The following is a 70,193-nucleotide window of genomic DNA, read 5'->3' on the forward strand; positions in this document are numbered from 1 at the left end:
TTTGCAAGCCTCATTTGCATAAATACGAAAATGGTCATAACTTGGCCAAAAATGCTAGTTTTTAAAAAATAAAAACGTTACTGTAATCTACATTGCAGCGCCGATCTGCTGCAATAGCAGATAGGGGTTGCAAAATCTGGTGACAGAGCCTCTTTAAGTGTCATCGGGTCCTGCATGTCTCTGACGCGTAGGATCCACCTGTAAACCATCACATCTAAGTTATGAACTTAGATGTGATAGATTACAGGTGGATCCTATGGGTCGGAGACATGCAGGACCCGATGACACTGAACTAGTCAGGTGTGCGGGACTGACTGATTCAGAGAGTAGAGAATGAAACAGCTGCTCTATATTGAAAATACAGAGCAACTGGATCTAAAACAAGTACATTTTAATAAGTGTTTACAAAGTTACACCAAACATACTGATACACATTTTTATAAAAAAAAAAATTGCCTTACAAAGGTTTACATAGGCTTTAATGTTCACACAATGAATACAATAATTTGAGTGTTTATTAGGGTCTTGTATGTTATGTTAAATATTTGAGGAGGATGCAAGCGCTTTATACATTTCTAATTTTAGACTCTTAAAGTCATCATTGTCTGTCCTATTTATCTATCTATTGATCTCCTGGGGTGGTATACCAATTTTGCTGATTTCTAACATAATAATATTGTAGTCCTACCTTTCAAGCCTGTAGAAGGCTCTAACTAGTTAAAGCCAATCAGTAATGTCATCCTTTGTACCTACAAAGTGGCCTCTACGGGTCTCCTCTGAAGAGAGAATCTCCTACTAACAAGACATTGACACAGAAGGAGGATGTTTCATGTGAGCAGCTCACCGGTAACTTTTCATTGCAGAGTGGTGCTGGAGCATGCCGGAAGTAACATGGGTTCCTGTTAAGGGGGTGGCACTGTGGCTAAGCTTATTCAGTAATTAGTTTAACGGCAAGTCCTTTATGCTATATCGTCATGGTTTTTGTGGCACTCTTGTAGTTTTGTGACCAATGAGGATTGCTTTGTTTAATTTCTAGCAAATTTAAGTAGTCCTATAGCGAAACCCTAAAAAAAGACCTTATCCAATGTTAGTTTTGATATTACATGTCCAATTTGGGTTGCGGCTATCCATAACCCGTTTTTTTTTGTTTTTTTTTTTGTTTTTTTTTTTTTTTTATACAGCTGAGTAGCCTTAGTTACGGAGAAATCAGTCTTGTTAGGGCTGTGCTTGGTTTCTGTAGCACAGCACTTCCGTGAAAGGTTTATTCCCATCTTATAAAGTAATGGCATATCGCTAGGAACTGCAGTCACTTTATGATCGGTGAGGGTCCGACCATTGGGATCCCAACTGATATGGAGAAGGTGGAGAGCTGAATGAGCACTGCAGCCCCTTCAGTGTTTTCTAAGATCGGAATAACCCTTTAAACCTCCAGCAGTTCTCTCACAGCACCCGCAACCGAGTGATCACTTAATCTATCAGTCCGGCGTATAAACCCTGCCTAGTGTTTGTATTGTATTCGCCTGATGAAGACGCCAGTCCGGCGTTGAAACGCGTAGCGCTAAAAGACTCATTTTATCTCTCATTAAACTTGAACTTTTGTTCTCATTACTAGCAGCGACAATGTTGTTCCCACAATTTTTTTCTACTATTTATCTACTTAATCAATCATGTGACTACTGGGACCAATAGGTGTAGCATTATTGAGCAATATGTATATGAAGGCCGTAGTGCCCACTGGATTGATTGCAGGTCGCATGTTTCCATGTGGGGTAACATATCTCTGGTCAGTGTCCTCCAATGGAGCATGCTGTGATTTTTTTTTTTTTAAATATGTGGACAATAGATAATACAGTAGAATGCATGGCTTTATTGAAATGCATTAACACCATATTCTGTGTGATATACGTGTAGATGCCAAGGTCATGTCCATGAAGTGTAATAACAGTATTAAAAAAAAACTAGATTGTTTTATAATGTACAATATGTTGTTTTACTTAGGCTGGATCATTTCAGGATCAGATGAAATCCAAAGGCGGCTATGCTCCAGGGATTTCAGATGTGGCACTTTAGCATTTGTAAGTATGACAAGTATGATCCGTTTTGTGTGTGTGTAAGTGTAATATATATATATATATATATATATATATAATCATTGCCCACAGTAATCGGCTGTCATTTTTAATAAGCGCGCCAACCTGTTTGAGCCTTTTGTCAGTGCTGGCAGGGACAGAGCGGACATGTGGCTGTGTTGTTGTTTTTATTACTATTTTTTTAACAAAAATGTTTGAATGTTGCCTATTCTCAAGTGAATGGGGATACGTTTCTGTACCAGGCACAGCCGTGCATATGGACCAACCTCTGTTCTTGGATAAACAATAAGGCCCTGTTCATAGAGTATCTTGCAGAAGAAATCTGCCTCAAAATTCCTTGAGATTTTGACCTGCCTGCACTTTCTTGCTGTGTTTTTCGCCCGTGGCCCAAAAAAACGCAGCGAAAAATGCTTTCTTTGCCTCCCATTGATCTCAATGGGAGGTCAGAGATGGAACCATAGGAAGAAAGTGCATGTCGCTTTTTTTTCCCCTAAAGCGGCTAAAACCCAGAGCGTGAAAAAGAAAAACTCCTCCGCCTCCCAGTGTTTTCAACGGTAGGCGGTTTAGAGCGTTTTTTTGGCACCGATTCTGACAGTTTACTCTCCAAATTTAGTGCCAAAAACCTCTGTGCGAACAGGGCCTAAAGGGGCCAAGGCAGAGGCGTAGCTAGGTTCTCCAGCACCCAGGGCAAAGATTCAGTTTGGCGCCCCCCCCCTGAACCTCTTTCCCGACATCTCCTTCCCCCTTGCCATGTTTGTTTTCTCTACCAATCACTCTAGCATAAAGCCATTTGTACATTTTGCAAGCAATATAGTTCCATAGAAAACACCAGAACCAAGCTCAGTATGTATATACAGCATCAGAACCAAGATCAGCACATATATACAGTGCCAGAGCCAAGCTCCGTACATAAATACAGTGCCAGAATGAAGCTCGGTACATATTTACAGTGCCAGAACCAAGATCGGTACATAAATACAGCACCAAAACAAAGCTCAGTACAAATATACCGCTCCAGAACTAAGATCAGTACATATATACAGTACCAGAACCAAGCTCCGTACGTGTATACAGCACCCGAACCAAGCTCCGTACATAGATACATCAGCACAAATACAGATCCACATATAGCCCACCCCTGTATATAGTTCCCTGCATATACCTACCCCTGTAAATAGTGCTCCACATATAGCCCACCCCTGTAGATAGATCTCACAAAAAAAGATTCAGAAGTGTCAGGATTCTGAGTACACATGACGTCCAGGCTGGATTTCATGTGTATTCATTATCAGGACACTAGTAATGTTAGGGCTTGTGTATGAGGCTGCACATAGCGATATATCTATATCGCTAGTGCAGTGTAAATGAATGGAGAGGAGTGCATGATGCTGATTGGTCAGCGTCATGCACTTCTCTGTACAACGCCCACTTGGTCGAAAGTAAAAGTACGCCCACTTGGGCATTAAGAAAGCTCATTAGCATAAACATAAATCGCTCCTAACGTTGTGAAAAAAGATCGTTTTTTTAAAAATAAAAAGCATTACTGTCACCTACATTACAGCGCCCATCTCCTTATATAGGAGACAGGGCACTTATAATGTGGTGACAGAGCCTCTTTAAATCACTTTAAAGTGTAGCTAAATGTTTGACAAACTTCTGACATGTCATAGTGACATGTCAGAAGTTTTTGGATTGGTGGGGGTCCGAGCACTGAGACTCCCACCAATCTCTAGAACGAAGCAGCTGAAGTGCTCGTGTGAGCGCTCGGCTGCTTCGTGTCGATTCGGCTTTTTCCGGAAAGCCGATGTGTCGGAGTACGGGCTCATAGACTTTTTTTATTAAGTCCGTACACAGATACATTTATTTCCGGAAATAGCCGAACAGACACGGAGCAGCTGAGCGCTCACACGAGTGCTTTAGCTGCTTCGTTCTAGCGATTGGTGGGGGTCTCTGTGCTCGGATCCCCAATACGATCTTCTAACATGTCACTACGACATGTCAGAAGTTTGTCAAATGTTTAGCTATAACAACAAAAAAAGTTGACAAAGCTTCTTTATCATGTTTAATCGCTTTCGTAGGGCACCGTGTGCTGCTGTCTAGGTTCCGACAGATGCGTTATGTATGAGGCTATTCCCCTAGAAGTGTTCTGCACATAAGGCATCAGATGGAGCATGCCATGGTTTTTCTATATCACTGTTGAATTTGTACAAATTCTGAACCTTACAGAGTTACAATAGACGTCAAGCCCTATCCGGGCCATGTGGATGAGGTCTCAAGAACACTTAGGCCAAGTTCACACAGAGTTTTTTGACGTGGAAACCGCTCCACAAAACCCGTCAAAAACGGCCCTAAAATGCCTCCCATTGATTTCAATGGGAGGCGTCGGCGTCTTTTTTCCGCGAGCAGTAAAACTGCCTTGCGGCAAAAAGAAGCAACATGCCCTATCTTCGGCCGTTTACGCCTCTGACCTCCCATTGACTTCAATGGGAGGCAGAGAAAGCGTATTTCACAGTGTTGTATGCCTGCGGCGCTCAATGGCCGCGGGCGAAAATCGGCGTGCAGGGAGAGGAAAATCTTCCTCAAACTTCCAAACGGAATTTTGAGGCAGATATTCCTCCTGCAAAATATTCCGTGTGAACATAGCCTAAGGCTGGGTTCACACAACCTATTTTCAGGCGTAAACGAGGCGTATTATGCCTCGATTTTACGCCTGAAAATACGGCTACAATACGTCGGCAAACATCTGCCCATTCATTTGAATGGGTTTGCCGACGTACTGTGCCGACCAGTAATTTACGCGTCGTCGTTTGACAGCTGTGAAACGACGACGCGTAAAATGACTGCCTTGTCAAAAGAAGTGCAGGACACTTCTTTGAAACGTAATTTGAGCCGTTTTTCAATGAAGAACAGCTCAAATGTTCGGCCGTCAAAGACGCCTCGCATAATGCGAGGAGGAGCTTTTACGTCTGAAACGACGCAGCTGTTTTCTCCTGAAAAGAGTGTCTTTTCAGACGTAAAAGGTAGCTATCGTGTGCACATCCCCTTGTTCTTATTCCATTGCGTGGTCCACTGTTACTTCTGCTTCTTTACAGATCTCCGCCACTTTTGCATGTTAGTTACTCATATTGTGTCTTTGTACTGCAGAGCGAACATGACCAGAAGAATGTTTTGCAGAGAATCTTTACTGAAGACTGAGACTGAATGAGACGCATGTTATCAAGTTGTCTTAGAAATCATTATGGCTTCTGAGCAACGTACTACTGAAAATGTGAAGTGTTCCACCAAGTTGAATTCTTTAGCGTTTTAACGGTTCTAGCACATGAGATTATAAATGCATGGCACTTGTAATCACTCTTTCACTTCATGCTTTGCTCCTTTCTTTTCTAGCCTGTATCCTAATCCTATGTAAGGCTGCTCTTGTGAATGTTGGTTCTTATATGTCACGGTATAACATATATGAGATCTAGAAGGACATGTTTTGGGGGTTTTTTTTTTTCATGTGTAATTAAAAATTTATTTTTTTAACTTTTTTTTTATTCCTATTTAATTTGTTTAGTTAGAACAGAATAGTATTACAAATGCCTTTCTTCAAATATGTGAATAATGTGGCATCAGTATTCTTCTATGCACGGCAGTGGAAAGACATGATGGTATTGGAGAGATGTGATGGGTTAAACTAATCTTCAGGACGTGTCCATGTTTGAAGGGAGTTGTGCCTAGCACTAGGTTAAATGGTTCCATCACAACTTTCCCTTTGTAGCTCCCTTTTACACTTTTATGTTCACTATAGGAAATGTTTATTATTTTGGTGTAGCTCTGTTACTTCAGTAGCTTTTTGTGAAACCTTTTTTTTCCCTTTCAATGTCAGCATTTTATAGTCTGTAGCATGTGTTTCACTTAGTTTTGTTTAAACCCTAAAAGCGGAAATGTATTTTTAATATGTACACTGTGTGTGCATTAATCGAGAGTCTACATGGACTGCTAATGCAAAAAATGGTAAATAAAAGGTATTTTATTCAAGTCTATTTTCAATTCATATAAAAATATTCAAAAGACACAATCCTTTGCTGTGCAATCTGACAGGACTGTCGGGGTATGTTCACATGCTTAACAAAAAAACGTCTGAAAATACGGAGCTGATTTCAGAGAAAACAGCCTCTGATTTTCAGGCGTTTTTGAAGTGGAGAATGAAATTTACAGCTTCTTTTGAGGCTTCTTTTTCAGACGTTTTTTGAGGCGGTTTTCATAGAGTTTAATGGAAAATCGGCTCCAAAAAACGCCTCAAGAAGTGACATGCTACTTCTTTTTACGGAGCGTCTTTTTACGCTCTATTTTACGCGTCGCTGTCAAACGAAGGCTCGTGGGAACAGAACATCGTAATTCCCATTGAAAGCAATGGGCAGATGTTTGTAGGCGTATTAGGGGCGTTTTTTCAGGCGTAATTCGAGGCGTAAAATGGCTGAATTACGTCCGTAAAAAGGGGGCATGTGAACATACCCTTACCCTTGAACAGGATATACATGTACTTACAAGACTTTGTTCACATCTGCATCAGGACTCCGGGGTTCATGGTTTCCGTCTGACCTTTCCGTCAGGTGAACCCATGAACAGAAACCATAGCTTTCCTATTTGCTTTACCATTGATTTTTAATGGTAACACGTCCATTGCAAATGGTTTCCGTTTGTCACCGTTCTATAAGGTTTCCGTTGTTTTGACTGAATCAATAGTGTAGTCGACTAACTACTATGGCTTCCGCTTTTTTCAGTTTGGGTTCCGCTGGCGGTAAGGTTCGATGGAACCCACGAACGGAGCCCCAATGCAGATGTGAACGAAGCCTAAGGATATATATAATTCATAGGCCTGGTTTTTATATTTATACAAGAGAGCAGAAAAAGTAAGTGAAAAGATTTTTCACAAAACAATTGAGCAACGCAATCTGCAACTAGGAAACATCATATACAAGACTACATAAAGCATGGCATGCCTGGGTTAAATGAAGTTTGAGGATCTCAAAAAAGGAATTAATAATGCTCATTTAAGTGTAAAGGATTACAAAACTTTCAGTGCCTGTAAAAGTTCCTGCCTCTGGCAGGGCTTCGAAGGAGACTGTCTGTATCACAATATACTGCAATATACTAGTATTGGAGTATGTCGTGCAAGCGATCCAATGCTGGTTCAAGTCCCCTAGGAAACTAATTTTTAAAAAAAAGTAAACCGTTTTTTTTTTTTTTTTGGGGCACATAAAAAAAAAAATAAAGCCATTAAAAGTTCAAATAAAAAAAACACTTTACCCATTTTTCCCCTTAAGCAATGTTAACATAAGGGCTTACTCAGACGAACGTATGATAGGTCCGTGCAACGTGCGTGATTTTCACGCGCCCAGCACGGACCTATGTTAATCTATGCGGCTGTGCAGACTGTCCGTGAGTGTCCGCTGCGTAAAACTCACGACATGTCCCATACTTGTGCATTGTTTGTGCATCACGCACCCATTGAAGTCAATGGGTGCGTGAAAATCACGCGCAGCACACGGAAGCACTTCTGCAGAATTTAAGCCCTCACACTGCTAAATTGATGGAAAAAGAAAAAAGTTATGGCTCAGAATATGGCAACACACAACTTTTTTTTTTTTAGCAAATATTTTCTTTTTTTTTAAAAGTGGTAAAACAAAAAACAAAACACAACTTTTTTTTTTTTAGCAAATATTTTCTTTTTTTTTAAAAGTGGTAAAACATAAAACAAAACATATAACTTTGGTATCTCAGTAAGCGTATCAACCTGTAGAATAAGGTGCACATATAGTTTTCACCGCTAGATGGCCGCCGTGAAAACAAAAAATGGTGTAATCGCTGTTTAGTTGCCCATTTCACCCCACAAATATTTATTTTTTTCAGCTTCCCAGTACATTATGCAGTACAATAAATTAGGGATGTCATGATACCAGAATTTGGACTTCGATACCGATTTGTGTAGTATTGCAATTTCGATACCAAAACGATACCTTGCCAACAGTAATAAAAAAAAAAAGTTCTTCCATTTTGTGATGAGGCGCGATGTGTGATGAATTTTGAATGTGCCTCACATTAATAGTAATTAACCCCATCATGTTTCTCAGTCATAATGGTGTAAGGTGCATGATGGGGTTAATTACTATTAATGTGAGTCACATGGAGGTTAAATAAATCTCGTGCCCCACAATAAGTGAAAGAAAGCAGTTTAATTTTTTTACATCGTACACATCATAAATGATGCAAAAAAATTGTTGTGACGGTTATTCTGGCCGTGCCAATACCCAATATGTGTATATTTTATGTATTGAGACTTTTAATGTTTATTGTAAAAAATGTGTTTTTTTTTTTTTTTAAATTTAATATTGCTTTGTTTTTACTTTAGTTTACTTTTAGTTTTACACTGTTTTGGTCCCTCCAGGGCGTTGCAAACGCGACATGGCACCGAAAACCAATCCAGCAAAATCCGTGCTCCAAAATCCAAATGGCACGCCTTCCCTTCTGAGCCTTGCTGTGGGTCCAATCAGCACTTTATTACCACATATGGGGTATTGCTGTAATCAGGAAAAAATGCTTTACAAATGTTGTGGTTCTTTTTTTCCTTTTATTCCTTGTAAAAATGTTACATTTATATGCTTTTTTTTCAGAAAAAAGTAGATTTTAATTCTCACTGCCTAATTCCACTAAATTCTGCAAAAAACCTGTGTGGTCAAAATGCTAACAAAACCCCTAGATAAATTCCTTGAGGGGTGTTGTTTCCAAAATGGGGTAACTATCGGAGTGTTGCCACTGTTTTGGTCCCCCCTAGGGCGTTGCAAATGGGTCATGGCACCGAAAAACAGGGGCGTAGCTAAAGGCTCATGGGCCCCGATGCAAAGGTTCTTCTTGGGCCCCCCCCCCAAACTTCTCAGGGCCGATGGCCTGCAGCTTTCAGCTGCATCGCTGGGTCTCCTAAGTGATCCAACAATGCAGCACTAGCAGCCAGGGGCGTCACTAAGGACTCAAAACATCAAGGGGAGATAGCCCCAATACATGTGTCCCCCTAAAAAAAATGTGTGCGTGTATGAATATGTGCATGTGTGTATATATGTATATATATATATATATATATATAAGCAAGCATATCTATAGCACTACGACCCTAAAGCTATGGATAAGATTAGATACAACGGCTCAGAAGACAGTATCAGACATTATAGGATTAGATACAGTGGCTCAACAAACAGTATCACACATGATAGGATTAGATACAGTGGCTCAGTAGACAGTATCACACATGATGGGATTAGATACAGCGGCTCAGCAGACAGTATCACACGTGATAGGATTAGACACAGTGGCTCAGCAGACAGTATCACACGTGATAGGATTAGATACACAGCTCAGACAGTATCACATATTATAGGATTAGATATAGGGCCCAGCAGACAGTATCACACATGATTGGATTAGATATAGGGACCAGCAGACAGTATCACACATGATAGGATTAGATACAGTGGCTCAGCAGACAGTATCGCCCATGATAGGATTAGATATAGGGACCAGCAGACAGTATCACACATGATTGGATTAGATACAGTGGCTCAGCAGACCGTATCACACATGATAGGATTAGATATAGGGCCCAGCAGACAGTATCACACATAATAGGATTAGATAGTGACTCAGCAGACCGTATCACACATGATAGGATTAGATAGTGACTCAACAGACAGTATCACACATGATAGGATTAGATACAGTGGCTCAGCAGACAGTATCACACATGATAGGATTAGATATAGGGCTCAGCAGACAGTATCACACATGATAGGATTAGATATAGGGCTCAGCAAACAGTATCACACATGATTGGATTAGATATAGGGCCCAGCTCGCTGACATTGCAGCTCCAGCGCTGGACCCAGGAAAGGTAAGAATAATAATAATTATTTTCCTTTTTGACATGATACAAATTATTTTTGTGGGTTTGTTTTTTTTTACAAGTTCAGTTGTTGGACTACTTCAGATTCGAGGACGACTTCGATAACTGTTTTTTTTTATTCTCAATAAAATGGATAACGAGGGTTGTGTGTTTTTTATTTCAATAAAATATTTTATCTATGTCTTTGTATTTGTTTAAACTTTAAAACTACCGCCCTAGTAATTGTCGCTGGCTGATTCACAACGCCCATTACTAAGGGGGGACTTAAAGAGGCTCTGTCACCAGATTCTGAAATCCCTATCTCCTATTCCATGTGATCGGCGCTGCAATGTAGATAACAGTAACGTTTTTTTTTAAACCGTTCATTTTTGGCCAAGTTATGAGCTATTTTATATATATATATATATGCAAATGAGGTTTGAAATGGACAACTGGGCTTTTTTTTTTTCGTTATGTCCAACTGGGCATGTATTGTGTTTTTAACTGGGCGTGTTTACGTGGATGACGTTGACCAATCAGTGACCAGTCAGCATCATACACTCATCTCCATTGATTTACTCAGCAGCGATGTGCAGCCACATAAACCGAGATTAACGTTACTGCAGTGTCCTGATAATGAATACACATGATCATCCAGCCTGGACGTCATGTGTACTCAGAATCCTGACACTTCTGAATCTTTTCTGTGAGATTTGCAGCAAGGGAAACAAAATCTCGTTTACCTCCGTAATCTCGCGAGATTTAGCTTCCCTTGCCGGAGTCTCACAGAAAAGATTCAGAAGAGTCAGGATTTTGAATACACATGACGTCCAGGCTGGATGATCATGTGTATTCATTATCAGGACACTGCAGTAACGTTAATCTCTGTTGCAGCAGCAGCAGAGCTTCTTTAAGGTTAGACATGAAGAGGTTAACCCTAATCCCCATTATTACCCTGGTACCCAGCGCCACCAGTTAGAGCCGGGTATGGTCTAGTACCCGACCATCTGTAGTGACAGAGGGGCACTGGGGCGGCCGCAGTCTGGTATTATTAGGCTGGGAAAGGCCAAAAACTGACCCTTCCCACCCTGCTAATGCTAGGCTGCTGCTGCTGCTTATGAAAACACGTCATGTTTTTATTTTTTTTAAAGAAATAATTGGACAGCACGATGTTGGGTTCCCCCATTTTTATAACCAGGCAGCAGCTTTTCCCAGCCTAATAATACCAGCCTGCATTCACCCCATTGCCCAACCATCACTACAGATGGTCGGGTACTGAATTTCACTGGCTAACACTAAGCCCCGCCTTAGTAATGGACGCTGTCAATCTGCCAGCGGCCATTAGTAAGTTGGCAGCGATAAAGTAAAAAAAATAAAAATACAAAGACATAGAAAAAATTCATTCATTGAAATAAAACACCCCCACACAACCCTCATTAACCATTTTATTGAGAATAAAAAAAGCGGTCATTGAAGTAGTCTTCGAATCAGACGTAATCCAACGACCGAACCTGTAAAAAAAAAAAACCACAAAAAAAAACATTAGTAAGGGCCTGTTCACATCACCGCTGCCCTTCCGTTGATGGGTTCCGTCGGATTAACCCCTCAACAGAAAGGCAAACTGAAACCTAAGCTTCAGTTTCCCTCACCTTTGATCTCAATGGTGATGGAAACGTTGCTAAAGGTTTCCGTTTCTCACCGTTGTGACAGGGTTCCGTTGTTTTGCATTGTCGACTGCGCTATTGATTCTGCCAAAACAACGGAACCCGTTCACGACAGTGACAAACGGAAACCATTAGCAAAGTTTTCATCACCATTGAGATCAATTGCCTTTACGTTGAGGGGTTAACCAGACGGAACCTCTCAACGGAAGGGCAGCAGTGATGTGAACAGGGCCCATGTGCATGTGTGATACTGTTTGTTGGACCCTGTATCTAAGCCTAATGTAGGCTTAGATACAGGGTCCAGCAGACAGTATTCTTATGCAGTATAAGCTGAGCCCTGTATCTAAGCCTAACACACGGTAGGCTTTAAAGGTTGTCCAGTCACTAAACATTGATGGCCTCTCCTCAGTATAGGCTATCAATAGCTGATGGGTTGGGGTCAGACACCCAGGACCCCCGCTAATCAGCGGTCTGTAGGGGGTGCAGAGCTCGTACGAGTGCTGCTTCCCCTTCATTTCCCTCACTTGCTCACACTATGAATTGCTGACACGTCCGTGTCGGCGATTCAGTGTGAGAAAATGACCGGAATGAAGGGGAAGTAGCACTCGTACGAGCGGGTATCTCGGGTGTCTGACCCCAACCCATCAGCAAGACACTAAAATTAAACTTTCCTCCTCTTCGGCCGCAGGTCCTCACTCCATGAAGTGTCGGGATGCTGTGCGCAGCGCATAGCATTGTGACGTTATGCGCTGCGCACAGCGCTGTGACGTCAGAATCTCCGATGCGCTCCAGGAAGAGGAGGGGTAAGTACTGTCAGTTACTATAGTAACAGGGGCCTGTGTAGTTTATTACATAGGCCCCAGTTACTATAGTAACTTTTAATTTGTGTTGTGGGGGGCTGCGGGCCCCCTGGCTTCTGGGCCCGGTCGCAATTGCGACCACTGCGACCCCTATAGCTACGCCACTGCTGAAGACTATTCCAGCAAAATCTGTGCTCCAAAATCCAGATGGCGCTCGTTCCATTCTGAGCCCTGCTGTGGGTCCAATCAGCAATTACCACATATGGGATATTGCTGTAATCGGGAGACATTGCTTTACAAATGTTGGGGTGCATTTTCTTTATTATTCCTTGTAAATATTAAAAATTTAGATTTTCATTTTTACAGACTAATTCCAATACATTTTGCGAAAAACCTGTGTGGTCAAAATGCTAACTATACCCCTAGATAAATTCCTTCAGGGGTGTGGTTTCCAAAATGGGGTAACTTTTGGGGTGTTTCCACTGTTTGGCACCACAAGACCTCTTCAAACCTGACAAGGTGCCTAAAATATATTCTTAAAAAAGGGGAGGCCCAAAATCCACTGGGTGCTCCTTTGCTTCTGAGGCCTGTGTTTCAGTCCATAAGGACACTAGTGCCACATGTGGGATATTTTTAAAAACTGCAGAATCTGGGCAATAAAATATTGCGTTGCATTTCTCTGGTAAAACCTTCTGTGTTACAATTTTTTTTTTATTAGAAATGAATTTCGGCGAAAAAAATAACATTTGTGAATTTCACCTCTATTTTGCTTTAATTCCTGTGAAACGCCTAAAGGGTTAATACACTTTGTGAATGCTGATTTGAATACCTTGAGGGTTGCAGTTTTCAAAATGGGGTGACTTCTGGGGATTTTCTAATATATAAGGCCCTCAAACCACTTCAGAACTGAACTGGTCCCTGAAAAAAAGCCTTTTGAAATTTTCTTTAAAATATGAGAGATTACTTCCTAGAAAAATAAAAGGACGTTCAAAAAACAATGCAAAGATAAAGTAGACATAAGGGAAATGTTAACTAGTAACCATTTTGTGTGGTATTACTATCTGTTTTTACAAGCAGATACGTTTAAATCTAGAAAAATTCTAAGTTTTGCAAATTTTTTCTAAATTTTGATGTTTTTCAGAAATAAATACCGAAATTATGGACCTAATTTTTTCACTAACAAAGTACAACATATCACGAGAAAACAATCTCAGAATCGCTTTGCTAGGTAATAGCATTCCAACGTTATTACCATGTCAGATTTGAAAAAAATCGGCTGTGTCCTGAAGGCCAAAACAGGCTGGGTCATATCTATGGAAAAAAAAATTCATTTACGGTACTGATATCAAAGGGGCTTTCCAAAAGCGACATGTGCCGAGAAACCAATCCAGCACAATCTGCACTCCAAAAGCTAAATGGTGCTCCTTCCCTTCTGAGCCCCGCTGTGTGCCAAAACAGTGGTTCATGACCACATAGGACTGGGAAGAACTTTCTTTACAAATTTTGGGGTGCTTTTTCTCCTTTATTCCTTGTGAAAATGAAAAATGGTTAGCCTAAACTACATTTTATTGGAAAAAATTTAATTTTTCATTTTCACTGACCTAATAAAGTTTATAAAACACCTGTCGGGTCAAAATTCTTACTACACCAATAGATGAATTCCTTGTGGGGTGTAGTTTCCAAAAGTTTTTTTTTTTTTTTTTGGGGGGGGGGGGGTATTTCCTTTATTTTGCCACCACAAGACATCTTCTATCTGGACATGGTGCCTAAAATATAATCTAATAAAAAGAAGGCTCCTTTGCTTCTGAGGCCTGTGTTTCAGTCCATTAGCACATTAGGGCCATATGTGGGATATTTCTAAAAACTGCAGAATCTGAGCAATAAATATTGAGTTGTGTTTCTCAGGTTAAACCTTGTGTGTTACAGAAAAAAACCAAAATGGAATTTCTAAAAAAAAAAAAAAATGAAACTTGTAAATTTCACCTCCACTTTGCTTTAATTAATATGAAACACCTAAAAAGGGTTAAGAAAGTTTTTAAATGCTGATTTGAATACTCTGAGGGGTGCAGCTTTTAAAATGGGGTTTCTAATGTATGGGCCCCCTTAAAGCCAATTCACAACTGAACCGGTCCGTTTGAAATTTTATTGAAAATGTCAGAAATTTCTGCTAAACTTATAAAGCTTGTAACGTCCAAGAATAATAAAAGAATGTTAAAAATAACAATGCCAACATAAAGTTGACATATGGGAAATGTTAATTAGTAACTATTTTGTGTGGCATAACTATTTGTTTTACAAGCAGAATGTATCGACCAAATTTTAACCCTGACACACGGGGTCTCAACTAAAATATCAGATTTTGGAACCAGTAGATCACAACGATCAGAGGAGATCTAATCAAACAATTAAAAAGCAGAGAAGTGTACTCGATTTATACTCTACAATCCCTTGAACCCCGAGGTTTAAATCGAAGTTATGATATACAAAGTTTTACATAAATAATTCTAGGACTATTTTTGTCCATAATCCTCGTCTGGTCCACATATCATATATATCAGTTGCGCTTAGGGTGGTTGTGCTCTATTGATGTAAGAAACTTATAGATATTGAGTAATTACGTCTTCTTTTTATACTAAGGCCCCATGCACACGACCGTGCCCGCAATCGCGGCCCGCGATTGCGGGCACGGCCGGCCGCTGACTGACAGCCGCATTTTCGGGCCGTGCTCCCATACAAAGTATGGGAGCACGGCCCGCAAAATGCGAAAGAACGGACGTGTTCCATAATTCCCGGAACATTTCCACGGCACTGACACCCTTCCGTAGTGCTACGGAAAGGTGTCAGTGTTCAATGAAAGTGAATGGCTCCGTTTTTGCGGACCACAATTGCGGTCCGCAAAAACAGAGTTTTTTTTGCTGTCGTGTGCATGGGGCCTAACAGGCATGTTAATTTGACCTTTAGATTTGCTGAAGAGAATTCTCAGCTTATTTTTCAAGTCACTTGTGTACATTCCAGTAATATTCCATGGGGAGATTTAGTAGATCAGTTCTACATTCAGACCGTTCGAAACGGTTGCCGTGATGTGGTCTGCCTATAGAATTCTAAGGTTTGTTTTCTATACCATGATATAGAATGAGAGGAAATAGACCAGTTTCATATGATCAGGTGGCAGCTCTATTTCCAGTAAGACATCATCTTGTCATGTGATTTGATCCTAGTTCAAGCTTTGCCTTTTAATTTTAATAATTTTTGTGGAATAGGCGAGATGCTCTGTATTATTCCTTTTTGTCAATGCACATGTGAAAATATATTGATAATCATACGTTTGTATTGGATACAATTCGCTATTTTCATTGTGAATAAAACTGAATATAGGAAGATTTTTATAGGCTCATTCAAGTGGTCATATTTACTTGGAACAAAATGATTTGAATTTGTGAAGAGAAAAAGGACATAGTTTATTTTTTGATATTTGTACAGGTTGTCTGAAATGGGTCACAAATTGACCGCAACGTTACATTTTTCTGTGGATTGCAAAAAAGAATAAAATTCTTTCAAGTGGAATTACTGCCGGGTTTTGCTTAGTTTATAAAGTACAATGTGTCCCGAGAAAACGCTCAGAATTGCTTGGATAGGTAAAAATACATCACCAGAACAAAGCCCAGTACATATATGCAGCACCAGAACAAAGCTCAGTACATACTAGTCCTTCTCAATGAATTAGAATATCATTAAAATGTTAATTTATTTCAGTAATTCTATTCAACAAGTGAAACTCCTATATTATATAGATTCCTTACACAGAATGATCTATTTCCAGCATTTTTTTATTTTAATGTTGATGATTATGGCTAACAGTTCATGAAAACCCAAAATTTAGTGTCTCAGAAAATTAGAATATTAGATAAGCCCAATTTCAAAAATGATTTTTAATACTGAAATGTTGTCCTACTGAAAAGTATATACAGTATATGCCCTCAATACTTGGTCGGGGCTCTTTTTACATGTATTACTGCATCAATGCGGCGTGGCAAGGAGGTGATCAGCCTGTGGCACTGCTGAGGTGTTATGGAAGCCCAGGTTGCTTTGATATCGGCCTTCAGCTCGTCTGCATTGTTGGGTCTGGTGTCTCATCTTCCTCTTGACAATACCCCATAGATTCTCTATTGGGTTTAGGTCAGGCGAGTTGGTAGGGGATCAAATACTTATTTCTCTGTGCACAATGCAAATAAATATATATAATTTTGACAATGTGATTTTCTGTTTTTTTTTTTTTTTTAATATAATCTATCTCTCACTGGTAAAATTAACCTATCCTAAAAATTTTAGACTGTTCATGTCTTTGACAGTGGGCAAACTTACAAAATCAGCAAGGGATCAAATACTTATTTCCTTCACTGTACACAGCACCATACCCAAGCTCAGTACATTATATAAAGCACCAGAACCAAGCTCAATATATATATTCAGCACAAGAACCAAGCTCAGTACATATATACAGCACCAGTACCAAGTTCAGTACATTAATACAGTACCAGAACAAAACTCATAACATAAATATAGCACCAGAACAAAGCTCAGTACATATATACAGCACCAGAACAAAGCTCATAACATAAATACAGCACCAGAACAAAGCTCATAACATAAATACAACACCAGTACCAAGTCAGTACATGTATATAGCACCAAAACAAAGCTCAGTACATGAATACAGCACCAGAACAAAGCTCATAACATAAATACAACACCTGTAGTCGGCACACCTTGTGTTTCAAAAATTATATTTATTTAGATTCTCAGAATAGATGCCAGAGGCTGTATGTGCTCGGGGGTCGCGACCCCCGGGCACATACAGCCTCTGCCATCTATTCTGAGAATCTAAATAAATATAATTTTTGAAACACAAGCAAGGTGTGCCGACTACAATTCTTAACCTACATCCGGGTTGGGAACCTACCTCGAGCACCCTAGGATACCGATGCTATCTGAACACAACCATATAAATACAACACCAGCACAAAGCTCAGTACACATATACAGCACCAGTACCAAGGTCATTACATGTATACAGCACCATAACAAAGCTCAGTACATATATATATATATATATATATATATATATAGCACCAAAACAAAGCTCAGTACATGAATACAGCACCAGAACAAAGCTCATAACATAAATACAACACCAGCACAAAGCTCAGTACATATATACAGCACCAGTACCAAGGTCAGTACATGTATACAGCACCATAACAAAGCTCAGTACATATATATATATAGCACCAAAACAAAGCTCAGTACATGAATACAGCACCAGAACAAAGCTCAGTACATATATCAAGCACCATACCCAAGCTCAGTACATTATATAAAGCACCAGAACCAAGCTCAATACATATATTCAGCACAAGAACCAAGCTCAGTACATATATACAGCACCAGAACAAAGCTCAGTACATAAATACTGCACCAGAACAAGGCTGAGTACATAAATGCAACAGCAGACAAACAGTACATGTTGTGCACCGTGTAAAGACAGCAGAGTCGCATGGTGTGCAGTATAATGCAGCAAATTTCCAATTTTTCTGCCACCCATCCAAATCGAAGGTTTTATTTCGAATTACAGTAGCACCAGAACTAGTCTCATACATAAATACAGTATCAGAACCAAGCAGAGTACAGAGATCAATTGCAAAGTCACGTTAGACCCTGCCATATACTGTGAGTTTATACCACGTGAATGTATAGCTCTCAGTATGACCTGAAAAACGGTAAGGGTATGCTGAGAGTTGTTATTTCCCTAACAAGAATGCTACCGCCCATCATCATCATCATCAGACCAGTCGCAGAATAAACATTTACATTCAGTGACACATGACTTCTCTGTTTGGAGTCGTTCTCTTTTCTTCTCCATACAGCCCAGACCAGCATGATGACATCCTCCGGCCACCACTCAGAAAACACAGTGCCCCTTCAATATAATAGTACCACACACTGTGCCCCCTGAATTTGATAGCTCCACACACAATGCCCCCTAAATATAAAAGTGCTACACACTGTGCTTCCTGAATATAATGCCTCCAAGCACTTTGTCCACTACAGACTGTGCCCCTAAAAATAAAAGTGCTACACACTGCGCCCCTAAATATAGTAGCTCCACACACAGTGCCCTCTGAATAAATAGTTCTAGACAATGTGCCCCCAAATATAATAGCTTCATACACTGTACCCCACCGAATATAATAGTACTACACACTGTTCCCCCTGAATATAATAGCTCCACACACTGTGGCCCTTGAATAAATAGTGCAACACAATTGGCACCCTAAATAGAATAGTGCTACACACTTTGTACCCTCTAAATATAAAAGTGCTACACACTGGGCCCCTGAATAGAACAGCTCAACACACTGTAACCTCCTGAATAAATTGTGCTACACAATGTGCCCCCTAAATATAATAGTGCTACACACTGACTGCTGTGCTATTTTTCCAGTCAAACAGAATTGCCGACAAAGGCTCAGATGGTAGTGTGCACAAAGCCTGGAAAGGCAATTCATTGTAGCAAAAGTCATTATGGTAGAATATTTCTGTACTACATGTACAGTAAAAAACACCAGGCCAGCCTTATTTATATAGAGGTTGATCACTAAAAAATTTAAAGTTCTGCAACTTTCTAATAAACTTTTGTGATTTAATCCTTCGCCATTTTTATTATCTGATTGCTGTCAGTGAATGGTAATATTTTTTAATACACCCAGAGACTTAGAGAACCTTTCAGCTGCCTGTACATGTGCAGCTGAGTGCAGCATGTAATGGGCAGGGCTGCACAAAGCCTGGGGCACTGTAAGTTTTTTTCCTACCCTCCTCCGTTATTTAGATATTGGTGCCGTTATATCGGCGCCCGATGTTTAAATTACCCCCTGAACGGTCAATGGGGTGTGTAATGGCAAAGGAGCGTGTTACTATCGCTGTGACACTGGCCAATCAGCTACGGACAGTGCCACACCAAGAGCTAGAGAGAGAAGAGCGTGTGCAGCTCGGAGTTGTGAGCACATGCACGCGCACGCACGCTCCTCACTCGCTAGCTCTCGGCAAACAAGGACAAGACTATGTGATCTCTCGCAAGAGATCACACAGTCTTGTCCTTGTCTGCCACGAGCTGACGTGTGAGAGAGTGCATGCGCGCATTCGCTCCTGTCTCCAGCTCTTGCTGTGACGCTGGCCGTAGCGGATTGGACAGTGTCACAGCGATGTTACATATCCCCTTGCCATTACACACCCCATTGACAGTTCAGGGGGTTATTTAAATATCGGGCGCCAAATATAACGGCACCGATATCTAAATAACGGAGGAGGGTAGGAAGAAAATGTAAAGTGCCCCAGGGCTTGTTCAGCCCTCCCCATTACATGCTGCACTCAGCTGCACATGTATGGGGAGGTGAAAGGTTCTCTTTAAAGGTTTTAAAACCCATGCAGACACCCTACTTCTCATGGCTTGTTACTATTGTATATCGGCTAGGCAAGATAAGAGCACTATTATTCTATGTTTACACTGCTTATTTTCAGGCGTATTTTAGAGCGTAAAACGCTTGTATTACGCTTCGAAATACACGTAAAAAACACTTTCAAACAGCTTCCCGTTGATTTCGATGGGGAAATACAGTGTAGTTAATACAAGACGTTTTTTTTTTTAAGCTGCTGAATTAAAAAACAACTCGTAAAAATACGCTTCGTAAACAAGAAGTGACATGTCATTTCTTGAAGCGTTTTACAAGCTAGTTTTTCCCATTGACACTTCAAAAAAAAAAACGGTTCGAAAATACACCTCAAAATTAGTTTCAAAAATACCTGACAAAAACATGAACTTGGGGTGTATTGTTATGTGTTTTTTTGTTTTTTATGTGGTTGTATTTTTAAATGCAACCGCATCGAAAAATGCACCAAATCGCAGTAAAAACACATAAGGATTTTTAGATACGTTTTTCCTGCTGATTTTAACCGCAGTAAGGCTGGGTTCACACGACCTATTTTCAGACGTTTTACGTCTGAAAATACGGCTACAATACGTCGGCAAACATCTGCCCATTCATTTGAATGGGATTGCCGACGTACTGTGCAGACAACCTGTCATTTACGCGTCGTCGTTTGACAGCTGTCAAACGACGACTCGTAAATTGACTGCCTCGGCAAAGAAGTGCAGGACACTTCTTTGAACGTAATTTGAGCCGTTTTTCATTGAATTCAATGAAGAACAGCTCAAATATACGGCCGTCAATGACGCCTCGCAAAATGCGAGGAGCATTTATGTCTGAAACGACGGAGCTGTTTTCTCCTGTAAACAGTCTGTAATTTCAGACGTAAAAACCAGTTATCGTGTGCACATACCCTAAGGGTATGTTCACACGGCAGCGTCCGTTACAGCTGAAATTACGGTGCTGTTTTCAGGAGAAAACAGCACCGTAATTTCAGCCGTAATGGCATGTGCAGGGGTCTTTCGCTGCGTCCATTACGGATGTAATTGTAGCTGTTTTTCCATGGAGTCCATGGAAAACGGCTCCATTTACGTCTGAAGAAGTGACAGGCACTTCTTTGACGCGGGCGTCTTTTTTAAGCGCCGCCTTTTGACAGCGGCGCGTAAAAAAAATGACCATCGGCACAGAACATCGTAAGACCCATTCAAATGTTTGCTGACGCTTTTGAGCCGCATTTTCGGACGTAATTCGGGGCTAAAACGCCCGAATTACGTACGTAAATAGTGTGTGTGAACCCAGCCTAACAGTGAAATCGCATAGCCATTTGTCACCAAATAGGGCATGGTTTTGGCGTGTGTCACTACCGCCTGTGAGTTCTTACCTCTAATCCGCGACATTTGAATATATCCTAATTCCTTGTTCAAATGGCACAGATTAGCTGCAAATTTTGCATGGATTTTAAGTCAAAACCAGAATTGGCTCCAATATTTATATTCTTTGTCGGTTCTGTTCCTAGTTTTGGTTTACATGCAAAATACACATCAAATCTCCACTGTATGAACCTACAGAAGCCGGGTATTTCTCTATCTGCCCATGACCGGGTTAGCGGCTGAACGATAATGACAAATATGAGAACTGCTTGTCTGGTTTCAGCGGGAAAGTGCAGGACCGACTGACAGTTTGATTCACATGGAAACTATAACACGGAATCGAAAGTCCAATGGACAAAACAGGCGACTACAAATGAGAGGTGTGCGCATGCGTAGGAAAAGCACCAGACAGCGTCCTTGCGAAGCGTCACTTGTTGCTATGCAGATCCTGGTAGGCGGAGCCGGGGACAGAACCGACACCTCGCAGCGCTTTCCTTGCCTCGGACAGAGTGGCGAAAAGGGAGCAGCCAGCCTGTTCTTTACGCTGCTTGTTTACTGGGAGTCATCGGCCGACAGGAAGTGAAGATCCCGGAAAGAAGCCATTCTTATTGCTGACGCATAATTAGTGCGGCTTTGCCTACATGAATCCCCGGCCCGTCCGCTTGTCTGACTGACTGTCCTGATTGACAGCTGAAATGGAGCTGTCCGGTCTACTGGGCCTCATATTACTGCTGCACTTACCTCAGGTAATGTATTGACACTGGTCACTATGACAACAATGCTGGGACTGACAACCATGGGCTGTATGCTAATAGACACTACCTGCCTGGATGATCAGGACACATCGGGGGTATATAAGATACATATAATATGCCACTGTAATGTGAGCTATGCTGCAACTTCTAGTTCCACAGAAAGATCTTTACATGATCGCGAATAACAATGATCAATACTGTTAACAATCCTCATTAAGTCTTTGGAAGTAAAACAATCAAATATAGTTTATCCAAATCCTGTCAGATAAATACACCTGACGAGTGAAACTCAAAAACTTCCCCGAAGCAAGAGTGATCCCCCTACCCCACTGCTAAACTTCCCGCTCTAAGTAGCCCTTTTCCGGCATCTTATATAAAGCGTATACGTGTTTTTCACATTATTTAGGACTCGAGATGAACTGACCAATATTAATATACCACCAATCTGCCAGCCTTTGCAATACAATGAGAGAATCAGTTTGCTATTAGACTGGGGTTACATGGCTGTGACACAGGTCAGGTGTCCAAAGACCGCTGTGTCGCCCTGTCTGCGTCGCAGTTAGTGAGAGTTTATGTGGTCGCTTCGTGACCCAAAATCTGCCGCGACACCGCAAAGCGACCACATTTACTTACATTACTGCGATGTACGCAGCACGACACAGCGGTCTTTGGATGCTGAGTCGCCACCAAAGTTGACGTTTTGCCCTAGATTTATTCTCATACTGCCTATTGTTGCCAAAAGTGAAACTGAAACCTGGCATTTCAATACTCCAGCCAAATAAAAGAAATTGATGCCTATCTATTAGGCCTATCTCCACCCTGGGCAGATTTTGGGGAGCGTGTCATACAGAATAGGGGTGACAGAGGCTGGTGGACTAGTAAATGTGTATTCTCATAGTCCTAATGCACATGACTAGTGGTTTTGCGGGCCACAAAACCACGGATCCGTTGTGGTCCATTTGTATACAAAAATCATTTGTTGTGCATTCGTGTGTCATCAGCATTCACGGATTCGCAACAAGGACAGAAATTAATGGGTCCGCGATTTAACTGCAAAAATGCGGATAAATTGCGGACACAAAAGCACGGTCTTGTGCATGGGCCTTACTATAACCCTTTTATTTTCTCTCGTACGCATTGTTACATTTACCTAATATTACCAACACTTTGTAATATATTAATAGTGCAGAATATACATTTGTTAGAAGTAAAATACTGGCGTAAGAGCCTCCTGCCATGTTTAACATTTGTGCCATTTGGTAACATTAAAGTCCTTTCTGAATTTTATCTTTAAAAGTCGGTATTGGTTCAGAGTGCCCTAGACTGAAGGAGGTGCACGAATAGGGTCCCAACCCAATCGTATGTGAAGAAGTATTCGGCACACAAACAAATGTGGTTCATAAATTCTTTCGTTTTATTGTATTGTATTCAATGCCATGGGCAGAGTGCGTGCAACGTTTCGGTCCAGAGACCTTCGTCAGGCACTAGAACCCCGTTGGCGTGGGTATATCCTGTCGTTGAGCGCTGTCGTTCGTATGGCGGTTTACCGCTTGTTTTTGGCGAACGACAGCGCTCAATGACAGGATATATCCACGCCAACGGGGTTCTAGTGCCTGACGAAGGTCTCTGGACCGAAACGTTGCACGCACTCTGCCCATGGCATTGAATACAGTACAATAAAACGAAACAATTTATGAACCACATTTGTTTGCGTGCCGACTACTTCTTCACATTTATCTTTAAAAGTGGCACGGCTTGTTCAGCTTCAGGCCGCACGCACACGACCGTAAAAAAAGCTCCGCAACACAGTCCGCAATTACGGACCCACCCGGTTCCATTGGCCGCGGACACCTTTTCCGTAGCGCTACGGATAGTTGTCTGTGCCGTAGAGCCATGCTGGGAATTATGGAGCATATCCTACTTTTCGGATTTTACGGGCTGTGCTCCCATACTATGTATGGGAGCACGGTACGAAAATGCGGCCGTTGGCCGGCTGTGCTTGCAATCGGGGGCCGTGATTACGTTCACAGCCGTGTGCATGAGGTCTCAAGCTGTAGGATATATTTATCAATGTTTGCCAAATTAAAGGAAATGTTTCCCCAGGACAGACCCCCTTAGTCCTCCTGCACATGGGATGGAAACGCTGCATTATTTCCGTCCCGAATTTTGTGAAATTTGCACGGCAGGTCAATTTCCACATGTGTTTTCTGCAGATTTTTTCTGCAGCGTGTGAATGAGATTTAAAATCTCATCCACTTCGCTGCTACTGTATTAGGCATCATTTACACGAGCGTAATATACGCGCATGCTTTTCACGCGTGTCGTACGCACCTATATTAGGCTATGGGGCAGTGCAGACAGTGCGTGAGTTTTGCGCAGCGCGAGTGTGTTGCGTAAAACTCACGACATGTCCTTTCTTTGTGCGCTGTTCGCGCATCACGCACCCATTGAAGTCAATGGGTGCGTGAAAACCACGCATGCCGCACGGAAGCACTTCCGTGCGAACTGCGTGGTTCGCGCAACAGCTGTCAAACTCTGAATGTAAACAGAAAAGCACCACGTGCTTTTCTGTTTACAAACATCCAAACGGAGTGTCATAATGATGGCGGCTGCGAGAAAATCTCGTAGCCGCGCATCATACGCTGATGACACACGCAGCTTTTAAGTGCCTTTTGCACACGCAAAACGCTGTGTTTTTTGCGTGCGCAAAACGCACACGCTCGTGTAAATCAGGCCTTACACTGCAGAATTTCCACATGGATATTCCGGAAGTAAAGTCTGTAGCATTTGCGCCCCGTGTGCAGCAGGCCTTAGGCTGAGTTCCCACAGTGCAGTTTAAGGCCTCATGCACACGTCTGTGCCCGCGGGCTGCATTTTCGGGCCGTTCTCCCATACAAAGTATGGGAGCACGGCTCGTAAAATACGAAAAGTAGGACATGCTGCATAATTCCCGTCACGGTTCTACGGAACGGACACCTATCCGTAGCGATATGGAAAGGTGTCCGCGGCCAATAGAACCGGGTGGGTCTGTAATTGGGGACCGTATTACGGTCCACAATTACGGAGATTTTTTACGGTCATGTGGATGGGACTTAAGCCAAAACCAGGAACAGAACATATATACCACACAGTAAAGGTCTTTTTAACATGGGATTCTAGGGATAACGTATGCAACTGTATGGCATAAAGTTGCACAACAGGAGATTTCCTCAACATATACTCTGTCCGTAAAGGGAAAGCATGATGTGAACAGAGGCTAATGACCCTATTACACCGGCCAATTTTGTCCAGTGCAGCAAGTGGCGATCAACGAGACAGTTTGTTGATAGGAGCTCGTTTGCTCCTGTCACATGGAGCTATGGATGGGGACGAGCGGTCGTTACTCTGATCTCTCGTCCCCATACATTATTATCATGTCGGCAGCGCGTCTCCGTTTACACAGGGCGATGTGCTGCCGACAGCGATAATATTTCAGTTTTTTAAAATGATGCGACCAGCAGATGATTGAGCGCTTGCTCGTTAATCTGCTGATCGCTGCCTTGTTTTCACAGGGCAATTATCAGCAAGGAGCGTTCTATGAGTGCTTGTCTGCCCGATAATTGCCCAGTATAAAAGGGCCTTAAGGAAGAACTAGTAAAAATATAGTAAGTGTCGTCTTGGAGCCATTTTAACAAGTCTATTAATGATTTGCATACATAAACATTCCAACCATAACCCTGCAGATCCAGTCCTGGCTGCCATAAAACAGCTTGTACATGCGGATGTATTTTTCCGGGCAACAGTCCTCCAAGTGTCTTATCCAAACGCTCCCTAAAATAAGCAAGTCCCGTTCTTTTAACGGCTGTCACACGGCCGTTTTCAGAACAATGATATTCTATGGGTGTATTCACACAGCCGTTTTTTTAACGGCCCGTGAATAATGGGCGTCAAAAAATAGGACTTGTCCTATTTTTGGCCGTTTTCACGGCCTGACGGTCCCCATAGAAGTCGATGGATCAGTTTTTAACGGCTGTCAATACATGTAACAACCGTTAAAAACGGATCTGTGACATGAGGATTGGCAAAGGAACTACTAGTTCCCTAGCTCGCTATCGGTGGCTCGATGACACTCACCGATGCAGCACCGACCTCTTCAGGTGTGGTCTCTCGTCTTCACGAGTTCTGCGAAGGCGACGCGATGATGTCATCACGCCGCCTTTTCAGATCGCGCAAAGGCGTGAGACCTCGCGTGAAGACGAGAGACCTCTCGTGAAGACGAGCTGCATCGGTGAGCGTCATCGCGTCGCCGCAGATCCAGTGAAGACGAGAGACCTTACCGATGCAGCACGGTCTTCTTCGGGTAAGGCTGTGTGGCATCATCTTCGGGGAGGCTGTGTGGCATCATCTTCGGGGAGGCTGTGTGGCATCATCTACGGGGAGGCTGTGTGGCATCATCTACGGGGAGGCTGTGTGGCATCATCTACGGGGAGGCTGTGTGGCATCATCTACGGGGAGGCTGTGTGGCATCATCTACGGGGAGGCTGTGTGGCATCATCTACGGGGAGGCTGTGTGGCATCATCTACGGGGAGGCTGTGTGGCATCATCTACGGGGAGGCTGTGTGGCATCATCTACGGGGAGGCTGTGTGGCATCATCTACGGGGAGGCTGTGTGGCATCATCTACGGGGAGGCTGTGTGGCATGATATACGGGGAGGCTGTGTGGCATGATGGACAGGGAGAGGCTGTGTGGCATGATAGGGAGAGGCTGTGTGGCATGATAGGGAGAGGCTGTGTGGCATGATAGGGAGAGGCTGTGTGGCATGATAGGGAGAGGCTGTGTGGCATGATAGGGAGAGGCTGTGTGGCATGATAGGGAGAGGCTGTGTGGCATGATAGGGAGAGGCTGTGTGGCATGATAGGGAGAGGCTGTGTGGCATGATAGGGAGAGGCTGTGTGGCATGATAGACAGGGGGAGGCTGTCTGGCATGATAGACAGGGGGAGGCTGTCTGGCATGATAGACAGGGGGAGGCTGTCTGGCATGATAGACAGGGGGAGGCTGTGTGGCATGATAGACAGGGGGAGGCTGTGTGGCATGATAGGGAGAGGCTGTGTGGCATGATAGACAGGGGGAGGCTGTCTGGCATGATATACAGGGAGAGGCTGTGTGGCATGATATACAGGGAGAGGCTGTGTGGCATGATATACAGGGAGAGGCTGTGTGGCATGATATACAGGGAGAAGCTGTGTGGCATGATATACAGGGAGAGGATGTGTGGCATGATATACAGGGAGAAGCTGTGTGGCATGATATACAGGGGGGCTGTGTGGCATGATATACAGGGGGGCTGTGTGGCATGATATACAGGGGGGCTGTGTGGCATGATATACAGGGGGGCTGTGTGGCATGATATACAGGGGGGCTGTGTGGCATCACACACAGGGAGGCTGTAAATAGTGTCTAGATGAACATTTGACCTTCCTTTGGGTGTTTTCAGGGGGTTGGGACAAAAAAAAAAAGCCTGACCAATGAAATTCATCAGTTTTTTAACGGCCATGAAAAACTGATGCAAAAGGGATGTCAAACGGCCATTAAAGACGGACTGAAAATGGATGAAAATTTAGAGACACTGATGCAAAATGGCCATGAAAAGCTGGCAGTTGATCAGTTCTTAATGGACATTTTTTCTCACTGTCGTGTGACTGTAGCCTGACCTGGCTCCACAATTTTTAGTAGTTTGCACTGTTACACTGGATAAAGTCGTGGTTTTTAAGCGTTCTGATTTTCCTCCGGATATTCCATAGAGGTACTTCATGTCTGTATACAAGTACATGGTTCTTGTGTTTCATATCTGTGTCACTTGGAAAAGTATGATTTTTTTCCAAAGCCTTGTAGCGATTAGAGAGGTTTCTTCGCAGATCCCCTGGATAATCTCCGCTGGTTATTACAACTGCACCAGTGCACCATCTGTACTACACTTAAGAAGCTTTTAGCCTAACTAATGGATGGGTGTTTTAATTAAGGCGGAATTAACTGGTCTAGACAGCAGGAGTCATCCATTCCTAAATTATTCCTGACATCGCGTTTCCTAAGGCTGGATTCACACAAGCATGTTACGTCCGTAATGGACGGAACGTATTTCGGCCGCAAGTCCCGGACCGAACACACTGCAGGGAGCCAGGCTCCTAGCATCATAGTTATGTACGACGCTTGGAGTCCCTGCCTCGCTGTGGAACTACTGTCCCGTACTGAAAACATGATTACAGTATGGGACAGTTGTCCTGCAGCGAGGCAGGGACTCCTAGCGTCGTACATAACTATGATGCTAGGAGCCCGGCTCCCTACACTGTGTTCGGTCCGGGATTAGTGGCCGAAATACGTTCCGTCCATTACGGACCGAACATGCTCGTGTGATTCCAGCCTAACAATCCTGTATTTATGTTGCTTTATCAATAATTGATATCGGAATGGCAGGAAATGTTTATATCCTATGCTGGACATCAGATTTACAGAATGGAACTTCCAGTATCTTAGATCATAGGTTTGCACATTTTTTAGGAGATAATAATGTTTTCCATAAAATCAGCCAGTTGTGCACGAACAGTAAATGTACAGGCTTAAAATTATTAAAATTAAGTATAAAGTTATATCCAACAACAGAAATGTTACCAAGCATTTGTCTAAGGCCTCAAGCACACTTCAGTGAAATGCTTCACTGTGCTGTTTTTTTAACAGATAGCGCATGGACCCATTCATTTCTATGGGGCCACGCACACTTCCGTTATTTTAATGTTTCATGTGTCCGTTCCACGAATGATAGAACAGGTCCTACTCCTGTTCGTTTTTCTCGGATCAGTCTCTGCCTTTTTATTCATTTGGTCCGTTAAAACAACGGACCACACACAGAAGCCATCCGTGTCCGGTTCGTGTTTGACAGATCCGTGATTTATGGCCGTACAAATAGCAACGGATGTGTGCTTGAGGCCTAACCGTTATTATAATCTCTTGCATTTCCCTTTTATATTTTTAGTTTAAAGGGATATTTAATGTTCTAGGCTTTTTCCAGTGATGACCATCCCCTTGTGTGGTCACCCTGCTGCCAGGGAGCTGCCTGACCTCGCACATTTCCCCAGCACTGGAATTGTTATATGACACAGCGCCCTCTGCAGTTAATGAGCGACACTATAATGCATGGTCACACTGAGACAACCAGACCAAAGTCACTCTTTGCAGTGGTTAAATGCACTAGCTGTTATAGAGGGGTCCCGAGCAAGGACCTTCCCTGTCCTCTGTGATGTCTATGAGTGGACAACTCCTTTAAGGGGAGTCAGTCACCAGAAATTTGCCTATTAAAGCAGCAGCTCAGTAATATAGTGTAGCCGCACATGAATAGAACGCTGTTTTCATTTTTCAGCTGAGTGGCTCCGTTGCAGAGAAAATCACTTTATTCCTTATATGTAAATTTGATTTTTGGAGCAACGAGGGCGTCGTGCCCAGTCCGTCCCTCCCGTCCTTCTTTGATTGACAGGGGCCAGGTAATGTGAAAGCCGTGTTCATGCCTGGCCCCGTATTCTGCTGAGCGTGCCCGCGGCTCCGATTCTGAATCGCCGCGTGCGCAGTACATGCCTGAAGTTTCACTGGTCTAATCGGCTGTACTGCACATGCGCTGATTACGTCACACTATACCTGGGTGTAGTGTGACGTAATCGGCGAATGCGCAGTGTATGTAGTGGTGTCGTAAAAACACGTCTATTTATGTGGTCTTTTGTTGTGGTTTTGAATACATTATTATTATAATAAGGCCCTGTTCACACTGAGTTTTGTGCAGGCAGAAAAAAATCTGCCTCACAATTCCGTCTGGAAGTTTGAGACAGATTTTGACTGACCTGCAGTGCGTTTGCAGCATTTTTCGCATCGTTTTTTGATCGCGGCCATTGAGCATTGGGGCCAAAAAAACGCAGTGAAAAACACTTTCTCTGCCTCCCATTGATGTCTATGGGAGGTCAGAGACAGAGAGACCCGAAGAAAGGGCATGGCGCTTCTTTTTCCTGCGAGAGTTTTTTTTCGAATGCGGGGAAAAAACGCCTCCGCCTCCCATTGAAATTAGAGGCATGTTTTTTGTCGCGGTGAACAGGGCCTAATAATAAACTTCCAGTACAGAACTTGGAATGGGAACAGTAAGGGTATGTTCACACGGCTTATTTTCAGAACCTTTTTCGGGCCGTAAACGGCCGAAAAATGGTAAGCAGAGCGCCTCCAAACATCTGCCCATTGATTTCAATGGGAAAACGGCGTTCTGTTCTGACGGACTTTTTTTACGCGGCCGTTTTTCAAAACGGCTGCGTAAAAAACGGCCACGAAAAAGAAATGCATGTCACTTCTTGGGACATTTTTTGGAGCCGTTTTTCATTGACTCTATTGAAAAACAGCTCCAAAAACGGGCGTAAAAAACGCAGCGAAAAATGCGAGTGGCTTAAGAAACGTCTGAAAATCAGGAGCTGTTCTCCCTTGAAAACAGCTTCGTATTTTCACTTGTTTTTGCGTTTGTGTGTGCACATACCCTCAGGGTTGGTTGGTTGGCTGGTATAAGTTAGTATACCTTTTTTTAACTATATGGAACAGTGTAGTCTGTTAAGCTATTCCATGCAAAGGCATCCTACAAAAAACATATACTGCGTAGTATATATGTTTATTAACATGGCAGCGTATGGGCTATGTCTATACAATGGAATCTGTCAGTGGTATATGTTGGGAAATCCTCCCGACACACACACAAAACGCAGTATGAACAGACCACAAGCTGGCCATAGACTGAAACTTTTGACAGACAAAAAGGCAGATTTAATTTAAACCATTTTCTGCCGGCTGATGTAGTGATCTATCGGATATTGGTTGTTTTTAACTTATGGCGTTCTAAACCAAAATGAGAACCTTTACAGACCAATGATGAACGATAAGTCGTTCAGAAAACAGCCATCGGAAATATCTAATGAATGGCCAGCACAAAAAATCTTCATATATTAGCGTAGCATGCTGTGCTATTCTATCTAGTAAAAAATAAAAAGGGAATCTTCCGGACCCCAGTCCATTTGTATCCAGTAAATCCATGTATCAGCCGGGTTTCTTATTGATCATGTGACCAGTACTAAACACCTCCAGCATAATTTACATTGGCGGCAGGAAGATTTAGCGCTCAGGTCTCCTGTATACAGTGTGTAGAACGGCTATGTACTCCCCTATATAAGGAAACTGGTGACAGGCTTTCCTTATGTGTTAATAACTGCATATAGAAAGTAATCTAACTTTTTTTTTTTTCTCCCTCTGTTTGTTTTGGTCTCAGAACGCCTTTCCATTGTCAAATAAAGTGAGAACATTCGCATAACCTACTGTATGTTTTCTTGATGTGGCCTCAAACAAAGCTGTATTTATTTTACAGATCCGTGCAACTCATGGAATTTTGCATGCAGTTGGCGATGGGGTGTCGCATTCCGGAAAAGATTATTGCATCACGTACAATTCTTCATGGACAGCCCTCCCAACATCTTACACCAATGTTGTAAGTTATTGCACAACATATATGTATGGTTTTTTTCCCGTAGAAATCACGTAAATGTAGAGTACGTTTCTTCCACACACAGATAGTAACTATACTTCTTCTGAGCAGTATCCATGGTATATTGGGGTAAAACTGGCACAACGTTTTAGTATGAACTAGGCATCGGATACTGGTCAAAAAATGCTCCTTAACTGTACAGTCCTGACCAAAAGTTTTGAGACTGACTCAAATTTTGCTGCTTCGTTTTTTTTAGATATTTTAGGCTTCGTTGTCATCTGCGTCAGGGCTCCGTTCCGTCTGAGCTTTCTGTTGGAACAGAGCCCTGACTTGAAATCGATGGTGATGGAAACGGAAACCTATGGTTTCAGTTTGTGTCAGTCAGGGCTCCATTCCGACAGAAAGCTGCGACGAAACGGAGCCCTGACGCAGATGTGAAGGAAGCCTAACTCAGATGTTTCTATGGTATACTGATCTACAATTGTAAGCATTTCATACGGTTTTGAACTTTTATTGACAAATACATCTAGTTTATGCAGAGACTCAAAATTTACAGTGTTGACCCTTCTTTTTTCAAGACTTCTGCATTTCGCCCTGGCATGCTAGATATCCGTTTTTGGGCCAAATCCTGACTGATGCCAACCCATTCTTGCCTAATCAGTACTTGAAGTGTATTACAATTTCTGTGTTTTTATCACTTAGTTATCACTTTTGCCTTGTGACATGGTGCTCCATCATGCTGGAAAAAGCATTGTTCATCACAAAATTGCTCCTGGATCGTTGGGAGAAGCTGCTCTTAGAGGATGTTTAGATACCATTCTTTATTCATGGTAGTGTCCTTAGGCAAAATTCTGAGTGAGCCACCCCACACATGAATTGTTTCAAGATTCTTTACTGTTGGGATGACACAGGACTCATGGTAGCGCTCATCTTTTCTTCTTTGGACAGTCTGAAGGTGGCTTCATCAGAGAACATAACTTTAGCCCAGTTATCTGCAGTCCAATCCATGTACTTCCTGCAGAATCTCAGGCTGTCGATGTTTTTATTTGAGAAAAGTAACTTTTTTTCTGGCGTTCTTGACACCAGGCCAGCCTCCAAAAACCTTCGCCTCACTGTGCGTACAGATGCACTAACACCTGTCTGCTACCATTTCTGAGCAAGCTCTGCACTGTTGTTGAACCGATCCTGTAGCTCCTCTTTAGAAGATGGTCCTGGCACTTGCTTTACTTTCTTGGGTGCCCTGAAGACTTCTTCACCCCAATTGAACCTCTCTTCTTGAAGTTCTTAATGATCCGATAAATGGTTGATTTAGGGGCAATCTTCTAAGCAGCAATGTCCTTGCCTGTAAAGCCCTTTTGATGCAAAGCAATGATAACTGCTTGTGTTTCCTTGGAGGTAACCATGGTTAACAGAAAAAGACAATGATTTCAAGCACCATCCCCCTTTTTAAAGCAACCATGCTCTTATAATTCAATCAGCATGACAGAGTGATATCAGCTGCCTTGTCCTCATTAACCCTTTCTCCTCAGCTAACGAGAAGATCACTGAAATTATGTTTTCAGGTCATTTAGTGGCAGGGCTGAAATGCAGTGAAAATTGTTTTTTTGGGATTAAGTTAATTTTCATGGCAAGGAATGACTATGCAATTAATTTCAATTCGACTGATCACTCTTCTTAACAATCTAGAGTTAATGCAAATTGCCACTATAAAAACTGAAGCAGCAAACTTTGTGAAAAACAAAATTTGTGTCAGTCTCAACAGTTTTGGCCAGGACTGTAGGGTGTTTTTTTATTTTATTTTATTTTTTTGTTTTTTTTAATATTAATAAAATAGTTTGAAAATGGACTCACTTTCTTTTTGTCTTTTAGATGTATTACAAGCTAGAAAATCTAAGTTCAGCCTGGCTGTGCAGCGATTCAGAAGTACCCCCCACAGGTCTGCAGGATAAAGCAGTGGTGGTGATGATGGGGAATTGCTCAATTTTGGACAAGGCTATGATCGCTCAGAATAGCAATGCAAAAATGTTACTTGTGGCAAGTAAAGATGGCCTGGTAAGTGTCTGGAGTATAATGCTAAAAGTTTAAGGCTTTAAAGGGGTTTGCCAGGAAAAAAATATTTTCTAAAAACTGTCCCCCAGCCATGGTTTGCCTTCCCTAAAACCCCCTACATACTTCCTAACCAGTTTCTGTTTGATCTCAATAGTCACTGCTGCTCTTCCTGTTTGTTTACATCCCTTGCTTCTGGTCCTGTGCTGTTTCCTATCTTTGAACCCACCATACCCATGATCCCTTGCTGCATCTGAGGAGACAGCTTACATCCCCCTTTCCTCCCTCCACAGCATCTGAGCTATTTGCATATTGCCACGCCCCTCTATGTTCACAGGATCATTCCCTGCTCTAATTACAGGCACCCAGCTCCCCGCACAGTCACACGCCCAGTAATAATCACACCGGGATGATGGGGGTTATATACAGCGATGTTGGGGTTATACACTCGGATGATATAACTCCATCATACCTGTATACAACCTATATGTAACCCCCATCATCCCTGTGTATTACCTCATCATCCTTGTATTACCTCATTATCCCTGTATACAACCCCCATCATCCCTATTTATTACCTCATGATCCCGGTATATAACCCCCATCATCCCTGTTTATTACCTCACCATCCCTGTATATAACCACCATCATCTTTGTGTATTACCCCATTATATAACCCCCAATATATGTGTATTACCTCATCATCCCTGTGTATTATACCCCATTATCCCTGTGCATTACCCCCAACATCCTATACAGGGATGAAGGTGGTTATATACAGTGTTAATGGCGGTAATACACAGAGATGATGGGGGTTATATACATGGATGATGGCCCCATGATTCCTGTATATAACCCCCATCATCCCTGTATTTATATAACCCCCATCATCCATGTATTTATATAACCTTGTAATAACTGTATATACCATCAGGGGGGTGCCGCCGCCGGGGGTGGGGGGGGGGTGGGCGATGAGAGGAGACGAGCAGGCAGTAATGAAGTCAGAGATAGGAGGAGGAGGGGCGTGTACAATCAGAGATGACGTTCCATGTCTGCTCAGCCAGCACTTCCTGCTGTGTAGAGACACGGCACGTCATAAACTATGTTTACAGGCGGCGGGACCAGAGGAGGCGGAGCTCTGAAGAGCTCATGAAACTTCCGCCCGGCCCACTGCCTGTAAATGTAGTTGATGACGCGCCGTGCCCTGCTCCGCCGGAAGTGCTGGCTGAGCAAAGACACGGAACGTCACGGGAAATTAAAAATTTACTCTCGGTGCTGTCGCGTGACTGCAAATCAGAACGAAGCCAGAGGTAAATTTACACTATATTAAAAAGTTACTTATATATGTCTAATTATGTTAAAATATAAATAAGTTTTATTCCTGGACAACCCCTTTAAGCTTTAAAGGGTTTTTCCAGGACTTTGTTATTGATGACCTATCCTTAGGATCGCATGGGTATAGGAGAAAAAAAAAAAAAGGAATAATGGGCTCTGCTGGATGAAAGACAAAGACTTGGATCTGTTTCAATGTATTTATAAAATTTTACGCGTTTCAGCACCGAGGCGGTGCCTTCCTCAGATCAATATAACATATGTACAGTATGCAAGGGTCTGTATACACAACAAAAAGGAGGGAAAAGAAAGTGGCACAATATCATAGTCAAGGGGTTAGGGACAAAAGAGTAAAGGCCATATGTTAATTTGACAGTAAAAATATAATCCGTCAAAGTACTTCCAGATAATAAGTAATACATTGTATTAAACAACTTAGAGAAAGTGATAAAACTTCAATAGCACAGAATGGCAATTAAAACCTTACCATATAGTAAAGATATGAGAAAAGACTAATGAAATCAGCATCTAAAAACAACAAACGGTCCAATCGCAGAGCTTCCAGGTTAAGCAGAAACTATTGATTTTCTGAGTTATAAAACATGTAAGGTCAAGTCAAATAATGTGTGTAAGGCAGAATCGCCATGGTGATTGAGCGTGGACCAATTAGCGTGCTTCCATCGTCGTCAAGGCTACAGAACGCTAAGGGCATGACCACACGTGGCGGATTTCCTCCGCAACTGTCCGCATCAATGCCGCACAGAATCTGCGTTGCAGATTCTGCTGTGGATCTGCACAAAATGTGCAGTAAATTGATGCGGACTAGCTGCTGCGGACTGCGGTAAAAGTACTTCCCTTCTCCCTATCGGTGCAGGATAGAGAGAAGGGACAGCACTTTCCCTTGTGAAAGTCAAGGAAATTCATACTTACCGCCCGTTGTCTTGGTGATGCGTCCCTCCTTCGGCATCCAGCCCGATCTCCCTGGATGACGCGGTAGTCCATGTGACCGCTGCAGCCTGTTATTAGCCTGTGATTGGCTGCAGCCGTCACTTAGACTGAAACGTCATCCTGGGAGGCCGGACTGGAGACAGAAGCAGGGAGTTCTCGGTAAGTATGAACTTCATTTTTTTTACAGATACATGTATATTGGGATCGGTAGTCACTGTCCCGGGTGCAGAAACAGTTACTGCCGATCGCTTAACTCTTTCAGCACCCTGGACAGTGACTATTTACAGACGTCTCCTAGCAACGCTCCCGTCATTACGGGAGCCCCATTGACTTCCTCAGTCTGGCTGTAGACCTAGAAATACATAGGTCCAGCCAGTATGAAGAAATGTCAAGTTAAAAAAGCAAGACGGATCCACAGCACACATAACATGTGCATGACAGCTGCGGACTTCATTGCGGAATTTAGAATCTCCATTGAAGTCAATGGAGAAATTCCGCCATGAGTCCGCCACTGCTCCGCAACAGACAGAGCATGCTGCGGACACCAAATTCCGCTCCGCAGCCTATGCTCCGCAGCGGAATTTTACGCCTCGTCTAAACGAACACTGCTAAATTAAAGTGTAAGTCAATGGACAAACGGCTCCGCTGCGGATTAACGCTGCGGAGTGTCCGCAGCGGAATTTAAGTGAAATTCCGCCACGTGTGAACCCAGCCTAACAGGGAGTTGGTGTACGGAAGCTGGGGAAGGAAAGAAAGGTCCCGTCAGCAATTCATTAGAAAAGGGACCGCCATGCGGCAAAGCAGATTGTCCTAGTAATCAAATGCTTAACAGCAGGGATACAGAAATGGGGGGGGGGGGGGGCAGAGGAGCTCCCCGTTTAGTATGCTTAGTTGTGGCTGCGGACAAGTTAAATGTTTGCTCGTGATTGCGTCTGTTGATGAGATGGTCGGAACATTAGAGGGATAGTTAAATGCACTGGGTACCGGATGGATACAGGCATAATGATATAATGCGGCTATGGTCTGAGTAACATGGTGGCTCCAACAGTGCCCATTCTGCCTTGTTTTTTCCCATGCTACATATTGCAGCGTGCTTTATTGCAGAATTGGTCAAAGGACGATCTCCGTCTGGTTTCTAAACTGCTCAAAGCTACTGTGCAGAGTTGTGCCTGTTCTTAGCACAGGTGAGCAGTTCTATATCTTTCCGTGTCTCATCTCTTCATACCCAAATGGTTTCTTCACTATGGAGCACCATGTTTTTATTTCATAAACATATTAATGACCTATCCTAAGGATAAATCTAAGATCTATGGGGGTCCAACTCCTGTCACCCCCACTGAGCCCCATAGCAGCTGATTGAAGGGGCCACAACGCTGTGGAGCGTGAGAGCTGCACCCTCTTAACTGCTTACCAGGCACAGCTCTGTACATTCGGTAGTGGCTGTGCCGGGTACTTCAGCTCTTTACAGCTAAGTCCCATTCAAGTGGGCACTGCCACTACCGAATGGAAGATAAGCAATGAAGAGGCCAAAGCGCTCAACAGAGGGCTGCAGCCACTTCTATTAGCTGATCAATGGGGATGCCAGGAGTCGAACCTCCACCGATCCGATATAAATATCCAAGTCCCAGAAAACCCCTCTAAGGAGAAAATCTAATTTGTAGTTGGATTGATAATTTTTTTTTTTTAGCTGCTGCATGGTTCCGCTTGCTTAGAGCTCATGGGGTACCTGAAAAAGTGACCGCTTGTGCCATTTGTGCACAATGGCATCATACAGATGTAGCCATCTTTATCTTGACTCCACTCATTAAATACACAGTGGCAAGAAACTTTAACTTGACTTTTTCAATGGCTTTTGTTGTGCGATATCACACTGCAGCAAGTTATCAGTCAAGATACACTTGGCTACATCTGTACATGGCCATAAAGCGAAACTGTATACATTTACGGACATGCGATAAAACATTACGGATCTTAATCATAAAAAGGGTGTTTAAAAGGTACCCCCCCATCTCAGTATAGCAAGTGAACAGTCAGAGGAGAAAGTGAGGCGTGAATTTTGAAAAGAACAGTAGCTGGGGTTATACCATTGGTGCTCAGTATAAAGGACATGGGGCAATGATGGCCAATATAGTATTCTGCAGACTAACTCAACGTGATCTACTCTGTTGTAATTATATATGGATGTGATTGAATGCCTGTAGATGCATTGTCAAATTAATTTTTAACAATTCAAAAAAAATATATATATATATATAGAATGAAATTTTAGAAACTTACTTCAAGGTGACCATAGGCTTTAAACATTGAAAAGAATGGGGGGAAAAAACCACTCGGTCAGCAAGTATTGCATGGCTATATCTCATCTCATGATTGTGTTCTGTTATCTATGCCCTGTAACCTCTATATGAGGCAGACGTTCAGAAGGTTTCCTGAGCTTAATGTTAACTAGGCCCTTAGGCCCCATGCACACGACCGTAAAAAAAACTGTAATTGCGGACCGCAATACGGTTCTATTGGCTGCGGCCACCTTTCCGTATCGCTACGGAAAGGTGTCCGTGCCGTAGAACCGTTCCGTGAATTATGGAGCATGTCCTACTTTTAGATTTTTACGGGCCGCACTCCCATACTTTGTATGGGAGCATGGCCCGAAATTGCGGTGGCGGCCGTGATTACGGGCACGGCCGTGTGCATGAGGCCTTACAGATGCAATGTTAACACAATACTGTTTATTACAGCTTCGCCCAACAGACAACAGAAGTGGATATGAAAGCCTAACAATACCTATTGCTTATGTAAAATATGGAGATATCCTTGGCATGGAGCAGGTAGGTGTCACTTCTATGTGATTGTATTATAAGTCTGTGCACTGCATGCAGATAGTGTGTGCATCCTACTTTTTTGTAGAAACTACGCTCTTCCATCCTTGAGCCTACGGTTCTCTAAAGTGAAAGTCTATCAGTAACCAATTTCTGGGGTTTCATCTGTTTTAGTTTATGATAAATTCCCTTGAGTACATTTGCCATTTCTCAGTAGCTTTCACTTCATAGTGAATGAGTCTAAAGGGTCAGCTTGTGTCTGAATGAGTCTTAACCAGGCATCAGAACTTGCCATTTTGGTCGGTACCCAGCTATCAGGACACAGACAAGATAGTTGAGGCCCCATGCACACGACCGTGCCCGCAATCACGGCCCGCGATTGCGGGCACGGCCGGCCGCTCACTGACAGCCGCATTTTCGGGCCGTACTCCCATACAAAGTATGGGAGCACGGCCCGCAAAATGCGAAAGAACGGACATGTTCCATAATTCCCGGAACATTTCCACGGCACTGACACCCTTCCGTAGTGCTACGGAAAGGTGTCAGTGTTCAATGAAAGTGAATGGCTCTGTTTTTGCGGACCGCAATCGCGGTCCGCAAAAATGGAGGTTTTTTGCTGTCGTGTGCATGGGGCCTAAGACTATGAAAAAACAGCAGCATCCTTCTGATGCAGAGAATGGAGAGCTGAAATTAGACGGCAGCTTCGTTCTCTATTCCCTGCATTGATCATAGATTTTAGTGCAGGACAGAGGATACATCTAGTGGCTGCTATTTTCCATGTCGGAGAAAAAAGGAGCAGCGGGGAAGGGCGGCGTGCAGAACAGGACTAGGACAGGTCAGTCCTAATGGTGCATTGTGTGGCTGACACTACTGGTAGTATTGTTATTTTTTATTTTAGTTTTTTTAAATCCCTGTGTCATTTACCCTCAGGCCCTGCACTAGGCATAACACAGTGCTTTAGTTTTACTTGGAATGATTCTTTAAAGGGGTACACTATAGGACATATCCTCCAGATGTTTCATAAATATCTTGGATCCCTGAGAATTGGGGTTCGTTGATCCCCCTGTTCAGCACTCTTCATTCTGCTCTCTACATTATAGTTTATGGGAGTTGTGAAAAGCTCAGCTACTTCCTTGTCTCCCAAAAGGAACAGCCACTTGTTATACATTCATGTCATATACTGTCTATATGCTATAAATATCTCAGGTGATGATACTCCATATATTTTTATTGCGCTACGTGTGAGTGGTACAATTTGTCAATGTAGACCTTTGTTCTGGATGAGCTGTACTGTCTTTTCAGGATTCCTTTATGAATAAATAAAGACAAAAAAAAAAAAAATCTGTTCACTTCTCAATTGTAAAAATGCCAAGTAATCTGCGTGGCCTGCTGTGGTCCACAGTATTAGGCTTCGTTCACATCTGCGTTGGGACTTCGTTCGTGGGTTCTGTCAGAGCTTTCCATCGGGGGAATCCATGGATGGAATCAAAACTGAAACAAACGGAAACCATAGATTTCCGTTTGCATCACCATTGATTCCAATGGCGACGGACTCGGTGCAAATGGTTTTCGTTTGTCACCGTTGTGTAAGGGTTCCGTTGTTTTGACGGAATCAATACCATAGTCGACTGCGCTATTGATTCCGTCAAAACAACGGAAACCTTTGCACTGGATCCTTCACCATTAAAATCAATGGTGATGCAAACGGAAACCTATGGTGGACGTTTGTTTCAGTTTGGATTCCATTCATAGGTTCCCCTGACGGAAAGCTCCGATAGAACCCATGAACTGAGTCCCAACACAGATGTGAACAAAGCCTTAGAAAGCAATAAAATAAATCTGATTAGCCTTGGAGGGTAAAGGTTTATGTGTGCGTTTTATGAAAATAAAAAAACAGAACTGAAATAATCTATAAATTGTTATTTCTCCCCCCCCCCAAATTTCTTAGGATGTTGGAAGGAATATTGAGGTGACCATGTATTCCCCATCACCTCCATTGTTTGATTACAGCATGTTGGTCATATTCCTGATCTCGGTGTTCACTGTGGCACTTGGTGGCTACTGGAGTGGCGTATCAGAGCTGTAAGTGGCAAGAAAAATGATTTTGTCTTTTCAGATGTCTCCTTTGAAGAAAGGAACATATACTGTTCTCTCATTTTAAATGCATATGTCTAAAATACATATAATAGTGCGCTTGTCATGTGCATTCTTGTAAAAGTTTACTTTCACCTTTAGAAAACATAAGTCTTATCTACACTTCTTTATTATGACGCTGCATAAGCAAAAATCAACCATGAAGGTTTATCCGACAGCTCTCTTATGTTTACCTCCAGACCATGAAGGTCTTTTGGAATGTCTTTTATTTATTTAGATCAGTTTAGCTACATTTCCTAATGTATTGGACCCTTTGGGACCCCTTTAAGGGCAAGTCATGAACATCTTATTTCAATAGTCATTTAGTTGGAATAGTTCAGGCAGATGATTGAAGCAGCATTTAGGAAAATATTTTGTATGAATTTGGTTGATGTTGTATGTCTTCTTTATAGAGGATTGTACAATGTACACAGAAATATAATGACAAAATATTCTTATTTCAGGGAAGACTTAAGACCCTCCCAAAATCTTGGAGAAAATGAAGGAGGGAAGAAGAAAGATGAAAATGTGACCTTCACTCCTCTTACTGTTGTCCTGTTTGTTGTTATATGTTGCGTCATGTTACTTCTGCTCTACTTCTTCTATAAGTGGTTGGGTAGGTATCATTTAGCTCGGTATTGTTCTCTGGATCTTAGAGTTAATGCTTGGTTTTTATGTTGATGAGAAATTTAATACCCAGTATTAAAATGTGAATATCCACTGAACCACTACATCTACTATAGCATGATCATGGTCGCACACCGCTGGTTACTCCTTGACTAAAGGAAACCCACTTGAACGTTGAAAGAACAGGTAGAATATGTAAACTCAATGCGGATGTTTTCCAGGTCCAATTTAAATCCCAGACACAGATGTGCGCTTAGGGAAGAAGGGGCTCCATAGCAAAAATTACATTTGTGGGTGCTTCCTGTTGCCAGCACACTCGGTGGCGTTGGCTCCTCGCACTTTCGAGCTTCGTGTAGGTGATTCATGGAAATAGCTGTGAGTGATGGAGCTTGGCTGTTCCTGTATCTCTCATAGACTATAATGGAGAATGCATGCATGGATAATTCCCCGTTCCTCTTCACTTTGATGTTCACAGGGGACACAGCAACCTCCACCCCCCCCCTTTACAACCAACCAATCAAACTTTTGTGGTGTATACTATAGATCTGTCATAAATGTTAATTTAAGAAAATCACGCAGTCTGAGGATTGGCAGTGTAGGCATCTCTGCATTTATTAAGTATGCTTTAACTGTAATGTATGCTAAACAGTAATGAATGGATATACTCGGAACCTAAGGATATAAAAAACAAGGGTTACAGTGATGTCATGTAAAGTGACTTCATGTGACATGGTCAAGTCATCAGTGGTGTCATGTGCTATGGCACCTGTTTAATTGTGGCCATATGAAGTGACGACATGTCATTGTGGTGTAGTTGTCCCAGTGGATTCTAGGGAGCCAGAGCAGAATTTAAGGCTAAGTGTATTAAAAACTTTTTTTTATTCCTTATTTATTACAATTTGGGGTACTTTTTAAGAAATAGTATATATTTAAAGGATTTTTCCTATGTTACAAATCTAACCTGATAGAATGGCAGTTGTTATAAGAGGTGCAACTTTTTGTCTGGTGTATTCCTCTAATGATTTCCTTCAATCGTTAAGTAACATGCCACTTAAAATCTCTAATAAATGCTCACTGTAAATAGCCCATGTACGATTTCACTGAAGCTTCTCTTTTTGTTTCCAGTGTATGTTATCATTTGTGTGTTCTGCGTGGCATCTGCCTTGAGCATGTTCAACTGTCTCTCTGCATTGATCCAATACATTCCATATGGAAGATGCAGGTATGTCCTCTGCACAATGATAGTATCTCATAGTTGTTGTTTGTTTTTTTTAATCCAGACTTCACTTGCATCATGTAAAATGTATTATTTCTGTTTGTTTCCCTTCCACAGAGTTTCATGCTTTAGTAAAAGTACAGAAGTGCGACTATTCTTCCTGGCCGCATTTTGTGCAGCTGTGTCTGTGACTTGGGCAGTTTTTCGGAATGAAGACAGGTAGTGTGTGTGCGTGCGTGCGTGTGTGCGTAAACAACAATATTTTGAAATGCACATGACATGTTTTACTATCCTATTAACAGTCTGCACGTGCTGCTAGTTCAGCTGTCAGTGGAGATAAGCGTGTAAATGCGTGTGTATTTATAGTGGGCACATAGTGTGCATAGTTACAATGTGCTCCAGACCTCCTATGCTTGTCACGTTTATTGTCGTTAAAAATGTATTTTTATGTTTGATTTTTTTTTTTGTTTAATTAGGTGGATTTGGATACTTCAAGATATTCTGGGGATTGCGTTCTGCCTCAACTTTATTAAAACTTTAAGAATGCCAAATTTTAAGGTAAAAAAAGTACCAGAATTTATTTTGATCTTTTCCCCCCATCAATACTATCTTCTGACATGTCTCTCTAACATGTCAGAATATAGAATTTCATACACATTTACTTTAAGGAACCTTGTTATTCTGGTAGGACCATAAGAGCAAGGGTTGATGCAATTCTCCTAAGTTTAATTTGAAATTGCTCTTAAAGAGGTCCTGTCACTGGGTTATATAAGTTGAACTGGTTTACTGACCTGAAAAGTGCTGTCTCCCTGGTCCTAGAACTGTTTTTATTATTTTCCCCTCGTTCCAGACATATGGCCCACTGTTATGTTGGCTCCCTATATGCTAATTTGCTATAGTTAGTCAACAGGTCGGAGCTAGCTTCCCTGCCTCTCATGCCGACCAATCAGCGCGAGACAGCTTGAGGGTAGTTCAAGCCCTGTTGGCTAAATACAGAAAATTAGCACAGAGGGCGCCAATACAACAGTGGGCCGTATCTCAGGAACAGGGGAGGGGTTCAAGGAAAAAAAGAAAGCACTAGAATCATGGAGATCGCGCTATTCAGCTCGGTAAACCAGAGACAGGTCCTAGTGACAGGTCCTCCTTTAAATGCTACATGAAGCATTTTTTTTAAATACTTACATTCCAGGGTATACCAGTCTGAATGACAATGTAGCGTGCATCATATCCCCAAAAAGGCGCTTATCTGTTAGAGAACATGGCGCAAGCTATCTGCAGATTGTACTTGCCTATGTTCACTGCTACTTTTCTAAACAAAAAGGTTGCATGAAACTTGAAAGCCGTGCCTCTTTTTACCAACTCATTTTTTGTGTAAATGTAATTTTTTTTGTGAAGACCATGGGGGAGATTTCTGAAAACTAGTGCAAAGAAAAGTGGAGTAGTTGCCCTTAGCAACCAATCCGATTCTACCTTTTCTTTTTCAGAGGCCCTTTTGAGAAATCAAAAAACATCAATCTGATTGGTTGCCATGGGCAACTTCTCTACTTTTCCTTTGCAGCCGTTTTCATAAATCTTGTGTGTCATAATTCCATTAATAAATCTCCACTACTGCATTTATACGGATACTAACTGCATTCATTTATAAAGAATCTTTGCCTGTAAGGGCTAGTCCACTCTGACACGCTCTTTCTTCCCGAGGTTCCGTCTCTGACCTCCCATTGGAAAAATGTTTTTCGCTGCGTTTTTTTTGCCTGCGGCACTCAATAACCGCGGCCGAAAAATGCAGTGAAAGCTGTGGCTGGAAAGTGCAGGCAGGTCAAAATCTGCCTCAAAATTCTTGAAAGAATTTTGAGGCAGGTTTTTCTGCCTGCAGAAAACTCTGTGTGAACAGGGCCTAAATAGCCTAAATATATTTTTTTCAAGAGAAATGTTTGTTCCATGTCCACTCATGCCAATTTATCTTATTACAGGCGTGTGTCATTCTTCTAGGCCTCCTGCTTCTGTATGATGTATTTTTTGTCTTTATAACTCCATTCATTACAAAGGTATGTAAAAAGAACTATGTATTACTGCTGACATTATAGATAAAGTAACATTGTCACACAGGCTCAGTGGTTAGCACTAGTACAGCACTGGGGTCCTGGGTTTAAATCTGGCCATGGGCGACAACTGCATGGAGTTTGTATGTTCTCCCTGTGTCTGTACACATTTTTTTTACGAGTGTTTTTGTTTTTTTTTTCAAATTGACACCAGAGTGAATGAAATGACATTGTGAACCGCACTAGGGACAAGTACTGATGTGAATGGTGACACGCTGTGCAGCACTGCAGAATATGTGGGCGCTATATCATTTACAGGGAATACATTTTTCATAGCTTGAGAAAACAAAAAGAACAAATTATAAGAGTGACTTCAAGGATACAAAACCGGAAAACTGATAGCTGGTAACTTGTACACTGCATGGAGATATGTCAGTAACAAATGTTGTAAACCAGGAGCTTTCTGTGGGAATTGGACATGTGGCTATGTATTATAACGAATGGTCAGGATTCTTGTATATATATAATTTAATATTTATTACAAATCTTTTCAGAATGGCCAGAGCATCATGATTGAAGTGGCAGCCGGACCGTCAGGAAGTACAGAAAAGGTTTGTACTTTAATCACTGAAATGAATGAACATCAGTTTCTAGTTTATATGTAAGGGCCTGTTCACATCACCGTTCCATCGGAGGTTTCCGACGGGTTAACCCCTCAACGGAAAGGCAAACGGAAACCTAAGCTTCCATTTCCCTCACCATTGATATCAATGGTGACGGAAACATTGCTCAAGTCTTCCATTTGTCACTGTTGTGACAGGGTTCCGTTGTTTTGACAGAATCAATAGCGCAGTCGACTGCGCTATTGATTCCATCAAAAACTAAAGAACCCGGTGACAAACGCAAACCATTAGCTAGGTTTCCGTCCCCATTGCGTTCAATGGTGAGGGAAACGGAAGCTTAGGTTTCCGTTGAGGGGTTAACCCGACGGAAACCTCAGACGGAACACCTCAGCGGAAAGGAATGGTGATGTGAACACAGCCATAAACGTATTAGGAATTGGTTTAATAATCGTTTCCTAATAAAATGTAATTGGCAGAAAATGCTCCCTTTTAACTATAGGACTCGCCTGACCTGACACTACAGACTTCGGAAAATCAAAATGTCCATACCTGCCCTGCTTATCCCTATCCAACTACAGACTAGACCAATTTACTATGACAATAGACTACATCCTGTGTTTAGCGATAGAAGGCGTTTCATGCAAATCCGTCAAATAACTTCAGTGGTTAATGCAACTGTCTGGTGTGATGACTGGGCAGTATTCCAGGGCCCCCTCAGGCTGGTGCTGTAAAGTTAAAAATGTTACTTACATAGTCTACGATCCCTACAGCCCTTCTTTTTGGGATGCTGCATCGGAATGGGTTGGGCAGGCAGGTGCTGGTGAGTGATGTCACTAGCTTTACCCATTCATTTAGACTATACTGACATCTGTCAGCACAGTCCTTGACTATTGAATCGGCCTGATATTGGTCCTGCAGGGAAATTTTTGTTCACCCGTCACGGTCAATTTGTCAACGGATTGACAGACGAGGACACAGGGACTTATTTATAGGTGATTTTATTATTGGGAAATGTCCTTTAATTCAAATGTGTAATTTCAAAGACGTCTGGGGTTGTGTGCATCCAAGGCAATGAGTGCGTTGTAAAGGAGTTCTAAGTTGTTATATCCAACAATAGGTGTTTTTCATCCATGTCACTTAAAGGGGTTGTACAGGATTAGAAAATCAGAACTGCTTTCCTTCAAAAACAGCGCCACATCTGTCCACAGTCGGTGTGTGGTATTGCAGCTCAACCCCATTCACTTCAAAGGAGCGGATCTCTAATACCAGACATAACTCATAGACAGGTAAGACACTGTTTCTGCAAGAAAGCAGCTATATGTCTCAATACTGGACAATGTTCATGGAAGTAATCCTATAAAAGTCCTCATCTCCACTGCAAAGTAAACTCAGTCCATGTGCATGCCGAGGGCAATAGAAACCTCACGGATGTAAACCACCGTGTGAATAAACTTTCTGCACCAGCATATGCTGCCAGAGCTCAGGAATTTACTGCCCTGAGCAAAAGAACCCTACAGAACAGTGAACACAGACAGAAATAATTTTAGCAAGTCATCACTACATTGACATTTTGAGTGTAACCGTTTATTTAACCCTTTGATTGCAAAGTCTCTTATTTCCTATATAACTCTAACATTTCGTTGCTATACATAAAACCCAAAGGCATGATATGTGAAGTGGTCTGTGGTCTGTCCTATGATTGCTTTTGTACCATAAGCTTTAGACTTCAGAGATACAAATACACTAAATATAACAAATTCTGGCCTATGTTTAGCTGATCCATTTGGATATTAAATGTCTTTGACTTGGATTTGATCCTAGAATGGTGAGAACTATTTGGAGGTCCCTCCTGACTCTCAAGCCACCTACGAGAAAGTAAGGATTGCATTTCCGATAACTTCAATGGATTATTTTATCACTATAAGATCTTACTGTATAATCACTTACTGAGATTCTTGCACCTTGTCATGTTTATCTCATGTTTTATGTTGTTACATTTTCATGTAATATGTTGCCATCGTAGTATATAATTCATGGTTACCATTCCATCAATAAATTGAATAGATGATGATTTTTAATGAAATGTCAATGGATCTTAATTGTACATTTTATAATTATATCCATTAACATGGCGTCTTAATCCAGTTCTCAGAAAGTTACGACATTCAGGTTATAAATATGTGAAGTCCAATTCTGAACCAAAACCGTTAAAGCAAAGCTTGGATCTCGCTTAACTAAGTACTATAGTGGTGCAAACTTAACATGTATCAAAAATTCAGTCCGTGAGCTGAGGCCAGGGTTTTGAATATAGCTTTACAAACAAGAAAAGAAAGGGCCCAGGTGTCCGGTGGGCTGAAGTACATACAAAAACACATCAATATCGCCGAAGGCAAAGCGAATGAGGTCATAAATAGGAGACACAGCCGCGTTCGCCGCCATTAGCCCCAATTTTCCCCTGAGGATGCCACTGCGGTGGTGAAACATGTCGGGAGGGGGGGCTTTTTCAATTTTTAATTCAATGTGTTCTGACAAATTTAAGTTCCTATTCCATAGGACTGCAGCCGCAAATCTCACACGTCTCACATAGGCAGCGTGACCATCTAATATGGTGGTTTTACTGCACTTAGACGGAACTGACTATTGAATATCAATAGTATCACTATATGGAGACTTTTCAGTTCGCATTGCGGTTTTAATTTCCATTTGTAAGCTTATAGTTAGTCTAATAAATCTGTATGTCGTTATACTATAAGGCAGGATTCACACGAGGTCATTACGTCCGTAATGGACGGACGTATTTCGGGCGGAAGTCCCGGGCCGGGCTCCTAGCATCATAGTTATGTACGACGCTAGGAGTCCCTGCCTCTCTGCAGGACAACTGTCCCGTACTGTAATCATATTTTCAGTACGGGACAGTAGTTCCACGGAGAGGCAGGGACTCCTAGCGTCGTACATAACTATGATGCTAGGAGCCCGGCTCCCTGCACTGAGTTCGGTCCGGGACTGCCGCCCGAAATACGTTCGTCCATTACGGATGTTAATGTGCTCGTGTGAACCCAGCCGAAAGCATTCATAGGTGTCTGGGAAACAAGGGCTAATCTCTTTGCGTTCGGCGATATTGATGTGTTTTTGAATATAGCATCAGGAATTATGGCCGCGTAGTGTCACCGTTGTATAGATATGCATTTTTTTTTTACATAAACATTGCTTAGTTACATAGCAACGGTCCACAAGATCTCTGCTCGGAAACCAAATATTTAAGTTTAACTAATAATTCACTGTTTAATTAAAGTGTAACTTCACTACACCAACTGCAGTCATATAGATGAATTATAAAATTTGTTGTAGAATCAAAGTGTCTTTCTGTTCTTGGAGCTCTCGCTGATGTATTCTGCAGGCTTCAGTATCTAATACCCAGCAACCACTGGACTTCCTGTCTGGGTGACCACCATTTGATTACATTTTGCTACATGTACAGAAGAGGTCACAGGAAGTTCCATCTGCTATAACAGTACCTATCCATGCTACACATGCTCAAGATAGGTCACTCTCAAGGCCCATGCACACGACCGTAGAATTCATCGTAACTCCGGACCCATTAATTTCTATTACCCACGAACTTCTTCCCGTATATTTAAGGGAATGTGTCCGTGCCATAGAAAGGCTCCGCAAAATATAGGACATGTCCTATTTTTTGCATTTTACGGACCGTGCTCCCATACTTTATATGGGAGTACGGCCCACAAATGCGTGTGGCTGTCCACGGCCGGCCGTGCCCGTAATCACTGACCGCAATCACGGGCACGGTCGTGTGCATCTGGCCTTAGGCAGCAGCATATACAAGAACATGGCACGGGAAAGGATCTTGAAATCTTTTTGAGGAGCTAACCATAAAATTACTACCAAATGTTGTTTTACGTTTAAATAGGTCAAAGCAATGTCACTCAGGTGTTCGTGTGGTGCAGTCTGGCACCAAGTAACATCTTGAAAACTACTTGTATTTCCAGATGTAGTCATCTGATAAAAAAAATACTGTTTTTTTTTTGTCAGACCCAACCTACAGTAAAGGTATTGCCAACAAGTGTTTGGGTGATCATTTTATTGGCACTTCTTACACCATGATGTTACTGTTTTAATTGAATGTTAGGCTACATTCACACGAACGTAGCCCACCTCTGACGTGAAAAACTGCCGATTTCACGTCCGAGGTGGACCCGTGCTGTCACAGGTCCCCCACAGACTACAGTCTATGGAGGGATTTGTGACACGCAGGAAAATAGGACATATCCTATTTTTCAACTGAGCGTTCACACGCTCCATTGAAACAACGTTCTTGCGAATGGCCCCATTGAAATGCATGGGTCCGTGTGACGGCTGTTGTTTTAATGGCTGTCACATGGACGAGATTGATGTTCGTGTGAATGAGCCCTAATACTTGCGGTATTGGTTACTCTACTGAGATTCATCACCTGCCATGCATAGTTATAGGGCAAGATATTGGTAGTCTCTAATAATACTTGAATTGTAGGTTGTAGTGGCCCTTTAATATGGACACTAAATACCTGTATTATTTCTAATCCCATAAGACTTGGTCATCAAAATCTTTCACTTGTAATACATCGCTAATAATATGGAAATGGAGAACAACCAGTTTTTCAGATAATGTAACATTGTATGAATAGTAATGCCACAAATCTCATATTGAATCCACTTTTTATTTTTTTAATGGGTGTGACATGCACAATGTTTATCCATAGAATCCAGTTGTTACCACGCAGCATTTTGTAACTTATTGTACTGTGATCATTTCCCCAATTTATCCAACATTTATAACATTACATTTTCAATTGCTGATACATACATATTCGTACTTAGAGTAAATCTTTACCTAAGAAGAACGTTGCCAGGAGACGTTTTGCATCAAAAAAGTAATAATAGTTAGGGTATGTTCACCCGGCCTGTTTTTCGGCCGTTTTTCGGGCCGTAAACTATGGATAAACGGCCGAAATATCGGAAGCAGAACGCCTCCAAACATCTGCCCATTGATTTCAATGGGAAAACGGCGTTCTGTTCCGACACTTCTTGGGACGTATTTGGAGCCGTTTTCCATAGACTCTATTGAAAAAAGCTCCAAAAACGGCCGTGAAAAACGCAGCGAAAATCGCGAGTGGCACAAAAAACGTCTGACAATCAGGAGCTGTTTTCCCTTGAAAACAGCTTCGTATTTTGAGACGTTTTTGACTCTGCGTGTGAACATACCCTAAATAAGCAATCGGGGAATTCACAATGAAGTGCTTGGTCGCAGCGCCAATCTTCCTCCTCCTGATAGCTATGACTGGAAGCACATAATAATATGCACCTCCATCCCTTCTCATTAATGTGTACAACAACATTGCATCTACACAAAAGTATAGAAATCTTGTGTCGTCACCTGCCAGTTCTTCCCAGAAAATGATAACCTAGTGTAACCCACACACCATGCAGTCAGGCAGTAACAATGTAAAGAAAAGCGTATTTTTTTTTTCTTCTCTAAAGTCAAACATAAAACACAAATAATTGTTGCGTGTTACCGGTATCCTCTGTGAATAAGGAGATACGGAGGCCAGGTCCTCACTCCCATTTCGCTGGCAAAGAAGGGACCTGCGCTTAGATCTTCCCGTATAGTGCAGCAAAAGATATATTAAAATATAGACCGTGCAATAACGTCTACAACCAGTGTTGGGAATTCTCATAGGGTTTATTATACTCACAAGCAGGAGTCTAAAATCAGCATTTTAAATATACAAAATTCCACATAGAATCCAGTCAATAAACCGCCCGACTCGAGTTTTGCCTGAACATCGACGACTTCCAGGGTTTCTCGGGGACAAAAAATCAAATATATGCCTTCTATGAGCGAGCAGGCATAAATTGGAAAAAGAATGTCCACCATTTTTAGCTATTCCTCTTTATAAATTGGACTTAGTACGTCTCCTTGTGGGACCAATCCAACTTTTCTTGCCACGTTTTGAATTTGGCAAGTGGCGAGATAGGAAATAGATATATTTTAAATAGATACAGATAGATGTGAGATAGATGATAGATAGGAAGTAGGTAGGTAATAGATTGATAGGAAATATATATATATATATATATATATATATATATACATACATTCATATCTATATCCGATCAATAAGATATTGATATATATGTTAGATAGATCTGAAAGAGAGATCTACATGTAATATATATATCTAGTAAATATATATATTACATAGATATATAGGAAATACACACTGTATGTATATGTGTGTGTGTGTATATATATATATATTAAATAGCTAGGAGATAGATAAATGTAAGATAGATAGATAGATAATGGATAAATAAGAAATAGATACTCCAGTCAATGGTGGAGAATTTGAATATCCGCTGCCCTGTTATCTTAGTAGACGGTTCTCACTTGTAAAGGAAGCAAAGCCGTTCCAGTAATAGAAATGATTGATATTTATTCATTAACGTATACATGTAGGTGCAAAGGTGCAGAGAAAGTTCCACTAAATTGCAGCAATAAAAATTGTACTTGATGTTCCATCCATATTTACCATCTGTCTCTATCTCTGTCTCTGAGTCACCGCTTTGTTTCACTGCCCATAGACGTAATGCTTGTTGTTAACCATTTGAATAATGTTATGACCGTGCTAATCATTATCTCATACTTCATATGATCCATTCCAACCGATGGATGTTGGTGGTAAACGCTACGTAACATTTATTATTGTCTGATTTGTCAAATAAATTGGAATGTTTGTTATGATGGGAAGATCTTTGTCTTTGGCCTTTCAAATCTGCCTATCATGTTCTTGTCTTCCAGCTACCAGTAGTCATTCGGGTACCTAGGCTGGAGTACTCCGCTGTAAAATTATGTGTGATGCCTTTTTCATTATTGGGCTTTGGAGATATAATTGTACCTGGTATGTAGATAAATCACTTTTTTTTTTATTTTTATTTCATTGTTATATAATAGTGTGATGAAATTGTGATTTTAAGGGTATGTTCACACGGCCTATTTACGGACGTAAATCGGGCGTTTTTGCGACGAATTACGCCCGAAAATAGCGCCTCAATAGCGCTGACAAACATCTGCCCATTGAAAGCAATGGGCAGACGTTTGTCTGTTCACACGAGGCGTATATTTACGCGCCGCTGTCAAATGACGGCGCGTAAATAGACGCCCGCGTCAAAGAAGTGACCTGTCACTTCTTTGGCCGTAATTGGAGCCGCTATTCATTGACTCCAATGAATAGCAGCGCTAATTACGGCCGTAATTAACGCGGCGTTCAAGCGCCTGCACATGCCGGTACGGCTGAAATTACGGGGATGTTTTCAGGCTGAAACATCCCCGTAATTTCAGCCGTTACGGACCCCCGCCGTGTGAACATACCCTAAAGGGAACCTGTCACCAGCATTTCACCTATTGAACTTTACTTATCCCTCACTGGCCGCTGCTATCAAAAGTTCATTACCGTTATCCCCTCTCCTAAACTCCTTCTCCGACTGTAAATAACGGTCTGCAAAAAATTAGCGACTTTTATCATAATAATCTGGTGTCCCGTTGTGCGCACACACCAGAAGAGGACATCAATGTACAAGCGCAGGATTTTGTGTGCTGGGGGAAGGCGAGGACCTGTCAATCAAAAGTAAGGAGGCGGGATAAACTCGGAAAGGCTTGAGGAATGAAGATATGACTCTTTTCAAACGAATACTAAAGCTACAGAGCCGACTAAGACGACAATCATAGGTTATATAGAAATGATTATTCACCCACGTCCACCAGGTATTGCTGGTTTAATAGGTGAAATGCTGGTGACAGGTTCCCTTTAAACCAGATTAATAAATAGCTTTTGAGCACTTTTTTAATAGAACAGATAGGGCTACTGTGCTGTTTCTTCAATACAGAACACCATTCATCAGTTTCCTTTACACATAGAGTACACTGTTCTTATAAAAATCTTGAATACCTGTTGTCACCAGTAGGGGGCTGGTGTGTATGTGATTCCTATGTAGGTCAATAGGATCTACAGCATGAACCTCTATACTGTATACAGATCACCCCCTACTAGTAGCAACAGGTAATGCAAGGGTCAACATGAAAATGGGGCACTTTATTCAAACTGGAGTTTTCCACTGGAATTATTCATAGGGGAGACTCTCTAAGGAATAATTTTCAGACACCACTGTTTAGCAGTGGTTAACACATACAGATGTCCGCCTTTGTGGGATCTGAATTTGTCACTCGCATTGGTGGCACATATTGATATAGACCTCCCTTACTTCAACACCATATCCATAAAAATATGTGTGAATTCTTCTGATTTGGTTTATTCAGATGTGCCACTTCTTTTCCCAAATGTAGGTAGAATTCATTTATTTTAAAATACCGGTTTATGGAAGAGAAATTACTTCAGTGCCTTTGTAGGGGATGCGGAAGCTGAAAAGAGTCACAGGATATGATCTCGCATCCTGCTGTCAATCATCTCTCCCCTGTATAGCCTCCTGTGATCCTAGGGGGTACAGGAAGTTTTCTTCATGTTATTACCGATGAGAGAGGATATGTTTTGTTTTTTTTTTGTTTTTTTTTTACTAAAGGGGTGAAAAGATGAGCAGTCGCACTTCTAATCCGCCCTGCACCTAGTCAGACAATATGTCGACGTGTGATTCGGATGTTTACCAGTGTTTGGATCGTGGAGATTTTTGGTCTAAGTGAAAATATTAGCATGTAGACCTAGGCATACGTGGCATGTAGCAATTCTGTATATCTTGAGATTTTATTTTTAGGTGGTGTCCTGCATCTCAAGCTTTGCTAGGCACCTATGAGTGTAAATTGATAGGTGGCATTTTCACAAGCTCATAGGTGTCTAACTTCAGTAAATATATGGGTATGGGGTTATAATATGATTGATTATCTTTTGTTTTATTGTTAAGGTTTTATCTGTGTATGTCAAGTGTGAAAATTGTCCCGACCGAGAAAGGGTTAAAGTGGTTTTCCCATCATAGAAAGTGATGAGATATCGCTAAGACATGCCATCAATTTCTCATCAATGGGGGTCTGACCGCTGGATTCCCCCCCCCCCTGATTCTGAGAGGGTCTTTGCCTGCACAGGGAGCTACACAAAAGCCCAATTCACTTAAAGGAGTTCTAGACCTTAAACTAGCAGGAGGAAATGTTATAAAATAAACATTACTATACTTTAAATCCCACGCCACTCCAGTGGTCCCCTGCGGACTTTGTTAATTTTCCTACACATGCCATGCATACTAGCATCACCTCTGAGACCAGTGATTGGTAAACAAAGGCCTCAGGGGACCACTGGAGCGGCGGGGTATTGGTGAGCAATGTTTTTGTTTTTTTATAACGTTTCCTGCTCGTTTAGTTCTTGAACCCTCGGGCTACCACTTTAAATGGAGCAGTGTATTTCCCTGCACAGCTGGTTGCCAGCAGTACCGCTACTGTAAAATGGGCCGCAGCACTAAACCAGCGCTAAGGCCCATTCATTTTCCAGATCAGTGGGGATCTCTGTCAGTTGGACTCCCACCGATCAGATAGTGATATCTGATAGTGATCTTTGTGATATGCCATCACTATCTGTGAAGGGAAAACCCCTTGGAGTTGCTGGGTAGCGGCTCAGAACGGATCACTAGTAAGTTAACATGGGCCTGTGGATATATATGTTGTTTCTTTCGCTTGTTCCCTAGTCTTTAAAACAGACCTGTAAATGAGTAGAGGAATTAGAATATTCTAATGGTTTATAGAGGAATTGGATAAATCGTGTGTGCTTGTTGTTTGCATCGTAGGCCTGCTGGTAGCATATTGCAGAAGATTTGACGTACGATTTACCTCTTCTAGTACATATTACATATCCTGCACTATAGGTACGTGTAATATTGAATTCCTAATCTCTTGAAGGACCTTATAACTTTTATACGTAAGCTAGTGTAACTATTTAGTGTACAGAATGATTAGCATGTTATGGCTTTGTTAACATTTGTAACTTTTGTATGGATACATTTCACTTCCACGCATTTCTTGACGGCAGATGAAAGTTTATCTAATAATTCAGATGGTATTTGACGTATCTTGCCACTTTCTTGTGGTGGAGAATACGGTATATTTTGATCATATTATGTGCCTGCCTTTGCTAGCTGCATTCATTTGCCTGCTGTTCATGTTATTATTCTCTTCCAGGTTATGCTGTGGGGATGATTTTGACTTTAGTTGTCTTGATTGTACTTAACATGGGGCAGCCAGCCCTGCTGTATCTAGTGCCGTGCACACTTCTCGCCAGTTCTGTCGTTGCCTGGAGAAGAAAGGAAATGAAAAAATTCTGGAATGGCGGCTGCTATGAGGTATTGGCCATCAGTGCTGTCTCTGTGGTGCATTATTCATGAAGCATAGATTTTCTGCAGGCAGCATGTTATAGAGCAGGAGTAGGTGAGCAGGTTGATGTATATTTGTGTAGCAAAAGATTCAGTATAAAGCCTCGTTCACATCTGCGCTCGGCTTTCCGTTGTTCTGCTTAGTTAGAGGAGCAGAACAACTGAAAAACCAGAAGCGCTGGTTCCGTTGCACGATGTACACCACCAGCGGCCCACGGAACCCATTGACTTTAATGGGTACCATCTGGTTCCAGTTGGGGGGTCCGTGGTTTTACCGGAAACGAGAGTGCAGCAGATTTAATTCCCTCATGCTGTTTCTAATGCATTTTATTTTTTTTAGCCAAAGCCAGGAGTGGATCCAAAAGGAAGGAAAAGTATACACTCCCGACTTTGGCTAAAATCTAACCTGATCAAAAACTACTTAAAAAAACCATGTATGATTCCAGCCAAAAATTCTGAGTCCTATTCGTGAAGTCCATTCAAATTCATCCCTATTTAGAAGTCCTATCATTGTAAACCATTGGGTGGCAGCACATGCTAATCCAATATTGGGTATAAAGGATACACAGTCCCGTTTTTTTGGTTTCTAATGATTGAAAATGTTGTTTATTCTGTTTTATGTATTTTTTCCAGTTGTTTTTCTGCATCTTTCTCCACATAACAAATCTATCTTGATGTACAAATGAATGAATTCTACATTATCCGTTATCTAAAGGGAAGAAGTTTTTTTATGTTTTACTGATGTGGTTTTCAGTATCTCTATTTTTTTCTCTTTTACCCAAAATAGATAATGGAGCAAGTAGACAATACTGTCAGTGAAGAAAATATTATACGAGATGAAGCACAAGGAGAACCATGACGGAACCGTTAGGCTGTGCACAGTTGTGTTTTATGATGGAATATTACTGCTTGGTTTTAGAAATCTTTTTCCACATTTTCCCATTACAAAATGTAATCTAAAGTATTTTTATAGATTTTTATTTTTTTTTTCTTAATTCTAGAAAAAAAATCTAAGGAATGATTGTAATACTGTGAGAAATGTTTCCATTTAATTGTGCCTTATAGGACTTTGGAAAGGTCTAACAGATCTATGCACTATGAAACAAATTCTATTCTCTGCCTCTCTATCTTTAGTGTTGGACTTGTAGTTCTTAGTGTGCCTCCAAAAAAGACGGGACTCATCAACGCTTATTTAACATATTCTGCTGTCTCTTATTGCAGCAATATATTACAGCACAAGCGCCTGTGATCCGTTCTGCATGCTGTGCATAGACTTCAGAAATCTAGACTAAGTGAGTCCGCTGTCTCCATTATTCACTATATGAGTCTTGCTGTAATAGAGAGAGACTGAATGTGGGTGCCTTGGTCATAGAGCCCATGGTTTGTCTAGATTTTTGATATTTGTGTATGCGGATCACGGGAGATCAGTGATGAAGCACAATGTATTAAATATCGATTTAGAAGAAATTAACATATTGGCGAGTCCCATCTGATTTTATTGTACACTTTGAGCAACAGGTTGCCTAATCCTGCACTATATTGTACTTGTACGTACGTATGTATGTATTTGTACATACTGTGTATATATATATATATATATTGTGCCATGTTCAATTTCCTTTCATTAAGCAAACCGCTTTTATATCACGCTTACTTTTGTTGTTGTTGTCTACTTTCTGTTTTTTTTTTTTGTTTGTATTTTAGATGTTGTGTGCTAGAGTACTTCACAACTACTGCTGTTCATGGGAAGTCATACATTCAGCACTTTAGCCTTAACACATTACTGAGCACTTTTAGATTGGTTTTACTTCATCACATTTGTATGAGAAAAGGTTCATTGGATTCACTCTCCAATATTTGTCAGCAAATTTATATTTAAATGAATTCTGCTCACTAGATTTGTCAAATTTATTTTTTTTAAAGGGGTTGTCCATTTTTTGTACACCACTTTTTATGGTTGGTATTGGTCCCCCCTGCTAGGAGTACAAATAATTATCCGCTGTCACCGAGAGGAAAAGCACTGCTTTCTTATTACTAATTTTTTTTCTGCGGGGGCCTGAGTAGTAGCTATGTAATGAAGCCCTACATAGAATTTCTCATCTTTGTCACCTAAACATACCCCATTAGGAAATACTCAAGGATAGCTTATCTTTTTTGTTACAAAAATAGAAAAATATAGAGAATGAAAATTATATCAACTAATATATCAGTAGAACTACCTTCCCCCAAGGGCTGTCTTCTTGATGGCCCATGGGTGGTGTCTTTGGTTGACCAGATGAAAAACTGCATGTTGTTTGGGGCTATTTTACTATGTATACTGGAATTTGAACACGTTTCCATTACAGCAAGACGACTATTGGGTTAGAGGCTGGAGAAACTGTCTGCATTGGACGATCTGAGGAGATAAACTCATCCGCAATGTAGTAGTGCCTCCTCCCAGGGGTTAATGTTGAAGGATATAGGACTAGATAAGTAACGCTAATACATCATATTTTTACAATCTCTGACTGAAAATATATTTATAATAAAAAGTGGAGCTACAGTTTAATATTTATGTATTAAACATAGAGGCGCTTATTAAGATGTAAGGTTGGTCTCAGGCCGATGGCTTTGTACTGATATCCGAGGGACAAGCAACAATGAACTTTATAAACAAATGTGTCGTCTGTCATCCAGCATTGGCCTCCATCGCGTCTGCTTCAGGGTATGGGATTATTCACCTTCATGGGCAGTGCTATTGAAATCCGGTATACGGTTTCACACGGGTCTCCTATGTAAACTGTATTTTTCCTTGTTAATGTAAATGGTTGTATTACACATGGCCACCTAAACCACTGTTGGGCAAGGTTCATAGGCCGGGTACCCTGTGAGCATAAAAAGTGTCTGAATGCACATGACTTCACAGATTCGTTCTGTCCACGTCAATGTAAGCACATCTTTCATGACCACTTATAATGTCAATCTCCATCTTGCTTTTTCCTTCACTCTGCTGTGCCTAATATACATAACTCATCGAAACCTCTTGTCTTAGTCCTACAGGTGAAACGCGTTTTGTCTATTGAATTAGATTGTAGGCTGTTCTTGACTATTGGAGTCAATTTTTTTTATACAGTATACTTTTCTAGTACCAAAATTTTTGCATGAAAAAATATCTAAAAAGTTATATTTATTACAAAAATGCTCATTTTGATCAGACCGGACTTAGCAGCATTTTTTTCCCAGCAGCCCTAACTGGTATTTCCGGCTGAAGGTTGACCATCATTGACAGAATCTCGCTCCATGCGCCATATAGAGAAATTTATTTTACATCTAGTCTACATGCAAATAGTAGTTATAACTTGACACAAGAGTTAATACTTCTCCACCACTTTATTTATAGCGTAAATACTTGTTTATTGACTTTTTTTATTTTTTTTCTCTCCACTGTCCCTATTGTCCTTTTTGGCACAAGCCGTTATAAATTTGCATGTATTAGTCGGCAAGCTTTCATCCTCTAATGTTTTACAGTGCAGAAGTACCTCAGATGTTGTGAATTTTAATTAGGATACATCTTGTAGCACTAATAAAACATCTCATTTATAGATATACAAAATAGAACAGGAGATGACCATTGAAATCTGCCCATACGTAAGCCCTTCAACCTGTGTGGTTCTTCTGTAGTTCTGTATATGTACATGCTAGCACAGCATGGTGTAAATACAAGACTCCCACAAAAGCTTCTCGTCGGAGCTTGTCGAACTTGTCTACATTTTTATACCTTTTGGTACAGATATATGACTTCTAAAGATACTTTTGATAATCTAATGAATTGTTTGGTGTTTTATAACGATTTTGTTTTCTGACGAGTACTAACTAGCCAAATTAACTAAGCTGGTATTTGGAATATTTTTGAACTAAAACAATTGTAATTCAATAAATGTATAATTTTAGATAATTTGTCCATTTTGTGAATCATTAGTGTATATTTATAAATTGGCTATCTATGTGACGCTTGTGAGAACTTTCCAGCTAAAACAGTAATTGCAGAAGGAGACTTTTGAACAAAGAACTATCTTGATTGATAAAACCAAAAAATATTTAAAGAAAATGGCAATCTATCGCTTTCATTAAATGGGTTATCCTTTATTCACTGTTCCTTTTGTACTGGGATTTCTGAAAACTAAAATGTATACATTTCAACTTTTTACTGAATGAAAAAGGTTGTCAGGAAATCGTGTGACAACTGTTTTTACATGTCAAAAAGCCAAGATTTATCAAAGTTGACTGGAGATTGTCACATAAAACACATTTAAAGGGGGTTTCCAGTTTCAGCAAATGTAATGTTTTTTTTTTTTGTATATTTAAAAGTTATACAATTTTCCAGTATACCTTCTGTACTAATTCCTTTATGATTTTCAAGATCTCTGCTGGTCGTTATTCGGTAGGAACATTCATTGTGTATATCCAGTGGATAAATTGTGTCCATGGTCGTGGGATGGACACACAGGTGCACGGCTCGTTACAGATACAGTATGTGTATCAGAGCTGTGTCGTCTAATGATCCTAGCACCTGTGTGTCCATCACATGACCATGGACAGAATGATATCCACTGGAAGTAAACAATGAATGTTCCTATTGAATAACATCAAGCCTAGACCTTGAAAACCGTAAGGAAATAATACAGAAACTATGTTGGAAAATAGTATAAGTTATATAATTATATAAAAAAATAACATTAATTTGCTGAATCTGGACAACCCCTTTTAATGCTGAGATCCCAAGAAAACCTAGGTATCTAAACAAGAGGAATAACACAAGTGTAAATCCTTAACCCCTTCCCAGGATCTGCTGTGTGTGTGTATGTATCTATGTATGTATGTATATATATATATATATATATATATATATATATATATATATATATACACATACACACACACACACACACACACACACACACACACAGCGCTGTCGGGAAGGGGTTCCCGCAAAGTGCAGTACAGTTACGTCGCGGTGATAGGTCGGGCTCAGGAGCTGAGCTCACACCATCACCACTAGGTGTCAGCTGTATGTTACAGCTGACACCCTGCTGTAACGGCTAGGACTGGAGCTAGCCTCCAATCCTGCCGATTTAACATCTCAGATGTGCGCTAAATAGAGATCACAGCATCTGGTTGTTTTTTTTTAGCCACTGGCACCCCAGCAACGTGATCAAATGCAATGGCCAACGAAGGCATAATACTGGCCTCTCGGGCTGCTGGCTACAGAAGCCTCCTATGCCCGGCTTGGAGGCGGGGCATAAAAAGGTTTACGGTACCGATGGAAGCTGAGCCGGCGTCATCAGTGGTGGGTGTAAGCTGTATGTTACATCTCATACTCTGCTGTAACGGCAGGGACCGGAGCTAGCGCCGATCCCTGCCATTAACCCCTTAGATGCAGCAATCGAAAGCGATCGCTGCATCTTAATGGTTTGTAGCAAATCGGCTGGCCTCCCATGCAATCACAGGGCTGCCGACGGCTACTATGGCAACAGGAGGCCTAACAATTGCCTCCTGCTCTGCCTTTAACGGTAGCTGATTAGGCCTGTTCGGAGGCGGAGCCTGATCGGCTTGCTGCAGTGACAGTTTTATAACATTGCACTACGTAGGTAGTGCAGTGTATTAGAACAGTAATCAAACAGTTGCACCTTCAAGACTAAAAAAAAGTGGAAAAAATTAAAATAAGATGTTTCAAGTAATAAAAAAAACAAAACACTCACCCTTTTTCCATTATCAAGTCCTTTTATTATTGTAAAAAAAATTATACTAAAAAGCAATGGCAGAATTGCTGTTTTTTTTTGTCACTATGCCTTCTAAAAATTGGAATAAAAAGTTGCATATATCCAAAAATGGTACCAATAAAAACTACAGCTCGTCCCACAAAGAAAACAGCCCTTATACCACTACATCTATAAAAAAATAAGTTAAGGCTCCCATAAGTCAGGAAAGAAAAATATGGAATTGTGCAGGCCTGAGGGAAACGGTTTTTCTGTTTCAAACGGCGATTTATCAAGGCACTGAAATTAAGGAACCAGGAAGGGGGGGGGGGCCCAAACATATCTGCTGGAAGTGAGGGTGCCTGTATTATGCCAGGGTATCACAGTCTCCGCAAAATTCCCCAAACTGCAAAGATGCGGAGTGTGGACCAAAAGGGGGAGAAATAAGGGCATCACTTATCCGTGCGACACTGGCCTGTGCATAAAATATTGCTTCACAGCGTAACACACATCTATGGATTACTAATTTTATTATTTAGCCCATTATTATACCCTCTTATTATGCCCTGATGTAATCTGCCCTGCTCACATATGCCAACACATTATAAACTTAAATACCAGTAAAACTCAAAACAAAACTACTACCAAGCAAAATCTGTGCTTCAAGATCCGAATGGCGCTCCTCCCTTCGGAGCCCTAGTGTGCCCAAACAGCTGTTTACTTCCACATATATGGTATCGCCATACCTGGGAGAACCCTTTTATCAATTTTCAGGGTGTTTGTCTCCAGTGGCACAAGCTGGACACGACATATTTTCCACTGAAATGTCACATATGGGGAACAATTGCAATTTTTACTTTGCACCACAGCGTAATCATTTACGGAAAAGAACTGTGGGGTGAAAATTCAAACTACACCCCTTTAATAAATGCCTTGAGGGGTGTCGTTTTCAATATGGGGTCACTTCTCGGGGTTTCTTTTATTTCACATCAGAGCCTCTGCAATTGTGAACCAATAAGTTGTAAGTTGCCAAATTAGGCCTCCATTTCATATGGTACTCTTTCACGCCTGATCCCTGTCGAATGTCCAGGCAAAAGATTAGGGCCACATGTAGGGTGGTTCTAAAACCGGCAAACACAGCATAATAATTAGCTGTCTTGTCATGGTGGCACAAGCTTGGTATATTGGTATATCTATGGAAAAATTGCCATTTTCACTCTGCAACATCGAGTGCACACTAATTTCTGGAAAATACCTGTGGGGTTAACCTGCTCACTACACCCCTAGGTGAATACCTGGAGGGTGTTGTTTCCAAAATAAGGTCACTTCTCGAGGTTTCCACTGTTTTGTTTCCACAGAGGCTTTGCAAATGCGACATAGCGCCTAGAAACCAATCCAGCAAAATCTGCATTCTAAAAGCCAAATGGTGCTCCTTCCCGTCTGAGCCCTGCCGTGTGTCTAAACCGCAGTTTATGGGGTATTGCCGTACTCAGGAGATACTGCTTTACAAATTTTTGGGTGCTTTTTCTTCTTTTATTTGTTGAAAAAATGACAAATTTAGAGCTAAAGCTATGTCTTATTGGAAAAAAAAAAATGTAATTTTTATTTTTACTGCCAAATTATAATAAAATCTATGAAACACATGTGGAGTCAATATGCTCACTACAGAATTCCTCCAGGATGTAGTTTCCCAAATGGAATCACTTTTGAGGAGTTTTCACTGTTTTGGTTCCACAAGGTCTTTGCAAAAGCGTGTAATGACGGGGTGGAGACAGACAGGTGAGCCCTAATCTACCTGCCACTCAGTCCCTGCCTACTTGCAACGACCCGTCCTAGGCGACTGGGTACAACTGGGCGACGGTCCCTATGCTCAGTAAGTGCAAGACAGACAAACAGACAAGGGTACACAGAAGCTGGGGAAACGGGGCAGCTGCCCATGGAGACACAGTGAGCAACAAGAGTAGTGAACGAGCCGAGTCAAACCTGGAGTGAACGAGGTACAAAAATGCTGAGCAGGAGAGTGGTCAGAAAGCCAAGGATAACAAGCAGAGGATGAGTAGTACAAGCAGTAGCAGCAAGGCCAGGAAACAAGCAGAGCAGAATCACAAGCAAAGGAGGAACAGGAAAGGCAGGTATAAATAGACAGTGGGCGGGAGCTAGCTCTGTCTGGCCAGGCTGTGATAGGCTCTCCCACTCCTAAGCCTGCCATCCTGAGTGGTGGAAGATGGAGTCAGTCTCACAGACATAGGAGCAGGTGCAGACTGATTGCCCATGGGCATCGACACAGAAGCTGTGTCTGGCAAATCCTTTACAAAGCGACATTGTGCCCAGAAACCAATCCAGCAAAATCTGTGCTCCAAATGGCACTCCTTCTCTTCTGAGCCCTGTCGTGTGCCCAAACAGCAGTTAATGACCACATACAAGGTATTTCCATACTCCAGAGAAGTTGGTTTGCAAATGTTGGGGTTCTTTTTTTCCCTTTTATTTGTTGAGAAAATTTGTCATCTGCGCTATTGAATCTGTCAAAATGACTGAACCCTGTCACAACAGTGACAAACGGAAACCATTAGCAAGGTTACCGTCACCATTGAAATTCAATGGTGAGGGAAACGGAAGCGGAGGTTTCCATTTGACTTTCCGCTGAGGGGTTAACCCGACGGAAACCTCAGACGGAACCCCTCAGCGGAAACTAACGGTGATGTGAACCGGCCCTTACATGGAAAAACATAGTACAAAATCGCTGCAGTATCGGCCACCAAGCTTTCGAGAGACATGGAATGGAAAAATATTAGTACATGTAAATCAGTACAATGTATCAATAAATAGAAAAAGGAAAAAAGTAGCAATAAGCCACAGTATGCTCACCAGATATGTTTGTCCTGATATCTGTAATTCCTCATTTGAGTACAACGAAGAGGGGTCTTGCAGGCTAGCAAGAGATTCACATAGGGAAAAAAAAAAGGTCCTCGGCACATCTATAAAATATTGAAAAAAAGCTTAGTTCGGGCAAATGGTTAACAACCAGGGAGAGCGCAGGTCAGGCGTGCAAGTACCTGTTTTTAGTTTTTCTTAATTTATCAATCTTAAATAATATTACATTCTAAAACCACACAGTATCATAATTCTAGTGAATGTTAGGGGAGCATATCCTGACCAATTCAGGCAACTAACTTTGCATTTTTTTTTCCCATTCTCGAGTCTAATAAACCAGTACATTTTATTGATAAACTCAGAACGGTGGGACATAATTTATCCAGCTAGTGTTGGGCAATAAGATTTTGAGCCTCATATAGCACATGTGTTAGGGCCAGCTTGGTATACTCTGCCACAGGCATGTCCTTCCATATACAGTTAGGTCCAGAATTATTTGGACAGTGACACAATCTTTATGATTTGGGCTCTGCATGCCACTACATTGGATTTGAAATGAAACAACTGAGATGCAATTGAAGTGTAGACTTTCAGGTTTAATTCAAGGGGTTGAACAAAAATATCCTGTGAAACGTTTAGGAATTGCAACCATTTTTCTACACAGCCTCCTCATTTCAGGGTCTTAAAAGTAATTGGACAAATTAACATTACCATAAATAAAATGTTTTTTTTTAATACTTTGTAGAGAATCCTTTGCAGGCAATGACTGCCTGAAGTCTGGAACCCATGGACATCACCAAACGCTGGGTTTCCTCCTTTGTGATTCTTTGCCAGGCCTTTACTGCAGCGTCTTCAGTTGTTGCTTGTTTGTGGGTCTGTCTGCCTTAAGTTTTGTCTTAAGCAAGTGAAATGCATGCTCGATCGGGTTGAGATCTGGTGATTGACTTGGTCATTGCAGAATACTCATTTAAAGTCCATAACACTGTTAGGCTGGGTTCACACAACCTATTTTCAGGCGTAAACGAGGCGTATTATGCCTCGATTTACGCCTGAAAATACGTCTCCAATACGTGGGCAAACATCTGCCCATTCATTTGAATGGGTTTGCCGATGTACTGTGCCGACGACCTGTAATTTTACGCGTCGTCGTTTGAATTCAATGAAGAACAGCTCTAAATTACGGCCGTCAATGACGCCTCGCAAAATGCGAGGACGAGCAATTACGTCTGAAATGACGGAGCTGTTTTCTCCTGAAAACAGCTCCGTAATTTCAGACGTAATGGTCGATATCGTGTGCACATACCCTTATGGTGGCTAAACTCCTCAAATATACATTAGACCAAAAACGAATCAATTAGGAGCCTGAAGACCAAAAGGATTAACATATATATAAAATTTATTATTTATTTAATTAAATATCTTAACAACAGAAGCATAAATATTACATACATGTTACATACATGTAAGTATGAATATAGACAGAATATGTCAAATGACAAATGTCAACAATGAAACAAAGTACATCGCTGTGTTTAACCCGTTAGTGACCGCCCCATAGTGTTTTTACGTCTGTCAATAATGGGCTTTATTCTAATGCAATAGACTTTTTACGTCGCTGCATCGGAATAAATAAACAGAGCAGGGAGCTGTCAAATCTCACTTCTCTCAGCTACCAGAGGTAGCTGAGGGCTGGGGTGTCCCTGCTCGAACGTGTGAGATTGATGTTCATATCGATCTTGCCCGTTTAACCCCTTCAGATGCAGTGCTCAATAGCGTGCACCCTATCTGAGTGGTTTTCGAGAGAGGGAGGGAGCTCCCTCTCTTCCCACTGACACCCGGTGATAGGATCGCCGAGTGTCTGTGTCTCCAATGGCAGCCGGGGGCCTAATAAATTAAAAAACGTGTTGAAAGTAATGTTGAATATATATATATATATATATATATGTATGTAATTCAAAAATTATAAGGCAATCTTACTGACCCAAAAATTTTTACTTTTTTTTTCCCTTTTTTTCTTTTTAAATAGAAACATAATTAAAATCAAAATACAAATAACAACCTTCCACCCTAAAAGAATACATTATTAACCCCTTCAAGACCAAGCTATTTTTTGCCTTCAGGACCAGACCCATTTTTTCAAATCTGACATGTGTCACTTTATGTGGTAATAACTCTGGAATGCTTTTACCTATCCAAGCGATTATGAGATTGTTTTCTCGTGACATATTGTACTTTAGGTTAGTGAAAAAATTTGGTCGATAAATTTATTGCTTATTTGTGAAAAACACCAAAATTTAGAGAAAATTTGAAGAAATTATGATTTTTCTAATTTTAAATGTATCTGCTTGTAAAACAGATAGTAATACCACACAAAATAGTTACTAATTAACATTTCCCATATGTCTACTTTATGTTTGCATCGTTTTTTGAACATTCTTTTATTTTTCTAGGACGTTACAAGGCTTAGAACTTTAGCAGCAATTTCTCATATTTTTAAGAACATTTCAAAAGGCTACTTTTTTCAGGGACGAGTTCAGTTCTGAAGTGGTTTTGAGGGCCTTATATATTAGAAACCCCCATAAAACACCCCATTTTGAAAACTTCACCCCTCAAAGTATTCAAAACAGCATTCAGAAAGTGTTTCAACCCTTTAGGCGTTTCACAGGAATTGAAAGAAAGTAGAGGTGAAATTTACAAATTTCATTTTTTTTTACAAAATTCATTTGTAATACATTTTTTTCTGTAACACAGAAGGTTTTACCTGAGAAATGCAACTCAATATTTATTGCCCAGATTCTGCAGTTTTTAGAAATGTCCCGCATGTGGCCCTAGTGCGCTAATGGACTGAAACACAGGCCTCAGAAGCAAAGGAGCACCTAGAGGATTTTGGGGCCTCCATTTTTTAGAATATATTTTAGGCACCATGTCAGGTTTGAAGAGGTCTTGTGGTGCCAAAACAGTGGAAACCCCCAAAAGTGACCCCATTTTTGAAACTACACCCGTCAGGGAATTTATCTAGGGGTATAGTTAGCATTTTGACCCCACAGATTTTCTGCTAAATTTATTCGAATTAGTCTGTGAAAATGAAAATCTACTTTTATTGTGGAAAAACTTAGAATTTTCGAATTTTTGCAAGGAATAAAGGAGAAAAAGCACCCCAAAACTTGTAAAGCTACTTCTCCCGATTACGGAAATACCCCACATGTGGTAATAAACTGCTGCTTGGACCCACGGCAGTGCTCAGAAGGGAAGGAGCGCCATTTGGATTTTGGAGCACTGATTTTACTGGAATATTTTTCAGTGCCGTGTCGTGTTTGCAATGCCCTGGAGGGACCTAAACAGGGGAAACCCCCCAAAAGTGACTCAATTTTGGAAACTATGCCCCTCAAGGAATTTTTCTAGTGGTATAGTTGGCATTTTGACCCCACAGGTTTTTTGCTGAATTTATTAGAATAAGTCTGTGAAGATGAAAATAGACTTTTTTTCTGAAAAAACATAGAATTTTCTAATTTTTATAAGGAATAAAGGAGAAAAAGCACCTCAACATTTGTAAAGCAATTTCTCCTGATTACGGCAATACCCCATATGTGGTAATAAACTGCTGTTTGGACCCACGGCAGGGCTCAGAGGGGACGGAGCACCATTTGGATTTTGCAGCTCAGATTTTGCTGAATTGGTTTCTGGGGGCCATGTCGCATTTGCAGAGCCCCTGAAGTACCAGTATAGTAGAAATTCCCCAGGTGTGATCCCATTTTGGAGACTATACCTATCAAAGAATTAAATTAGAGGTGTAGTGAGCATTTTGAGCCCTCAGGTGTTTTATAGATTTTATTAGAATTGGGCCGTGAAAATGAAAAATTTTTTTTTTCCAATAACCTATAGATTTAGCACATAATTTTTAATTTACACAAACAATACAGGAGAAAAGACACCCCAAAATGTGTGACAACATTTCTCCTGAATAGGAAAGTACCCCATATGTGGTTGTAAACTGCTATTTGGACATACAGCAAGAGTCTAAAGGGAAAAAGCGCAATTTCGTTTTTGGAGTGGAGATTTTACAAAATTTCTTTTTTACTCCATGTTGCATTGCGCTGAGGTACCAGTACAGTGAAAACCCCCGAAAAGTGACCCCATTTGGGAAACTACACCCCTCAAGGAATTCATCTAGAAGTGTAGTGAGCATTTTAACCCCAAAGGTTTTGTAGAAATTAGTGCACAGTGGATGTTGCAGATTTAAAATTGCCATTTTCCACATATATGTTATTTCAGTGCCCAATGTGTTGTGCCCAGCTTGTACCACCGTAGACACACACCCCATAAATTATTGTTAAGGGGTTCTCCAGAGTACAGTAATACCCCATATGTGGTCATTAACTGCTGTTTGGGCACACTGCCAGGCCCAGAAGGAGCTCCATTTGGCTTTTGGAGCGCAGATTTTGCTTGGTAGTAGTTTTGTTTAGTATTTTACTGGTGTTTCAGCTTATAATATGGGGGCATATGTAAACTGGGCGGAGTGCATCAGGGTATATGTTAGCTGGGTGGAGTGTATCAGGGTATATGTAAGCTGGGCGGAGTGCATCAGGGTATATGTAAGCTGGGCGGAGTACAGCTTTGCCTTTGTATATGTAATATGTGAGGAGTACATTAGGGTATATGTAAGCTGGGCGGAGTACATCAGGGTATATGCAATATGTGAGGGGTACATCAGGGTATATGTAAGCTGTGCGGAGTACATCAGGATATATGTAAACTGGGCGGAGTACATCAGGGTATATGTAAACTGTGCGGAGTACATCAGGGTATATGTAATCTGTGAGGAGTACATCAGGGTGTATGTAAGCTGTGCGGAGTACATCAGGATATATGTAAACTGGGCGGAGTACATCAGGGTATATGTAAACTGTGCGGAGTACTTCAGGGTATATGTAAGCTATGTGGAGTACATCAGGGTATATGTAAGCTGTGCGGAGTGCAACATGTCATAATAGGATGATGTAATAATGGGGAGAATGAATAATACAATGAATGATCCATGGATAGTGACGTACGCTTTCAACCAATCCTTCATGCACAGGCCGGATTTTTGGGTGTAGGAGTCGCACTTCTAAAGGGTGTCTGTCCGTGGTATTGTACAAAATATCCGCACTCCAGCATTGTCTAATCTTTGACTTCTTCACTAGCCCCATATGTAGCACAGACCCCAAAATTTCATAGATTCCGCTGCATTTACAGGGTCTACAAATGGGGGCTGCAAATTATGCTGTGGGGTTTTAGGTGAAGAACTGCTGCACATATAAATTAGTCTGGGTCGTTGTTTTGCATTATTGCATTCCAAGAGTCATAACTTTTTATTTTTCCGTTGACGAGCTTTGTGAGTGCTTGATTTTCATGTGATGAGCTGTCGTTTTTATTAGTATCATTTTGGGGTAAATGTGATAACGTGATCAGTTTTTATTCAATTTTTTGGAGACCAAAAAACAGAAATTCTCTCGCTGTTTTTTTCTAATCAATTTTTAACGGCGTTCTCTGTGCTGCATAAACAACATGTTTGCTTTATTCTGCGGTTTGATACGATTATGGCAATACCAAATTTATATTGTTTTTATATGTTTTACTACTTTTACACAATAAAAACCCTTTTTATAAATAAAATATTTTAGTGTCACCATATCCTGAGAGTCATAACTTTTTTATTTTTATGTCGACGGAGCCGTGTGAGGGCTTGTTTTTTGCGTGACACACTGTAGTTTTCATTGGTACCAAGTTTGGGTACATGCG

General features: G+C 41.4%; 2 protein-coding genes across 3 annotated transcripts in view; both read left to right on the top strand.

Annotated features, from left to right (window-relative positions):
* Window positions 1–6,110, top strand: part of LOC142748100 (CDC42 small effector protein 2-B) — a 15,799-nt gene extending 9,689 nt beyond the window's left edge. Inside the window, exons 4-5 of the mRNA XM_075855228.1 lie at window positions 1,999–2,075; window positions 5,235–6,110. Coding sequence (XP_075711343.1) covers window positions 1,999–2,070 — 72 coding nt within the window. The 3' untranslated portion in view covers window positions 2,071–2,075; window positions 5,235–6,110. The remainder of the gene's footprint in view (window positions 1–1,998; window positions 2,076–5,234) is intronic.
* Window positions 6,111–21,744: 15,634 nt separating this feature from the next.
* On the top strand, window positions 21,745–59,740 carry SPPL2A (signal peptide peptidase like 2A). Of its 2 annotated transcripts, XM_075858049.1 has the most exons (16): window positions 21,746–22,066; window positions 31,491–31,610; window positions 33,477–33,659; window positions 38,669–38,758; window positions 40,698–40,831; window positions 41,347–41,498; window positions 42,635–42,731; window positions 42,843–42,944; window positions 43,202–43,283; window positions 44,696–44,770; window positions 45,319–45,375; window positions 47,209–47,262; window positions 52,244–52,343; window positions 55,225–55,302; window positions 55,616–55,776; window positions 56,594–59,740. In XM_075858049.1, exons 1-16 carry the CDS (start codon window positions 22,016–22,018, stop codon window positions 56,663–56,665), a joined length of 1,608 nt encoding a protein of 535 aa, XP_075714164.1. In that variant the 5' UTR covers window positions 21,746–22,015; the 3' UTR covers window positions 56,666–59,740. The 2 variants fall into 2 exon arrangements, with proteins under 2 accessions (XP_075714165.1, XP_075714164.1); XM_075858050.1 differs by lacking the exon at window positions 47,209–47,262 and having other exon boundaries at window positions 21,745–22,066.
* The last annotated feature ends 10,453 nt before the right edge of the window (window positions 59,741–70,193 follow it).

The sequence above is a fragment of the Rhinoderma darwinii genome, chromosome 3 (genome assembly GCF_050947455.1).
Source record: "Rhinoderma darwinii isolate aRhiDar2 chromosome 3, aRhiDar2.hap1, whole genome shotgun sequence".
In the NCBI taxonomy this organism is placed as follows: domain Eukaryota; kingdom Metazoa; phylum Chordata; class Amphibia; order Anura; family Rhinodermatidae; genus Rhinoderma; species Rhinoderma darwinii.

Excerpts from the sequence above, each read along its gene's own strand:
- SPPL2A (XM_075858049.1), top strand. The coding sequence starts at position 22,016 with ATGGAGCTGTCCGGTCTACTGGGCCTCATATTACTGCTGCACTTACCT. Across the intron at positions 45,376-47,208 it reads CGTCAGGAAGTACAGAAAAG|AATGGTGAGAACTATTTGGA; the intron begins GTTTGTACTTTA and ends ATTTGATCCTAG. Across the intron at positions 55,777-56,593 it reads GGAATGGCGGCTGCTATGAG|ATAATGGAGCAAGTAGACAA; the intron begins GTATTGGCCATC and ends TACCCAAAATAG.